Source organism: Musca autumnalis, unplaced genomic scaffold (genome assembly GCF_047663935.1).
Source record: "Musca autumnalis isolate F117 unplaced genomic scaffold, ASM4766393v1 scaffold_3, whole genome shotgun sequence".
Classification (NCBI taxonomy): Eukaryota; Metazoa; Arthropoda; class Insecta; order Diptera; family Muscidae; genus Musca; species Musca autumnalis.
The window spans coordinates 225,789,464-225,861,552 of record NW_027411866.1 but is presented as its reverse complement, the minus strand read 5'-3'; the positions used below and the strand labels follow the sequence as shown (position 1 = coordinate 225,861,552).

Below are 72,089 nucleotides of genomic sequence, written 5' to 3'. Positions count from 1 at the left end.
TCAACGTATATTCATGTCTAAAACCCAGTTTGACTGAACACATTTTGGACGGCATACCCGCTTCTTTGGGCGAATTTCCCCATATGGCAGCCATCGATTATAGTTCTAAAAATGACGTCCTTGATATACTTTGTGGCGGAAGTTTAATCGATGATCGTTTTATACTGACCGCAGCCCATTGTGTTGCATCGAGTGAGATGGTTCCTGTCTCGGTAATTTTGGGTGTGGCGGATTTCAGCAATAGCGAAGAATTGGCAACAGCTACAAAAATAAAAATTAAGGTAGATATTTTTCCAAGGAACATTATATTGCAGATTTTTAAAAGAGCTATGCTAAAAATCATAGGAACGCTATTCAAAAATCAAAAATCCATAGCAGTAGCATTTTTTTTATTTTTAATTTTGAAATACATATGTCCTAATTTTTCCACTAATATTGTGAAAATTATTTTAGCAAATCCATGTTCCCGATAACTATTCTCTGCTACGGGACTATAATGATATTGCCATACTGGAATTGGAAGAACCTGCAAAGTTTTCCGAATTCATTTATCCAGCATGTTTGAATACAGAATTAATTGATCCTAAACCAGACGTACCGGTATGGGTAACCGGTTGGGGTTATGTATCCGTTGATGGTTAGTAGTAAATTATTTATTACATATTATTTATTTTATTTTATTTGTTTTTTTTTTTGTTTTTGTAATTTAGAAGATATAGTATCCGAAATTCTACTTAAAATCGAACTAACTGTTACACCAATTGACAATTGTACCGCCAGTTATGCCCGTTATGGTTATATGTCACGACTTAAGCATGGCGTTCAAAATACTCAGCTCTGTGCTAAAGATAAGAAACATAAAAAGGACACTTGTAGAGGGGATTCAGGAGGCCCTTTGGTATTAATTGCAGATGGTATGTTAAACAAAATTTCGTAGGCAAAAAATAAATAATTTTAATAATGAAATTTATTGTTGTCTTGCTTTCAGAAAGTCGTAAAGTTTATAAGGTACTAGGTGTGGTTTCAAGCGGTATTAGCTGTGGTGGCAAGACACCGGGCCTGTACACTAGAGTGGCGTCTTATTTGGATTTTATTGAAAAAATTGTGTGGCCCAATGGTGGGGACTGATTTTAATTTGCCGCAGATAACGAATTAAAAAACGTGATAATTTAACAAACATACCCTGTAAAACAAACCCTGTAAAATTTAACAAAATTTATACATCTACTGTAAAGACAAGTTCTAACTCTTCTTGTGTTTATTCTGATGCCTGAAACCCGGAACAGGATGAGTAAAATCTGTTTATTCATTGCTTATTCAAGGGCTGAACATTTGTTCAGGACTCAATTGCTCCACGCTGACATTTTTTAAGAACTATCGGTAACCCTTATTGACTATCCTAAAAAGACCCACTGTAAAAAATGCGTGAAGACCCGCGGGAGAAAGATGCACCTACAATCAGCATTGCTCGAAACAAGCCGTACTGTGGGCATGGGATCAAAGTTATACAACTTATGCCGCAAGAAGGACAATCTCTAAGCAACATCCCCCAACTGACCCTCCTCAGACAGATGTGTTCTCCGAGAACCGCATTCACACGATAGTTGTTAATGGCATCTGCGACTGCATCTGTGTGAATGAAATTTTAACTTGCTTGATAGGCTTGTTAATCTGGGGGTTCTCACCTGTAACATTGAACCCCTCTTTCTAAATTATGAAGATTCCTTCTGACATATCTGGGTGGGGAGCCCTATCCACCATTTGGTGATTAGGATGGCTCTCACGGCAATACCCGACCAAGTACTGCAACGCGGACTTGACATTGTGTTGCAGTACTGTAACAATATTTGTCTCCTCATGTCCACTGAAGACATGGGGAGACACCCAGATGCATTTCTCAGAGCGGCATTCTGACAGATTTGAATATTTTTCCATCGCGTTGCACTTATATTCGCGGACTCTATTAGCGCCGCATAGCTTACCACAGACCGTTATATGTGGTTAACAAGGTTTCTTTATCTGCACAACAAGTGCTGCCGGCTTGGGAATTAAGGACCATGTTCCTACATCTGAACTTGTCCCAGATAGCTGTGGTATGTGCGGACGACGTGAACATACTATCGAATGTGCCCCTAGAATCTTGGACTAGCTGGCGATGGAAATTCTGCCGCCATCGACCACGACATTCAATCAGCTCTCACCTCGATTTAGTGGCGGATTTTTACATATTCCTCGCGTGGAAGAAGACGGTAAGCCCAGTCAAATAGGGGTTCAGACTTTCACAAATGACACCAAGATCGTGCAATCATCCGCATACGTTACGATCACAATGCCGACTAGAGGGGGTGAAATACAGGAGATATAGAGGTTAAACAGTTCCGGAGATATCACGCCACCTTGGTGGTGAAATGAGTTGAGTTGATTTAGCCATGTACCTCCTTCGCAACACTTTTGATCTTAAATCCTAATCCACATTTTTGTCGACAAGTTCAAATGTCCAAAAAGGGTCACAAAATTCTGAAAAGACCCTAAATACATTCGATCTGTCCGTAGATGACAGTTTCAATTCACATATGCTGAGGTATATGTCTAGCGTCACCATCATCACTGTTCTATCTAATATGTGTGGAGATGCAGTGTAGCGCTGTTGATGTGCTGCTTACAGAACCCATGCTGATGATCGGAAAGTGAATAGTTATTTCTAACTCTAGGGAGTAGTAAAGTCCCAAGAGTGAAATAGGTATGTACGCTTCACCTTTGCTGGCATCCTTGCTTGGCTCAAGAAGTGAGACCATCCTGTCCATTTCCAGACTTAGGTAACGATGTGGGAGGCCATTACCGTAGAGATTCCATCACGGACTAACGCTTTGAATGATTAGCGTTCCTGATGACATTGCGAATGACCATCGTCCATTGTAAATTGCAGTGGTTTCTCCTCGGCCAGTAGAGATCTATTCTTCCCTTCACCCTGTCAATCACCGAGGTGCTTGACAAACTGTCGATGGAAACCACTTCAGCTCCTCTTGAGATCAGTCAGTGTAACGTTTTCAAACCTTACTGAGGTCCAATTCAGGGTTCGAGAGTGACTTAACCATTGCACACAATTCACTTCTTCCGACTCTAATGCTGCAACTCTTTAAAAGATTTGGCCACGTGTTCCGCTAATGCTAACCGACAAACCTTTTAACAGCCAGTATCAACTACCTGATTCTAGGGTCACTGGGGTTGTCACGATGAAACTAACCTTTCTCAGTTGCTAATGGTGGGATGGTTAGACCCAAGAGAAACTATGGGTTTGCCAGGTGACGTCATTTATCAGACCAGATGACACTATGGTTATATATCACGAACAGAGACACTCTCCCTACTTCTGGTAGGGGCTTGTTCATTGGCCGTGCAAAACGTAGAGTTATTAATCTGCTTGACAAGCACTATACCCCTCAGCTCATTGCCGAGGACCGAATCCCACAACTCATAATGAGCAAAGCGGGCTAATGTTGGGCCTATAACCTCGACTATAGATATTTATCGGCGGTATGTAAACGTTAAGCAACTTTACCGCTTTTGTTACGCACCTGACTGCTCTAGTATTGCGAAGGAGGTACTTGAAGGAACGGACCGACATGGTCTATTATGGAAGTAGATCTTATTTTGGCAGTCATATCTTTTCGATAGATATCGCGCTCACTAGTCATTTCAGTGGGTCATCGTATAACTTTTGGACCAGTATGCCAGGAAGCATGAACTTGTTCACGCAATAAATAATATCGCCGTAAACAGGACCACAACAAACAGCATCGGCATACATTTCCAAAGGATTTTCAAACTAAACTAAACTGCGCTAAGACACAAATGTTGAACTTTTGTGGGGGAGGTTCACCATGGAGAGGACCGATATGGGTCATTTTAGAAGTTAAACTAAATTTGGACAACATTTTTGGTACATAGTTTGTAGCAAATTGGTTGCCCCGTTTAAGGGATATAGTGTATACCATTTTAGTGACATTTTTTAAATATTTGGGGGGGGGGGGGGGTACCGGAAGTTGTGGAGGGGTATTGCCCATCTTCGAACTGAAACTAAGTTTGGACAAAATATGACAAAGGCTGAATTTTTGGACCAAATCGGTTAATCAGTTCGTGAGTTATCGTGCTCTACAGCCACTACACATGGTGCGATAGGTGGTTTTTACACCTGTTTTCTCAAAAAGTATGGACTTGAAACTTTTTTTTGAAAAACTTTTACCGTCGTAATTGAGGCAGCGAATACAAAATGATTTAACAAAAGTCAAAGTGATTTAAGCGAAGGACTTAAAGCGGACTTATCCTAAATATTGTGTGGGAGGTACCCAAATGAGTGGTAAATATAGTCCATATTTGAACCTGATCTATATCTTGTTCAATGAAAGACTTAATGAAAGACTCGCTGCACTTCGATTAAAAGCAAAATTCTTTACCATCAGCTTTATTTGCGCTCACGCTCCGACTGAAGACAAGGACGAACAGACCAAAGATATATTTTACGAGAGCTTAGAAGAAACTTATGACCCTTGGCCTGCCCATGACATTAAAATTATTCTAGGCGATTTTAATGCCAAAATTGGAAAGGAGAATATCTTTGGCCCAACAGTCGGGAAATTCAGTCTCCGCAGTAAAACATCAGACAATGGTATGAGTCTGATAGACTTTGCAGCTGCAAAAAACATGGTCGTTAGCAGTACCAGTTTTAAGCATCTCGATATTCATAAGGGCACCTGGCCAGATCAAAGAACAAGAAGTCAAATTGATCACATTGTGATAGATGGAAGACAATCATCGAGCAAACATAGATTCGGACCACTACCTTGTTGCAGCAAAGGTACGTTCCCGTCTAAACTTTGCAAATAAAGCACGAACAGATACAACACGAAAGTTGGACATCGGTAAGCTGCAAACACGCAGAGAATATATATTGTAGGTGCAATCATATTCTAAGAACAAAATAGTATATTTTAAAAATCTTAAAATATATGTTGTTGGCGCAATAATATATTTTGTCTCATTATAATGCCTAACACGAAATATATGGTTGAAACAACAATATATATTTTCAGAATTTTAAAATGTACTATTTTGTTCTTAGAATATGATTGCCCCTACAATATATCTTCTCTGCGTGAACACAACAGATAACCACAGCATATTCCACTCAACTAGCCCAATGGCTTAATAAAGCACTCCCGTCCCGACAACATATCAGCGCAATGGCAAAGTATTGCCCACTCCATGCAAACTGCCGCAAAATTTATACTTGGATACCAGAGACCTCCACCAAGGAATCCATGGTATGATCAGGAGTGTCGAGCTGCTACCGAAGAGAAAAATGCGGCATATAGGGCTACTCTACAATCAGTAGCAACTCGTATCGCACGAGAGAGGTATTGGGAGAAAGGGAGAGAGGAGAAACGTCTGCTTCGCAGGAAAAAGAGAGAAATGGGGAGGCGGTACACAGTGGTGCCGCTTCTTTGTAAACGTGGACAAAAATAGAGAGAGTTGATCTAGAGTCATGAATTTTTGTACAATTACTTTTAACGGCATAGGAATGAAAAATTCCAACTTTGGTCCATATCGGTTCAGATTTGGATATAGCCTCCATATACATATATCTTTTTCCGATCTTGCTGTAACTCGGTCAATTTGTATTGAATGGCCTTCAAATTTAATATGCGATATTTTCTTATACCACTTATTAATTTTACCGATTTAACAAAAATCGGTTCAGATTTGGATGTAGCCGCCACATATATCTTTCCCCGATTTTGCTATAACTCTAACTTTTTATTGAATAGCCTTTAAATTTAGTATGCGATATTTTCATAAGCAAAAATAATTTTTCATTTTTCATTTTTGTTCAATAAAGATTCACCTTTAGCTATAGACCCCATATAAAGGTACAGTCCGATTTTCCTTATTTTGAACTATTAAAGCCAAATTTTCGAACCGATTTGGCTGTAATTCTGTATTTTCACTTCTTAGTGAACAAAATACCTCCTTGCAAAAAATGTTCGATATAGATCCACACTTTGTTATAGTCCCCCTCTCTATAATGGTACATCCAAGTTTTAGTCGTTTTGTCGATTAAAGAAAAATATTCATATAAAAAAATGTCTCTTACCTAGATGCTAAACTTTTATTTTCAGTTGTATAAAAAATTAAAATATGATGTGAAATAAACTAAATCCGTTAATTTCGAATTTTGTTGTTTGCTGAGAACAATGTTCGTACTCGTACATTCCTTTTTTACATATAGAGGTGCGTGCTTTTACAGGCGGGGCGTGCGTGTTATAATGGGAATAACTTACAGGGTGGCAGGTAGGGGCACCTGGATTTCTTTTTATCGTAAACTAGAGACTTTCCCCTGTATTTTTAAAAAAATACGGACTTGCCCTTACGGGGCCTTCATTAGTAAAACTCAACATAAATTTATAGTAATGATATTAAAAATAGCACAAAAAGTGATTTACAAAGAATTTATTTTTAACGAAGTTAGAAAACGAATTATGAATTTGTTTCTTCGTAAGAATATTGTCAATGCCATCAAATATAAGTGTGATTTTGATAATTGTACATTTACCTCTCCGATTATTTATAATTTCACTTATAAGCTTCGAATGCTTTGCAGATCTATTTTACGTTTTTAAGGCACCACATACAAATCTCAACTTCTTCGACCTAACTTGGCATATTATCGCTGTAAATTGGGAAAAATAATACTGGATATTAACAATTTAATGTGTTTAGAAAATATTTATTTAAATTGCAATCAAATTCGACGCCATACATTTTTAGATTTTTGTCCACGGGCGGAACCACAGTGCGGTAGTGTGAAAAACTCGAGATGAACAGGAGCCACAATGAAGTCCAAAAGTTCTACCAAAGAGTAAAACATCAAACTGATGGCTTTGGTACAGGCACATCCTCCTGTAGAGACCAGCAAGGTAATTTGGTAACTGATACAGATAGTGTGCTCGGGTTATAGAAAGAACATTTTTCCAAACTATTGGTATGCGATAGTAGCGAAGCCGGCGAAGATACCACAGATCCAATCCAAGAAGATGGTATTGAATGTATACCGCCCAGCCAAGATGAGGTAAAGACAGCAATAAACCGGCTGACCATTAAGGCAGCAGGAGCCGATGACTTACAGCCGAGCTGTTCAAAACCGGAGGCGACACGCTGATAAGGTGTATTCATCAGCAGTTAGCACAATCTGGCAGGAAGAACAAGTACCCGACGAATGAAACCTGTGCCCTGTCCACAAGAAAGGAGATAAGACTGTATGCTCTAACGAAAGAGGCATAAGTCTTCTCCCTATTGCATACAAGATAGTGTCAGGGATAATGTGCGAACGACTAAAGCCTATGGTCAATGAAATAATTGGCCATACCAATGCGGCTGTAAACCTGGCAAATCCACCATTGACCAGATATTTACCCTGCGACAAATCCTGGAAAAGACCCAAGAGATGCAGATCGACACTTACCACCTTTTTGTCAATTACAAAGCAGTCTTCAACAGTCCCCTACGTTCAAAGGTATTCCAAGCCATGTCTGAATTTGGAAGATAGGGAAGATGTTCCTATACATTTTGAGTACATTTCAATGGGGAATGATTTTGAAGGAAAAACTGTATCGGGTAATATACATTTTGAAATGCGTGTAAATCGCGAAATCCTCAAAATCACTTGATGCGCATGCGGTTTCCTGATACAGCGAATTGTTTTCTTTTCATTTGTAAACATTTACCTAGATTTACTTTGGCGGCGGTGATGTAGCATCGTCTGCAGTTTAGTGTACAAAACATTGTAAAACGGTGATACTTTGCACAAAGTGCACACTCTTCTTATGTGCATCCGATTTCACTATCAAGCGTGAAAGAATACATGGATCTAAACCTACTTCAATAAAATCCATCAAGAACCGTAGATGTAGCTTCACACAGTACTTTTGGGATAAATCGGATACAGCTTCCATACCGCTTAACTTTTTAAACCTCTGTTTCCGCAAAAACGGATTGATGTGTCGATTTCTTAACTGAAAAAGAAAGATCCACAGTAAACGCCAATTAACCCGCGATATTTTCAAAACATTTTTCGCAAATTTTTCAATTCGTATACCCTCAGCCTTTAGGCTAGAAAGGGCATATAGACTTTGATACGATCAAAAATGTGCCTCATCGAAATAACGGTTTTAGACCTCAAGTATGTTTGGTCGAAATTCGTTTCAGACAATTTGGAGGCGATTTAGCCATGTATGTACGTCCGTCTGTCTGTTTGTCTGTCAGGCTGACTGGTGCGCACGATAACTCTCGAACGGATGAATCGAATCATATTTTGGGTATATAATTGTTCCACAAACATCCCATACGGTTCAAGGGAGACTTCTCTCATATCAATGAGTGCACCCCGATTCATATTAGTTCAATGATATGGGACCTACTGTTTATCGCCGAGTCCGAACGGCGTGTCTTAAGACACCAATTTGTAGAGAAGTTTCACATGGCTGAAATACTCAGGATATGTCGCCAAAATTACGGAGGGGTATTTTGCCACCGTTGAAAATTTTGATGTTGCCTGGCCGGGGAATCGAACCCACGACCTTTAGCGTGCAAGGCGGGTGTGCATACCATTGCACCACGGTGGCACCCGTGGGCAGGGACGTAGCCAGGATTTCATTTCGGGGGGGCCCATCTGACCAAAATTTTGAAAGCTCATGTTAGCGAAAATTTCTTATTTAGCAATGATGTAAACCTTATTTTAGTCTTTTATTACTGATGAAATAATTTCCATTACTATGTTTTAATTAAAATGAGGTAAGACTTCTTGCCCAATTTCCCCTTGTTTTCAGAACTTTTTTGACAATATATCAGAGTTCATATACATATGTTCAAAATAATGGATATATTAATAATCGCATATATTTTTGGGTGTATCATTTATCAAATAACTCACAACTTCAGTGAATGTTATATAATTCAGTGATGTCACTTCGGTAAGACCAAAAGAAAAATTATACAATCTGGAAAGCTTAGAAATATCTTAACATTTAACATTTTTCGTTGTTTCCTACTTCACAAAATTTCAAAATCACGGCTTCAAGTTTCTACTCCAATTTTATTGAGTAATTTACAGAAGGAAAGTGGGATTAGTAGAGAAACGATTTAAGCAGAAGGAACGTTTGGATATCATGGCGTTATCCACTTTTTTGTATTTACAGGTAAAAATTAAGAGTTATTTAAATAAAGGACGCTGCCGTGTCAGAATATCGTCAATTTCGGAAATTCAATCGTTTTTATTGTCATAAAGAAACCAATTGTAGTTATTTCCCTAAATATATTTTGGTGTCCAATCGTAGATCTTATCACAAAGAATTTCTGAAGGCTGATAGTGGTTTTTTGATGAGAACTAATGCTGAACAATAGTGAGTCTATCCATGATGGAATTCTAGCACCCAATAGCGGGTATGTGAATGACAAATTCTGTCGTCCAATCGGACATCTGCCAACAGACTAGTTTTGGCGTACAATCGTCGGACTTTTCTTATAGAAATTCTGGTTTCCTATCGTGGATCTTCTCATAAATTGATCAGGAACTAGGAAAACTCTGGCAACCAATCTTGAATTCGTTTAAAAATGAAATTCTGGCGCCCAAATGTATACACGTATACATTTTTTAGCAAAAATCCATAAACACAATTTGTCCCAACCTGCATTTTTTATACTCTCAGCCTTTAGTCAGTATGTGCCTCATCGAATTCGGATACTGCGTTGGTCCAAACTTTGCTTATCGCAATATTTCTGCGAGCGTTATTTAAAGTAAGAAGATGGTGTAGTAGCGCTCGTAGCCGGAAATAAGCAATATTGGATTTTGAGTTTGCGATTTTTTTTATGTTGATTGAACTAATGTTGACTGTTTGCGCCCTCTACATATCAAAGGGTTTTCTTTTGGTAGCATTTACTCGTTGAAGTTTTCCTTAGGTGCTAATAGGTTTTCCCTTTCTTTCTGGAAGGAAAACACTCAGCTAGACATTGCACCGAGGCACTATAGGTAATTTGCCCTGTTTTTGAGGCAAAAAGTCGATTTTGCAACTTCTAATAATAATAATTTTTTAGTTGGCATTGAAAAAAGAGCGTGTCAAAATTTATTGATATGACTGATATTTTTCAAAATACCGTCATTATCGCGGTTTAAATTGCAGTCAAAGTGAGAATTTCGAAGAAGAACTAAAAAATATATATTGTAAGGCATATTTCAATGTATTTAAAACCGCGGAAAAATAAACCAAATATAAATATATGTAAAATGGAATAGATTGGTAATCGCGAGAGGAATTTATTTAATATATAATATGGCTTAGAAATTTTGGGTAGCGACCAAAAAACACAAAAAGTCAGAAATAAATATTTTATTTTTCTTAAACTCACTTCATATAGACTTATACTAAATTGGCCGTGTTTGGTCGTGATTTTGCCACCTAGAACACATTACTGAAAGTCTTCTGCATTGGTATTACTAGGTTTCAAAACCCGATTTTGCCCGTTTTTTGATATTTATGAGATTTTATTAGGTTACTTCTCAATAAAAAGTCTCAAAATTGTTGAAGTTTGGTTTGAGGAAATAAATAATAAATGTAAAAAATATTGTTGTTTACAATTTCATTGCAAGTGAAATAAGTAATGGCGACAAATTGTTTGGTATATCCGTGGTTTTCTATAAATTTTATATACATATAATATCTGGTAAACGATTTATTTATTTACTTCGAACTTTTATTATATTGCAAATCTTGCTAACAATTTGTTTTCGCTATCTTCGGCTGTCATGTGAGTTTAATTGAAAATTGTGAATCACTTCGTTTTTTTATTATTTGTCTGGATTAGCTTCCTTAGGATCATGCTTGCTGTGGAAGTTTTCTACTAACATCACTCAGCAGACATTTTGCATAAAATCTGTGATTTGTGTTTCGATTTATGAGGCTGTTACGTGAAAAAGAAGTCTGTTATCACCCTTGGTAATTGTTTTTTATTGATTTCTTTCCGTATTGTTTTCTAATCAGAAATATTTTTATTAGGTCTGTTAACAGCTGTAACAGTTTTTTGTAGACGACAGAAAGAGTAAGGCATGAGAATACTATTTTATAAATTCACGCATTACATTGGTTCTATTGCTTGCCTTTGTTTCTCAGCTAGATCAGTTGTTATTGATTGTCGCGTTCTAAACATCACCAAATTTACGAATTGATTACATTTCTTGTGCAAAGAACCTGGATTGTGGCAAGCTCGGTTTTTTCCATATAATATAAATACGCAAAGTGCTGGCGACACAAAAATATGCAGAAAGAAGTGCGGGGTCCTTTAGGAAAAGTAAACAGGTGAAACCATTCGTTTATTAAAAAGGTATACATATATTTGTGGAAAAGTGAACGAGACACCAAAACTGGAATTTGCATCTCTGTGAGCAGAATCGTTGTGACCATACCCAGCAAAATTTGACGGAAGGAGTTCTTTGCGATGACGTGATTTCATGTCATCTTTTGCATTGGTTCAACGAAAGTCGTGAAAGATCCGATCTTTTCATTAGGATTTGAACCAATGCAAAGGAAGTCGTGAAAGATCCGATCTTTTCATCAGCATTTGTACCCATTCCATCGATCCAATAGAGATGATGTTTGTGTTTTTATTTACACACCTGTTTATTTTCATTTTGGTATGTTCCAGTACTGCAAAAATCTACTAATTTTTACTATTTTTTCCGATAACATAAAGGAAAAATTGTTATCGTAGTAAAAATAAGTAGATTCTTGCAGTTTCTGGAACAGACCAAAGTTGTTAGAACTGTCGTCGTGATGTTGTCTCACATTTCCTGCATATCAAACAACTAATACTTCTAAACAATTGGTATTATATGAAGTCCCAACCATCGAGCTAAAAATAGAATCGGACTGCACACATTGCTATTTTAAAAGTTCCCTTGTCTGTTCTAAATTTGACATAGAATGAAATCAATCAAATCTCGCTTCTTGGAATTTGAAAAAAAAGTCCGAAACGAAAAGGAACAAGAATGTGAAAATAAAGAAGAAACTACTTTTGGAAAGAAACAATTAAAAATAAATTAATTAAGCATAAATGGTATTTTCCATAAAAAGTCTCTCCTCCCCGTTCGTTACATTTTGTTCTTAGAGATCCCTAAAGCAAGCCGGGTTGTAGATCCCTACATATTTCCGTCACTAAACAAAAGAGTATAAATTACCATGTTGTTATAAAATAACAAAATTATAAAATAAAAGTAATTTACGAAATAAAAATACTTAAAGGAGTGCATTTGGAGTCCATGTTGAAATCTGAACTGGTGATGGGAAGATAATTGAAAAAAACCTTTTGTAAGATGAAAGAATATCAGTTGCGGAGAACGGAGGAAGTAATCTTTTGCGTTGCAGCGGTGGTGATTACATTGCAATTTTGGATGTAAACTTTTGAAAAACTAAACTGATAAATTAATTGTAGCTATTTCATGATTTCGTTTGAATTAATAAAGAGTTTTGTTTTTCATGAAAACCACATTTCAATACAGCATTTCCATTTTCCAAACAAGACATGAAAATTTCATGCCAAGGGGTTGGTGAAAATGACATGCCAAAGCATTGGTTAAAATGACACGTCAAAGCATGGGTGAAAATGACGTGTCAAAGCATTGGTGAAAATGACATGTCAAATCATTGGTGGAAATGACATGTCAAAGCATTGGTGGAAATGACATGTCAACGCATTGGTTAAAATGACATGCTTAGGATCCAGAAAAGAACGTCATCTTCTGGGGTCCACGCTCATATAAAATTCATCGATGAAGATGCTAAAAAGATGACATGCTAGATCACTTGCACCCATGATTGAATGTCATCTTTGGCATCGAACATTTTGCTGGGTACTGTATCGTCGAGTGTAATCATATTGTTACGGAATTAGATTTAACTAATCTCCGTGTAGACGTTGTTTTATTCCCCGATACGATTTGTACCAAATAAAACAGGGTTCGTTTTAGATTACGTTTCTACAATGCTTTATTTACTTTATTACACTTATTCAAAACCGACTTTAACTACTAGGCACACAGCAAGTCTCTAGTTAGCACGCAGCTACTCTTTTACCGATCTGTTCAGTTCAACGCTTAAAACACAACTCAACCCAATGTTGCCATTCGTAACTCTATTTATACCCAAAATCTCCTTGGTCTAGAAATATCTAGAGCATATGGCAACACCTCGAATCTGTACAACGAACACACAGACGCACATTCGCACTAAGCGAACATCCATACTCACATACATACAAGCACAGTAATGACGTAACTACAACAACAAACAACTACACGAAATACAAGAAGTAGGAACTAAACGATAATTACATTATTGTTGCAAAACAAAACAAACAAAAGAACATTAACAAAAGGTAATGTAACGACTAGAATGATGAAGAGAGTTCTACATGGTAGTTGTTGTTGCTTAAATAAAGTAACTGCGTAATAAAAACTTTACGTTACAATTCAAATTTTTAAATTAACGGAAATTAAACTAAACTAACTTAAACCTATCAGTTACATTCGTAACATTGCCTCCCGCTTAAGCCTGTTCGTCCCGAATAGGCACAGTTCCCTCTCGGTGGTATGGGCATTGGTAACACTGCCTCCCGCTTAAGCCTGCTCCTCTTGACTAGACGCAGTTCTCGTTCCGTAGTGGTGGCAACTGTTTTAGATGTACCCTCTACTGCGTCAGCTTTGGACTTTTGCTCTTCTGAACGACGTTGCTTTCTCTCCAGGAATCCTGACGTTATACCTTCTTTCTTTGTGGTCACCTTCCTAAGTGCCACCTGGTCGTCATCGGACTTGTCCTTCCTTGTTGTACGGCCGCTTTTCGATGGACCTTTCCTCGACGTACATATTCGCTTTTTCGTCCTCGTTGCTGGATTTTTCCGCTTTCCTACAAGCCAATTGTCGGCGGCTTCCACCTTCAGCGTACGGACATCGACAGCGATCTCGCCGGATTCTGCCTTTGGGCGATGTTTGCTTTTCTCGTTGTAGCCCACATTTATCGGTATTTCCACATTGGACCAAGTCATCACACGGTGCTTTATGTCCAGGTTGATGTCGAAGGCAATCATAAAGTCCACGCCAAGTATAACTTCGTCCACAATATCGGCCACTATAAAATCGAAATTTACCGATTTCCTACCCATACTTAGCCTTTGGTAGGCCTTTCCATGCACCGGGGTCTTCTCGCCTGTGGCCGTCCGCAATTTGACTCCATTTAACGGCAATACCTTCCCTTTTACCAAATCCGGTCTAATAATGGACTTTGTTGCACCGGTGTCCAATGTCAAGGTACGCAATACACCATTGACGAAGCCTTTAACCGTTAAGTTGTGATTCTTCTGCTGGACTATGGCTATAGAGATTGTGGGACCATCATTTTCATCCTCTGCCAGCAGCGTCTCGTGATTGACGGAATTCCCTTTATTTGATTCACCTGATGTCACCCTTTCCAGATTCTTGGCCACCGGCTGGTCGTCGCTTTTTGAAGGCGGTGAGGTGGATCTGGGCCTTGCTTGTCTCAATCTGCATTCTCGGGCCAAGTGTCCAGTTTTCCGACAGTTATAACAAGTTTTTCTCGTTTTTCCAGCCCCTCGTTTCACACGCATTAGTGCATCTTTCAGATGATCGACCACGGTCTGGGAATTGTTGTCCTCAACTTCCAGCCTCCTCACGTTGTAAGCTTTAGGCTTCACCAGCATCTTCGCGGTTTCTTGGGCCAGGGCAAATGACACGGTTTCTGCAAATGTTCCTATCGGTGCCGCATACGTCGCAAATTTTATCTCTGGATCACGAATACCACCTTTCGTAGATGCTCTTCCAGGGTGCGATTAAATCTTTGTTCCGCCGACCAATCCTCGCCGGACTCAACCTGCAGTAGCCGGACATCGACGATACTTGCTTTGCTTTCAGCCTTCAAGCAATGTCTACATTTTCCACTTTCATTTCCATCACAAGTCTGGAAGTTTCTTCATTCTTTCTAGACATCTCTTCTAACATCTTACAGTTGTCAGATTTCATTTCCGCCATAAGTCTGGAAGTTTCTTCATTTTTCTTATTCATTTCCAGCATCATCATAGCCAGCATTGATTTCAAATCGTCACCCCTGGCAGCTACCGACGAAACTTCCTCAACGCTGGATTCGTCCTTTGCCGATAACTCGACTTCCTCCTTACCGTCGAACTCATATTCATTGATGTTCATTCCACGGCGCTCGAACTCTTCCAACAAGCGTTTTTGTAGTTCGGCCTTGTTGCCAGTAGAACACAACTCCAACTTACTTAGCTCCTTCTTCAAGTCTTCCACTCGTAGATCCTTAAACTTCATTGTAGGATGGTCGTAATCTCACTGCTGACACCAATTGTTACGGAATTAGATTTAACTAATCTCCGTGTAGACGTTGTTTTATTCCCCGATACGATTTGTACCAAATAAAACAGGGTTCGTTTTAGATTACGTTTCTACAATGCTTTATTTACTTTATTACACTTATTCAAAACCGACTTTAACTACTAGGCACACAGCAAGTCTCTAGTTAGCACGCAGCTACTCTTTTACCGATCTGTTCAGTTCAACGCTTAAAACACAACTCAACCCAATGTTGCCATTCGTAACTCTATTTATACCCAAAATCTCCTTGGTCTAGAAATATCTAGAGCATATGGCAACACCTCGAATCTGTACAACGAACACACAGACGCACATTCGCACTAAGCGAACATCCATACTCACATACATACAAGCACAGTAATGACGTAACTACAACAACAAACAACTACACGAAATACAAGAAGTAGGAACTAAACGATAATTACATTATTGTTGCAAAACAAAACAAACAAAAGAACATTAACAAAAGGTAATGTAACGACTAGAATGATGAAGAGAGTTCTACATGGTAGTTGTTGTTGCTTAAATAAAGTAACTGCGTAATAAAAACTTTACGTTACAATTCAAAATTTTTAAATTAACGGAAATTAAACTAAACTAACTTAAACCTATCAGTTACATTCGTAACAATATATAGGAAAAAGGTAAAACTGAAAAAAAAAACAATCAAGGATGAAAATAGTTTAAGTGATAATTTCTAAATCAGCTTATCAGTGTAAACTGTTGCTTCAAGAGTTGTCAAATCATAGCTAAAATATTAAATTCCGCATCAGAATACATATTAATAGTTATTCGGTAATATTTATAAGTAACAGAAACCTTACAAAAAAGTGGAGTCGTAAAGAATTCGGGATCAAAGAGTACACGAATAAGCTGGTACCGTTGTATTTTGTTTGATCGTTGTTTAGTGCACAAAATGGTGGTAAATTTTATTCCACATTAATGATCATTATTATCAGAATACTTTGTTTCTTTTGTTTTGTGCATTGGCCAACGGTCACTGTATTTGCTGAGAGTGTTAAATCCTCAAACTGTTATACTAAGAGAGTTTTGAATTTTAACATCTGCAGCATCTACCGCAACAGAGCGCTTACAGTGATTTTAACAATTATAGTAATTTGGTAAACATCATGCTCCTATTTCCATAGCAGATCAATTGAAAAGATAACAAAAAAAAACTCATCGCTAAATTAAGTTTATACCAACTACGGCAAACCAGAATTCACCAGCAGCACAGTCAAACATCATCTCATCGAAAGTACTTTCGCCGTGGGATTATGCAGATTGAGTAAGTGATTGCCCATATTCTTATTTATTAATTAAAAAGAAAACTATTAATAGTTCGCTATCACCATTTACAATTTAAACTCATTAATTTTGATATGTTCAAACAATGCTATTTTATTACTAATTAAGAAAACAACACAAATTTTGTTTGCACTAGTTTCAATGAACATCACGTGAGATTTCGTTGGTTTTCGTTTTTCCATACCAAATATCTAAGCCTGGTCACCTTAATTTGTGAACCATTGGTTTTGATAGTGAGATCATTACTTGTTTAGCAACAAGAAGAATATGTTACAAACAATGGTGTAAGAAAGAAATGAAAACCAAGACACTCAATGTAAAAACAAAACCCAGTGTATTCTTTCGCATTCTTTTTGCTCTTCCACTTTTTTTGTTCCAATTTTTTTTTTTTGTTTACATACGAATTTCCTTACGTATTGCAGATCAGTGTCAATGAACTTTAGGGCTTAACTCTTTATTTACCAATAGATATACATTTAATGGATTTTTTTAGTATGTATTTAGTTATGCATCCATTATATCTCTGATCAATACGTTTTTATCAACCTAGGATTTTAGTGTTAATAAGATCATTTAAAATTTTTACAATATACCAGATATACTAAGCTTCATATGAATAAGTCAGCTCATTTGTTGATTTAAGCTATATTTTATATGGTTGAGGTATTTCTCTTTAAATATAATCACAATGAATTTTGAGTAAAGTATACACATTTTCTGATTGATTCTTTCTGGTGATTGATAGCAGCTGGTAGGTATCGCATTTGGGATCATACCTCAAATTCTACTCGTGGTATTGCTTCTTAGTTATGATCATGGTTGGGAGGGCGAAACAGCAACAAACGTCACCTTGTTGCTTAAGTCTTTCGATGTAGCACCTTTCTCTTACTTTCGTCTACTTTCCCTTAAACACTTTCTCTCAGTATAGCACTTTCTCTTCTTCTTCTCCTGCAATGCTTTCTCTCAGTCAAGATATCTTTGCTATTCGATTTCCGTTTCCTTCTTACCAACACTTGCACCTTTTGTGTGTTCTCTATTCCCATCTTTTATCTCTTTCTAGCACGCATTATTGAATAAATTTAAATATCCTGTAGCTAAGTGATATCCGTTGCATTGATAAACACGAACCCACCCACCGACGAGCCATAAGGCCGGCGACAATGCGTGCATGTTCTTCATCAATGCTCCACAACCCCATCCACCATCAAAAACCTGACGTTGTATGCTACAATGGTGATTTTCGGTCTACTCCTTCTGGTATTTCCCCCCCAAATTTCAATTTTAGCTAAAGCGGTATGTACGATTATTCTTGAAAAATAATATTATGTCCAAACTTTGTTTTAGCTCGAAAATGGACCACATTGGGTACATCCCTCACAAAATCTTCAAAATAGTTGTTTAATGCAGTTTAAGGTCTGTTCGAGGAACCTTAGAAATTTTTACTGAAGGCATTTCTTGTGTTTAGAGCGGTATTATGTTTTTCGTGGGCAAGTCCATATTTCCTGAGGGTGGGTGCAATATATTTTAAGAGGAATGACTCCCAAAATAATATCTACTTCCAAAATAAACTATGCTGGTCCGATCCATTTCCTCAGGTACCTTCTCCGCAACACTTGTGATCAATGATAAAATCCATATTTTGTTGGCAAGTTCGTACGTCCGAAAATTGCTACAGAATTCTGAAAATCTCCTAATACATAGGTTTGGGTTAAGGGATTTTGGTTGTGTAGCCGTTGTTCGATCTGCCCATAGATGAAAGTTTCAGTTCACACAGGCTCAGGGTGTATTCCTGTCCGCAAAGCCGACTGATACTTATTGAGATTTTGACGAAGAAGAATCTGTTTCCGTCCAGTTATTTTTTTTATTTTGTTTGTCGTCACATAATCGAAGAAGGAAAAAGGAACTTTTCTAGAAATGTGCACTAGGGATATAACTTTTTGCACTTTTTTGCAAATATCAAAAATACTACCACATAGCCGTGTAGAGCATAAAAACCTATTATAAAATAAGGCGTAATTTTTTTTCAATCTCGAAAAAAGTTTCCGCACCAAATGCATTGAAGTTCAGTATTGCATTTTTTAATTTTATTTGTTATAATGACATATACGCTTTTTATTAAAATTTGTGTTTTTTAAAACCTAATTTAAAATCAATATCAAACCATTCCGAACCAATTTGTTATCAAATCACGGCATTTCAGAGCATATTAGGAACTTTTGACAATATTGCAATTTTGTTGTTTTTTTATAAACTAGCGAATTTTATGTTTATATTTATTGTACCTATCGGACAAGAGAATATAGTGTAATTTGCAACAAATTCGCGAAAGTTTGACTTTGCCTGGGAGAATTGTATTTATTTTCTATAAATATTTATCCAAACAAAGCAAATTTAAAATTCAAAGTAGAAAAAATATCAAAAGGGGTTTAGTAGACGCAGTCGGTGCAGAAACTTCTTTTCACCGAATCGATCTTAGAACGCGTTTTCGTTATCAGGACAAAATTCCCCACACGGTACTGGTGTGGTGTTTTTTTGGTTATAGCCCTAATGTGCACCCATTGAAAGTACTTCCCAAAGTACAATTCAATGAGTAATCGATAGAAAATCCCTGAAGATGAAATCCAATGTAATTTCGAAATATTGGTAATAATATGCAAAAGAATATAAAATATAAGCTTTGACCTCAATCTCAATAATCTTGATTTCATCTTTTATTGTTGAATTGCTCTTATCAAAATTTTTAAAAACAAAAGATCTCAAGAATGTTGTTTTCTAGATGTTGTTTATAAGCCAAAGTATTGGACGTGATATGCTACAAACGTTCAATAAATACAAATAAACATCTTGTTCTGAACTCAGTAACACTTGCAGTCAGCCTAATACCCTAGACAGACGGCAGAGTTAATTTGCATTAAAAATTCCTTAATTTGAATTAACTTTTTACCCTGACAGACGATAGTTTCTACATTTATGAAACATCAGCTGTTTGTGTTGTTCGTTTGTACCCAGCAGACCATTTCATAAAGTTTTACAAAATTTCGCCAAAATATGCGAAACAAATATACTTTCTACCATTGACTTTTTCACCACGATAATACAAAAATAAATGTAATTTATTCGCGATATTTTTGAGTCTTTTTAATATTAAAAAATGTCGCAAAACTCTAAAAGAAAATTTGAAGAAGATATTATTTTCGATAGAATTGGTATGGTGGGTAATGAAATGCTTGTGAAAATAAAAATTTTAAAAATAGATTTGACAGAAGGCGCGAAAAACGATTAGCTGCTATTCTATTCGAGAAAGACTACTACTTATTTGAAAGAAACGCGAAAATTTCTGATTTGTTTTCCTTTTTTATTTTCTTAAACATGGAAATTTGACAAAAGACAATTGATTTTCAATGCAAATTGTGTCTCAGAGCATGAATATGCTCTCTCTCCTACATATTGAAATACCTAAATACAGTTTAAATTTCCTTTGATTTTGTGCATTAAGAATGTGGATAATGCACGAATTAATTTGAATTAAGGCAGTTAATGCAAATTAACGCTGCCGTCTGTCTTACTTACTTACTTACTTAGCTGGCCTTTTACAGAACATTTGTTCCATAAGCCGAACTAAGAAAAAATCTTACCCGTGCTAATGTATGGTTCCGAAGCATGGGTACTTGCTCAAGCAGATAAGGCAGTGCTTTGTGTGTTTGAGAGAAAAATTCTTCGAAAGATCTACGGGCCAATCTGTGTTGACGGCGAATATCGGCGTCGTATGAACATCGAGCTGTATCAACTATACAATGACATCAATATAGTTGAACGAATCGAGATACAACGATTGCGATGGCTAGGCCATGTTATAAGAATGAGTGATGATGAACCCGCTAAAAAGGCGTATAAATACGGGCCGCATGGAGGTTCTCGCAGATCTGGAAGGCCAAAGCTTCGTTGGAGCGAACAAGTGAAACGAGATATCACAAAGCTACATATCCCAGATTGGGAAAATACAGCAGCAAACAGAGAGGATTGCTGCCGTCTGTCTAGATTATAAAATTACGAATAAACGCTTAAACAACACCTTAAAACTTAACAACAACTATGCAGAAAATTGCTCAAAAAGCCTAACGTGTTCATTATTTTTATACTTTCAAATATGTTGGACAATAAGTATACCAATGTAGTTAAATAATTCTCTGCAATACATTCTGCAAATATTTTACATATTTCTTGAAAAATTTAAAACAGTTTAAAATTTTATTCAAAAATTAAAAAAATGTGTAGCATATGCTAATATCCTATGGGAACGAAAATCCTGACTACGTCGGTGCCCGTGGGTATCGTAATATTTTGTCCAAACTTAGTTTTTTTTTCAATATATTTTGGTTATTAGTTTATATATGGATATCAGGAACTTTTCAAAAGTATTAGAATCTTACATATTTATATTTTTTCCTATCTCACCCTAATTTATACAAAAAAAAAATCGAGTACAAATTACGTTATATTTTGTCTTATGGTAGGTAGTGTTGCCGATGTTGATCTTGCGCTAAAAGATCTTGTCGTTGTTGTAGTCGTTGTCTTGGCTTTTCGGTTATTCACCGATCTTTCATAATTGGACAACAAATCAATTCTTCGCATACCGTATAACCGCAGTTACCCACATCATAAATTGTGTAGCGGCCACTTTTAATTAGCTCCTCTAGTTGAGGGCAATTCGACCAGGTTGTACAAATACCACGTATGTTGTTGCTGTTGCAAGGATCATTTTCTACGAAAAAGGGAAAACAATAATTGCAAACGTTTCTACAGTTCGCCCGAGATTATACTTACCCCAAGCTGCCGCTACTAGGTGTAATTGTTGTAACAGCATCATGATGCCGATAATTGTTATCAATGATGTCATATCAGAGACCATGGTTTTGCTTGGCTTCCCTCATAACAAAAAATATATATTTAAAACGATTGATATCTAATTACAAAACGTTTCGTTTATTGTTTTAGCTGCTGTCTTGGGTATTCAATTTAAATTTCAAAAAAATGATTATCACAAGCCAAAAAAAACCAGCACAGTATTTACAACGCCACACAACAGCTTTTGAGCACGCCTTCAAATCAACTGAATGTCTCGCATTCCACTGATATGGAATTAGGAAATATTTGATACAAAATAACTCAGTCTAATTATTATAATTTTGGGGTTTTTATGGCCATTGTGGTAATAAATAAACAGAGGGTTTGTAATAAATTAAAAATATATTAAAACGCGACCTGTATATTTTTGAGATTTTTTTAACCCACTTAGCGACGAGAATTTTTTTGCGAGAAAACTTAAAATTGTTTATGAAAATTTTATTTTTGAGACTTTTTAAGCATTTTTTATAAAAATAACTTTTTTCTCTAAAACGTATAGTTTTCCTGCAATCGGGCCTTCTTTTAAAAGTGCCAAAAACTTTGGAGGGTAATATTGATGTATCCTTACATGCCAATCCCTAGGTTTTTGATTGAGAAAATACTCTTACTATACTCCTAACAAATTCCTGACCCCATATGATTCTGACATTTATGATTCAATTTTTATCGCATATTTAAATTTTTCGTCAAAAGTCGAAAATTACAAAAAAGTCGATTTTTTTGAATAGCTTGGGTTTTAGGTCAATTGCGTGAACATGCGTAGGTCAAATGAAGCGTTATAAGCATGAAATTACAGATAACAGACAATACTATAACAAAATGCAAAAAAAAACCCACAAAAATATTGGAAAAAACCAGAGTTTTACGTCTATTTTTGCAACCATTTTTTGTGGCGTTCAAACGACCAGTGGCTTTATCTGGGTTAACGTAACAGCAGCAACATTTTCCATTATTTTAAATTCAGGTTATACGTACAATTTATATTTCCAGAAGTATATATCGACGCCTCCAAACAATAGTATGCTAAGTCGACTTAGCATGTTTTCAAGTTCTTTACACTTTTATATTTAACGTCCTTTAACTTAAATTCTGTCAAATTTTGGTAATGATCGGACAATCCGAACAGAAGTTATAAACAAATATTTACTTAGCATAGTACTGAAGTTCAAAGAAATTTCCAAACTTTTAGAGCTTGTCCTGCAAAACTCGCTTTTCTGAATTAGCAAACTATTATTTGGAGGTGTCGAACGTCCTTTAACTTAAATTCTGTCTAATTTTGGTAATGATCGGTCAATCCGAACAGAAGTTATAAACAAATATTTACTTAGCATAGTACTGAAGTTCAAAAAAATTTCCAAACTTTGAGACCTACTCCTGCAAAACTCACTTTTTAGACTTAGCATACTATTATTTGGAGGTGTCGATATGTAAGCAGAATTCTCAAATATAAAATTACCTCTAGTGCAGTTAAAAATAATTAGCTAAAACCCTCAAGATACTACATAACGGAGGTACCGATATTTGGGGGCTATACAAGAACATGGTTCTTTTTCGACACTTCTTGAAGAAGTAAACCTCAAATGTCAAGTTATAGATATTTTGGTCAAAACATGTATCGCAAACCTTCAAAATACATAAAATCGGGAGGTACCGTTATAAACCACAGTTATATAAACCTGCATCCGTCTGCATATTATTTAAATCCGCTTGATATGCCTGTTGATCTAGGGGTTCTCTCCTATATTATTAGACCTCCCTCTCTAGAGCATAAATATCCTTCTTGATAAGCCTGAATGTGTCGGGCCTAGCCAGCAGATGGTGATTGGGATGGCTCTCACGGTAACACCAAAGCAAGTACTGCAACGAAAGCAGATCATTGTGTTACTTTAATGGAAGAATCTTTACCTCCTCATGTGGATGGTCCACTGAAGACTTGAGGAGGCACCATGTTGCTGTCCTCAGGGCAGCATTCTGACAGGTTTTAATATTTTTCCAATTCTTATAACATAATCCCGGGGACCAAACTGGAGCCGCATAGCTTACCACAGACCGACCTATCGCATTATATGTGGTCAACAAGGTTTCTTTCTCCCAAGTGCTGCCGGCTAGGGACTTGAGGACCTTATTCCTGCTTTTCAGTTTGTAGCAGATAGCTGTGGTGTGCGCGAACGACTTGAAAGTAGTGTCAAATGTAACCCCTAAAATTTTGGGGCAGTTTGTGGTCGGGATTCTGGTACCGTCGACCATGACATTCAATTCTCTTCCAAACTGCGCTGTCCATGTGGTGAACAGAGTGGCTGTTGATTTTGTGGCGGAAATCTGCATATTCCTCGAATGGAAAAAGGTGGTAAGATCGGTTAAATAGGAGTCCAGTCTCTCACAGATGTCATCAGGGAAGTTACCTGACGCCAGGATCGTGCAATCATCCGCATACGTTACGATCTTGATGCCGCCTGGAGTGGGCGGAATACAGGAGAGGTAGAGGTACAACAGTTCCGGAGAAACCACCCCACCTTGGGGAACTCCCTGTTTCACTTTACGGGGTTTGGACTTCTTGTTCCTGAATTCCAAGTACGACTAGCGTCTCCACATATAGTTGACTATTCAACGTTTCAAGCTTGGCCGGAGGGTTGTCTGCTCAATGTCCTCAAACAGAATACCCCCGCTGTTTCACAAACAGCAGAAAACACAGCATCTTACCTTGGTTGTGAAATTGTAAACTTTATAAATCAGAGACATCATGGTTGCCCCGATCCAGGAACCAAAGCCCACTGTCGCCTGCAGCTTGCAGCCTCACGAAAAGGATAGTAAAAGAAGCATAGGAGGAGAACTTGCCTTGCAGTAAAGATATATCTCGCTGAGCTTGGAGTTAGAGAGAGAGAGATGGAAGGAATGGAGGAAGCAGTAAAGTGTGTTCGGCAGTCCCACAACTAGTAGCGGGTTATGTGTACACACTGCTCGTTATATGCTTGCTATTAATTTGCTTTTAGAGGGCAATAATCATCTAGTGATATGGACATCCACACTCATCATGCGCTTTGGCATTCCGTCGAAGGCAATGGCCCTATTTTGCACGGTAAAAGTTGACGCTCCTACCAGTATAAGAGGAGATTGCTGAAGCAGACATCTCAATTACAGCACTCGGTCTGATAAATTAACACGTCATTTCGCTTGGCTAGGACCCCCTTCTTATCATCGTCTGTGCTAACAGACCACCCAACAAGTGTTTGATAATGATGCGGAAGATTGGCAAGGGTTCAGAGAATTTAAACATCACCCCTTTAGCGAGCTGGGCGCATTAGATCATCGGGTAGCTGACAGGATTTTTCGGGACATTTTCTCAGCTGCAGCCTTTAGCCTTTAGGTCGAATTCCCAAAATTAAAACAAATGTCCCAGCAGAGACAACAGGAGTAGCAAGTAAATGTGATGAGTTTCGTCGTACGAATCGGTAAGATGCAAAAGTTAGGGAGCTCTTACTCATGAAGTCAACAGGTGAATAGACGAGCCCAAGCGGAAAAGGTAGCTAGACCGTCTGAAGCAATGCAACAGTGTTACAGGATTGAAAACATTGTTGGCTAGCCGTTGTCATTCTCGAATCCGGGCAAGAAGGACCCCAATGAAAATACGAGTGTCCCAACACAACAATTGTTGTCATGTGGATTATACAACAAAATATCATTAACGAAGATTGTAGGTAATGCTAGTTATGTGACTTTAAATATTCATCGGACACCATACGGCATGATTGATGTCAATAGTCATACGCACCCTGCCACGCAGCTGCAAAATCTGAAACTCCCTGCCCCATCTTACATAAAAAAAAAAACAAAAAATAAGGTTACTGAAGTAAACCTTTATTGCCCAACTTAAAAATACATTTATGATATCAGCAATCAATTGTTTGCAGTTTTCAATTTAATTTGATTTTTTAATTTAATTTCAATTTAATTGACGCCTCTAGGCCAAACAATACGTTCAATGAAATTCAAGAATGAAGCGACCCTGGTATAAATACCCGGACTATTACTACCGCAAGAATCGCCAGCTGCAACAATACCAATCAAGCTGAAATATTTTTTTGTCACTGAAAAAAGAAAAACAATATTAAATTAAAATCTTTCAAAATTTTTTTCTAACATATGCACCCATCAGCAACTTACAATCCAGAGCCAAAATTAATGGTCCACCAGAATCACCCTTACATGAATCCTTTTTTTGTTTCCTATCATAAGCACATATCTGTGTATCTTGGATACCCTCTCGAATGAGCCGAATCTTTTCATAATCCGGAAAAAATTGACGACATTGCTCTAATGGTACAATGGGCAATTCGACTTTGATCAGCCACGGTGATGCTGTTCCATCTGCTACTAAAAAATATTGAAAAAAATACGAGTATTGTTTTTTATCTCCAACTCACTTCGTGTCAAACCCCATCCGGTAACATAAGCCACATCCGTGGGATCTTCTATTTTTGTATTTAAACATATGGGATATATATTTTCTGAATATGTGACGGGTTGTTCTAGTTCCAAAATCCCTATATCGTTATAGCTGCGTGCATGTGTATAGTCTGGATGAATATGTATGTCCTGCAACCACGTAAGAGAGAGAGAGAGAGAAAAGGGGCAAATTAAAAATGTATTAAAATACATATTTGTTAAATAATATCACATCAAGGCTATATCTAAATTGGATAATTGCTGAAAAGGTGTAAGTGTCAAACAGCTTAAAATATAATATATGCTAGGTTGCGTATAAATAGTGACAGAATTTATACGCCACATTGATTTGCTGAAACTAGAACATTATACTTTTGAGAACTTAAAATAAAAATTCTTTTTTAAAACGGCTTTCAGCAAGAATGTTTAAAGTCCTATCTCCTCAAATTTCAGCAGATCTTTCAATGGTACCACTACAGAATACAACATATCCAAACGTTTATAAAAAGCGAAAAAAAATACCGTGGACATCATTTGACCTATACAAAACTGTTCATATAATCAATAGTCTGCAGAGCTAGGCTATATATTAATATCATAATTGCCGAGAAGTGTAAGTGACAAATAAGTTAAAAATAATATGTACATGCCAAGTTGCGTATGAGTAGTGACAACATATATACTCATCATCGATCCCAGAAATGAAACTCCAAATACCCCTCCACGCCAGGGTACTTATAACACTGTACAACAAAATTGAACTTTTCTTAAAATTACAAAGAAGACCGAAAAAAAGAAGACACGTGTAACGGCGTTTTGAAAGTTATGTCGAGAAGTAACTAAAATAGGCGTGGCAAGTTCCGCCCATTTCTGCTATAGGTGGCCGATTACACCAAAAATCTAAATCGTACCTAAACGCCAGAAATCTGCCAAAAGTAAAATCACGTTTTAGTTTTAATGTACTTTATCTGAGTTTATACAGTTTTGTCACAAAACTTCATTATAGATAGAAGACGTCAAAGTCAAAAATACTCTCCATCAAATTTCAATATAAGTCGCCGAATAAATGAAATATGTAGTTACAATATATATCAAGAAAATATATACATCAAATTTGCCAACAAAACACCCAAATATTTTTTTAATAAATTGAATAAAATATAGTAAAATTTTACGACAAATAATTTTGTAGAATATTTTGGTCTGATACGATCACATTTTAAAGCAGTTTTTAAACGTTTTTGAAAAAAGGTACCAAAAAGACCCGTTTAGTGACTCGCATGAGGGTTATTTTTTTTTTCATAAAAAGATACCCCGTATTGTTGTCAGTAATATTGCCAAAGTCACTTTATACCTAAAATGCAAGGATTCAAAGGAATCTGATGCCGAATATTTCAAATCCTGAACAAATGGGCGGAACTTGCCACGCCTATTTAGGTTACTTCCCGACATAAACTTTCAAAACGCCGATACACGGGTCTTCTTTTTTGGTCCTCTTTCATAATCTGGCCAAATAATCGCGTTATTATTTTTTGTGTTGTACAGTGTAATTAGCCTAGTCTGCACAAGTCGTCACTGCATACGATGGTCCATCCTCTTACGGGACACTCGTGGAAAACCATAAGGAGGAAAATACAACAAGAACAAACAACAAACCCCACAACAAAACTCGTCGAGAATGAGCTCTTTCAGTCAACTAAGTACAGACAGCTCTGGAAACTACTTTAACTCACTTCATCAACAAAAAATAAAAAGCAACGACTCTGTTCGTCTCGAAAGACATACAATACGTAAATGCCAACCTTAACAAGTGAAAACTACATTCAGTTTGGCCGGGCCAAACTTTTTTGCTTGGGCAGGTTTGCTACCACTGAGAAAAGTTGCAGGTAATTCCTAAAATCGGGAAGTATCGTTAGAGGGGACTGTAGCGAAATCAGGACCCATGTTGACAATTTTTGTGGGAGACGTTTTGCTTGCACTGCGAAAAGTAGGTAATCTTAGGCTGAAACAGGTGTCCTTGTGTCATATGGAAACCTCCAAAAGTTTTCTTTTGTTTATCGAATCTCCCAAAGGTCATCTGTTGTTCATATAAGATCTCTAAAAGTTTTTTCTGTTGTCTTTAGAAGACCTCCAAAGGTCTTCTCTTCGATTTCCAAAGATCTTCTGTTGTCTTTAGGAGACCTCTAAAGGTCTTCTGTTGTCATAATAAGACCACCAAAAATATTCTGTTGTCTTAAGAAGACCTCCAAAGGTCATCTGCAGACTTTAGAATACCTCAAAAGATCTTCAGTTGTCTTTAGAAGGCCTCCACAGGTCTTCTGTTGGCTTTAGAAGACTGCCAAAGGTCTTATGTGGCCTATAGAAGACTCCCAAAAGTATTATTTTGGCTTTAGAATACCTCCAAAGGTCTTCTCTTCGCTTTCCAAAGATTTTCTGTTGTGTTTAGAAGACCTCCAAAGGTCATCTGCAGACTTTAGAATACCTCAAAAGATCTTCAGTTGTCTTTAGAAGGCCTCCACAGGTCTTCTGTTGGCTTTAGAAGACTGCCAAAGGTCTTATGTGGCCTATAGAAGACTCCCAAAAGTATTATTTTGGCTTTAGAATACCTCCAAAGGTCTTCTCTTCGCTTTCCAAAGATTTTATGTTGTGTTTAGAAGACCTCCAAAGGTCTTCTGTTGTCATAATAAGACAACCAAAGATATTCTGTTGTCTTAAGAAGACATCCGGGGTGACGTAAGTGATGAAAGATACCAAGGTAAAGTCCAGGATTTATCTTGGTCCCTCTCTCATCTCAAGTGGACACTGACCTCCCCGTGGTGTCACCTGGGAAGCTGCCTTTAACACCCGTTAAAGGTAGTGAGCTAATATGTGCCGCGCGTTCACGCATAAGAATGTTAAAAACTTGGGTTTGGGCGTCGGGCGATTTTAATGCCAAAATTGGAAAGGAGAATATCTTTGGACAAACAGTCGGAAAAATTCAGTCTACATAGTGAAATATCAGACAATGGAATGTGGCTGATAGACTTCGCAGCGGCAAAAAACATAGTAGTTAGCAATACCAGATTTAATCATCTCGATATTCATAAGGGCACCTGGCTGTCTACAGATCAAAGAACAAGTAATCCAATTGATCATGTTGTAATAGATGGAAGACATTCATCCAGCGTGTTGGATGTACAATCGTTCCGAGGCGCAAACATTGATTCGGACCACTACCTTGTTGCAGCAAAGGTACGTACCCGTCTAAACGTTGCAAATAAAGCACGAACAGACTCAACGCGGAAGTTGGACATCGATAGGCTGCAAACACAACAGATAGCCACATATTCCACTCAACTAGCCCAATTGCTTAATGAGAGCACTCCTTGTCCCGATAACATAACAACACAATGGCAAAATATTACCCACTCCATGCAAACAGCCGCAAAATCCATACTTGGATACCAGAGACCTCCACCAAAGAATCCATGGTATGACCAGGAGTGCCGTGCTGCTACCGAAGAAAAAAATGCGGATTATAGGGCATAAGTCTGCTCCCTATTGCATATAAGATAGTATCTGGCATATTGTGTGAGAGACTAAAGCCTATGGTCAATGAAATTATTGGACCCTATCAGTGCGGCTTTAGACCTGGCAAATCCACCATTGACCAAATATTTACCTTGAGACAAATCCTTGAAAAGACCCAAGAAATGCAGATCGACACCTTCCATCTTTTCGTCGATTATAAAGCAGCATTCGACAGCCCTATACGTTCAAAGGTGTTCCAAGTCATGTCTGATTTTGGTATTCCTGCAAAGCTCTTTCGGCTTTGTAGAATGTCGTTAACTGAGACGAGATTCTCAGTTAAAATAGGAAAGAACCTCTCCGAAAAGTTTATTACCAAAAGAGGTTTCAGACAAGGAGACGGCCTGTCGTGTGATCTATTCAACATCCTGCTGGAAAAGGTCATACGAGACGCGAAGGTCAAAAGAAATGGAACGATATACACGAACAGCCATATGTTACTGGCTTATGCCGACGACATTGACATCATGGGTCGATCGGTAAAGGAAGTAACTGACAAAAGTCGAAAGAGAATCTGCTAAAGTTGGTCTGGCAGTAAACGGCGAAAAAACCAAGTTGATGGTATCGACGCATAATATGTCCACTAACCCCGCACCATCTGTGAATGTTGGTACCTACAATTTTGAGGTAGTAAAGGACTTCGTCTACCTCGGCACCGCCATAAACACAACAAATAACATCAGTTGTGAAATACGAAGAAGAATAGTGTCAAACACTACTACCCGTGCTAATGTATGGTTCCGAAGCATGGCTACTTGCTCAAGCAGATAAGGCAGTGCTTGGTGTGTTCGAGAGAAAAATTCTTCGAAAGATCTACGGGCCAATCTGTGTTGACGGCGAATATCGGCGTCGTATGAACTACGAGCTGTATCAACTATACAATGACATCAATGTAGTTGAACGAATCGAAATACAACGATTACAATGGCTAGGCCATGTTATAAGAATGAGTGATGATGAACCCGCTAAAAAGGCGTATAAATACGGGCCGCATGGAGGTTCTCGCAGATCTGGAAGGCCAAAGCTTCGTTGGAGCGAACAAGTCAAACGAGATATCAGAAAGCTACATATCCCAGATTGGGAAAATACAGCAGCAAACAAAGAGGATTGGAGATTTTTTCTTAGTTCGGCTTATGGAACAAATGTTCTGTAAAAGGCCAGCTAAGTGAGTAAGTAAGAAGACATCCGAAGGTCATCTACAGACTTAAGAATACCTCAAAAGATCTTCAGTTATCTTTAGAAGACCTCCACAGGTCTTCCGTTGGCTCTAGAAGACTGCCAAAGGTCTTATGTGGCCTATAAAAGAAGACCTCCAAAGGTCATCTACAGACTTTAGAATACCTCAAAAGATCTTCAGTGGTCTTTAGAAGACCTCCAAAGGTCTGCTCTTGCCTTAAGAAGACCTCCAAAGAACTTCTGTTGGCTATAGAACACCCCCAAAGGTCTTCGGTTGTCTTTAGGAGACATCTAAAGGTCAAATGATTTTCTATAGCCAGGAGACCCTTCAAAGTCTGTCACTTCAAATATTCTTCTATAGGAAATACACCCTTCAAAGGCCCTTCCACAATCAGAAGACACTTCAAGGGCTCCACTATAAACAGAAAATCCCTCAAAAAGGTTTCCGTAGACAAAAGGCCGTTCAAAAACATTCTATTAGACAGAAGACCTTTTAAACGATTTTCTATAAGCAGGATACCCTTCAAATATTCTTCAATACGCAGAACAACCTTCAAAGGCTTCTCCGCAGACAGAAGTTCCTTCAAGTGCTCCACTTTTATACAGAAAATCGCTCAAAGAGGTTTCCTTAGACGAAAGGCTGCTCAATAGCCTTTTTTGGACAGAAGACCCTTCAAATGATTTTCTATAGGCAGGAAATCCTTCAAAGTCTATCACTTCAAATATTCTTCTATAGGCAATACAAGGCCCTTCCACAATCAGAAGACTCTCCAAGGGCTCTACTATAGACAGAAAATTCCTCAATGAGGTTTCCGTAGACAAAAGGCTGTTCAAAGACATTCTCGTAGACAGAAAACCTTTCAAACGATTTTCTATAGACAGGATACCCTTCAAATATTCTTCAATAGGCAGAACAACCTTCAATGGCTTCTCCGCAAACAGAAGTCCCTTCAAGTGTCCCACTGTATACAAAAAATCCCTCAAAGAAGTTTCCTTAGACGAAAGCCTGTTCAAAAGCCTTTTTTTAGACAGAAGACCCTTCAAATGATTTTCTATAGGCAGGAGACCCTTCAACGTCTATCTCTTCAAATATTCTTTTATATGCAATACACCCTTCAAAGGCCCTTCCACAATCAAAAGACACTTCAAGGGCTTCACTATAGACAGAAAATCCCTCAAGGAGGTTTCCATAGACAAAAGGCCATTCAAAAACATTATCTTAGACAGAAGACCTTTCAAAAGATTTTCCATAGGCAGGATACCCTTCATATATGCTTCTATAGGCAGAACAACCTTCAAAGGCATCTCCGCAGACAGAAGTCCCTTCAAGTGCTCCACCTTATACAGAAAATACCTCAAAGAGGTTTCCTTAGACGAAAGGATGCTCAAGACATTATTTTATACAGAATATCCTTAAAATAATTTTCTATAGGCAGGAGACCCTTCAAAGTCTATCCCTTCAAATATTCTTCTCTATGCAAAACACCCTTGAAAGGCTCTTCAACTGACAGAAGACCCTTCAAGGGCTCCAATAAAGACAGAAAATCTCTAAATGAGGTTTCCATAGACAAAAGGCCGTTCATAGGCTCTCTGGTTGGCATAAGTCCTATCAAGGTAGGCAACATACCCTTCAAATGCTTTTCTACAGGCAGAATACCCTTCTATCCCTTCAAATATTCTTCAATGGGCAGAACACCCTTTAAAGGGTCATCCACAGGTAGAAGACACTTCGAGGGCTCCACTATAAACAGAAAATTGCTCAAAGATATTTCCATAGACAGAAGGACGTTCAAAGGCTCTTCCATAGACAGAAAGTCCTTCAAGGGGTCCTAAATGGACAGCATATACTTCGAATTCTTCTCTACAGACAGAAAACCTTTCAAATATTCTTCCACAGGCACAAGACCCTTCAAGGACTTCACCATAGACAGAAAATCCTCAAAGAGGTTTCCATAGACCAAATAGCGCTCAAAGGCTCTTCCATAGACAGAAGGCTCGTCAGGTGGTCCTAAATATACACACACAGGCAGAGTACCCTTCAAAGTCTCTTCCACAGGCAGAAGGTCCTTCAAAGGACGCACTATAGTCAGAAAATTTTCCAAAGAGGGTTTCATAGTCAAAAAGCTGTTAAAAGGAAATTTCGTAGACATGAGGACTTCAAGGGCCCTAAATAGACAATATACCCTTCTTGAATATCCTCAAAGAGGACAAAACGCCGTTCAAAGGCGCTTTCTTAGACAGAAGGCCCATACGGGGTCCTAAATAGACAGCATTCCCTTCAAATGTGTTTCTACAGGCAGAAGACCCTTCAAATTACATACCTTCAAATATTATTTTATAGGCAGAGAGTGTTCTGTTCAAGGACTCCTTCACAGATAGAAGACCCTTCAAGTGATACACTACAAATCATTTAAGGAGGTTTCCACAGACAAAAGACCGTTCAAAGGCTCCTTCTTAGACAGAATGCCTTTCACGGGTCCCAAATAGACCGCAAACCTTCCAAACGGTTTTCTAGAGGCCGAATTCCATTCCCTCAAATATTTTTCTATAGGCAAAACAGCCCTGAAATGCTCTTCCACAAGCAGAAGACCTTTCAAGGGCTCCACTATAGACAGAAAATCCCTCAAAGCGCTAGAGAAGTCCAGACGGTACAAGCTGGAACCTCTAGACCAACGAGCCTATCAGGCAGGCTTGAATAGCATTCATACTGATTCAGTTGAAAGGCTCTTCTATAGAGAAAATGGCCAGCAAAGGACCAAAGAGTTGCCTATACAGCAGATTATTCCCATATATATTCTATAGAATTCATGGCTCTCCTAATTAGAAGATCCTTCAAAGACTGCTCTGTAGACAGAAAATACCTTTTTTCGGTCGGGAAAAAACATCGAAAGACTCTGACTAGCTGGTTTATGGTTTCGCCAGGTGCAAACAACCCCTTTACTCTGATCCTCCATCCCTGCGGTACCGCCATTTGTTATGCTTCCCCGAATATCATCTTGCCTCCGCAATTCCAATATTATTGTCTTTACGTACTCACATACATACTCCCAATTGCTTATGGACGTCATCATTATTTCGATTATGTTTTCTACACGTATTCACTGCTAACTTGCCGCTCTAAATTTTTCCTCTCTGCACTGAATCGCGGACACAAAAAACATGGTATAGGTCTCCGACATGTTCCGCGCAGCAATCAGGGGACAGAAATAACCTGCAAGAGGTTTCCATAGATAACATAATAATAATAATTGTTCCACAAACATCCCAGGCGGGACAGGGGAGACTTCTCTCATATCATTGAGTGCATCCCGATTCATATTAGCTCAATGATATGGGACCTACTGTTTATCGCCGAACGGCGTGTCTAGGACTCCACTTGTAGAGAAGTTGTACAAGGCTGAAATACTCAGATTTTGCCACCGTTGAAAAGTGTTTGATGTTGACTGGCCGGGGAATCGAACCCACGACCATCAGCGTGCAAGGCGGGTGTGCATACCATTGCACCACGGTGGCACCCTAATAATCCCTAAAAATCCATAGATAACAGGTCATTCAAATTTCGTTCTAACAAAATAAACCTGCAAGGGGCCCTAAATAAACATATAACCTTCAAATGCAATTCTACAGGCAAAATACCCTTCAAAGTCCATCCATATTGAAAAATCCTCTAACGTGTATTTTATAGATAGAAGGGCCGTTAAATAGATTTATATATAACGTCCTTCAAAGTGGATTCTACCAACAAAAAAACTTTGAAGGTGACTTCTATGGACAGAAGACCCTTTAAAGGATCTTCTGTATAAAGGACTGTTGCCAAGATATTCCATAGACTGTAGATCATATTGGGGAATAATCCTTCATACCCATAAAATGGATCGATGTATAAAATAAATATTTTATAGTATTAAACCGTTTCATCTTCGTTTCGTTTACATATTTTATCATTTTTATATATGTATTATTTTTTTATTCTTTAAATTACATATAAAAAATCTTATTATCACACTATTTTTGTATAGAAAAAAATTAAAATTTTTTTATTAAAAAATTAAGAAAAACAAGCCTTAAATTCAAAATTGTTTTTTTATTTTATATCTTTGGTTACAGGCACACACACAGCAATCAGTCACCACCATTGGGCCACACAACTTGTTCTATAAAATCCAAAAATGCTGCAACTCTGGTATAAAGGCCTGGTGTGGTATTGGCGCAACCAAAACCGGATGAAACCACACCGACTATTTTATAGCTTTTTAGGGATTCTAAAAACGAAACAAATTCATATTCAATTACATTATCAAAATGACAATTTTGTTCTCCTACCATCCACAACTAATACCAAGGGACCACCCGAATCACCCTGACAGGCATCCTTTATTTGATCCTTATCTTCGGCACACAATTGGGTCTTTATGATGCCATCTTGAATTTGTCGTGTCAAGCCATAGTTGACAAAACTGTCATTACATTTATCCAACGGGGTAACAAACAAGGGGGCCTTTAGCAAAATGTTGGAAAAGGCACGAGCTAAAATTAAACGATTGATTGTGAGTTCAATAGTTAAATGGTATAATTGATTGAACTTACTTGCTGTATTGACAGTACCCCAACCAGATACCCACAACCTTATATCTGGTTTGGGGTCCTCGATATCGGTATACAAACACACGGGATATATTAAATCGCTAAATGTCACAGGTTCTTCCAATTCCAATAGGGCAATGTCATTGTAGGTACGTCGTTGTGAATAGTCATTGTGGATATGAACTTGCTGCAAACAAAGCGAACAAAATTAAATAAGTTTTGAATTCTTTCTTTTTCTGAGGTTATACTGGTGATACCAATTGAATATTTCCACAAAATGTTAATGATGGTGGTACACATTCACTCAATATTATTTTTGTTAAAATGCAAATACACAGCAATAAAATGATGTTTTGTTATTTTGTCGTGCATACTTTTAGGATGTTTGGTTAATAATACATGCGGCGAATTAAAATGAGTTATTTTTACACTTGATGCACAAAATGAATGACAGTTGTATAGTAAATAATAAAATGACACTTTTTCTCGTTTTATCGGATCGCATACAAGGAAGTTTGTTAATACCAACGTGCATTTTAGTAAAAATATAAAAAATGTTTATATGTTTTGAATAAAATAATAAAATAGACAACCATGGAAGGTGTTTACACCTTGGAAGTTTTTGCGGATTCTGAAACTACAATGTTCATAGATGAGAAAAATAAAAAAAAGTTGAATTTTTAGGCGTTTTCAAGGTTTTCACGATTTTGCTCGGAAACCTCAACCTCTATCAAAATTGGACTAAAGAAAATGTTGTAGCTATGAAAATTCTCTACTAGATTGGCCTTTATGATAATTTCATAGGTTTTACTGTTATTGATATATAGAAGTTCAAATTGGGGCAATGCATTGCCTGTATAGCTACCTTATGAAACAAGTTTACACATGGTGCGCCTTAACTAACTTTAAGTGGGAAGTTTTTGCGGATTTTGAAACAGCAATGTTCATAGGGGAAAAAAATCCAAAAACAAGAAAAAATCGCTGGAGGGCATTTTAAATAAATCGCGATCAAAGTTAAAATTTTTAGGTTTATTTTAGGTATTTGCTATTTTACTTGGAAACCGCAAGTCCTATCGAAATGGGGCTAAAGAAAATGTTGGAGCTGTGAAAATTCTCTAGAGAATTTACCGTTATGATTTGTTCATAGGTTTTACCATATTTGAGATATATAGATGTTCAAGTCACATTTTTAGCCTTTTTGTTAGGTTTTCACGATTTGCTTGAAACGGTAAGTCTTATCGAAATGGGACTAGAGAGAATCTTTTAGCTGTGAAAATTCTCTACAAGATTGGCTTTCGTAATTTTTTCCTAGGTTGTACCACTTTCAAGATATATAAGTTTAAATTAGGAAATTGCAGTTATAACCATGTTTTATAAGGAGACGATACAGTCAATGCATTGTCCCAATTTGAACTTATCTCAATAAACGTAAAACCTACGAAATTATCAAAAAGGTCAATCATGTAGAGAATTTTCATAGCTACAAAATTTTCTTTAGTCCCATTCCGATAGGACTTGCGGTTTCCAAGCAAAATCGTGAAAACCTAAAAAACCCCTAAAAAATTGAATCGCGATTTATTTAAAAAGCGCTCCGACTTTTTTTTGTTTTTTTGGATTTTTCTCATCTTTGAACATTGTAGTTTCAGAATCCGCAAAAACTTCCCAGGTGTAAGCACCTTCCATTTAAAGTTGCTTCAAGAGCACCGTGCAACTTTTCAGCCGGTCATGTGGGCGACATTTTCATATGTCTTACACAAAATCATTTAGAAAGCCTTTTACAGGTGGAACAACTTTACAAAGGTCTCCTTAAATTAACAAAATGTACAGTCGCCGATTGAAAGAAGTCCGTTAAGCCCAGGATTTTACAGAGGGAAGTCCCTTCCATAGACAGAATACCCTTCATTGGCTCCCTCGTAAGGAGAAGACCCTTTACAGGCTCTTCTATAAATAGAGTACCTTTCAAAATCTCTTTTATAGACAGAATACCCTTCAAAGGCTCTTCCATATACAGGACACCTTATAAAGGCTCTGCTATCGATAGAAGACTATTGAGACAGGCGACCTGTCTTTTACAGTCGCCGATTGATAGAAGTTCGTTCAGCCTAGGATTTACAGAGAGAAGTCCCTTGCATAGACAGAAGGCCCTTCATAGGATCTTCTATAAATAGGGCACCTTTCAAATCGTAAAGAGAAGACCCTTCACAGGCTCTTCTATAAATGGAGCACCTTTTAAAATCTCTTTTATAGACAGAATACCCTTCAAAGGCTCTTCCAGAGACCGGACACCTTAAAAAGGCTCTGCTATAGATAGAAGACCATTGAGACAGGCGACCTTTCTTTTACAGTCGCCGATTGATAGAAGTCCGTTCAGTCCAGGATTTTACATAGAGAAGTCCGTTCCAAAGACAGAAGACCCTTCATACGCTCCCTCGTAAAGAGAATACCCTTCACAGGCTCTTCTGTAACTAGGGTATCTTTCAAAATCTCTTTTTATAGACAGAATACCCTTCAACGCCTCTTCCATAGACAGAACACCTTATAAAGGCTCTGCTATAGACAGAAGACCATTGAGACAGGCCACATGGACCATCCTGGATATATTCCGTTTGCTAGATCCGTAGATGTAGCGAATGGGTGCAATTCAAAAACTGCTTAGACCTTAGTCGCCTCCAAGACTACTCCGATGGTGCTGTTTGCTGCACCAGAGCTTCTCCCAGCATTTCTCCAACTTCGGCCCACCATCCTCCTACCTTTAGGATCTGACTTATCATTGACTGCCACTAAATGGTCATATGGTTACCTTTGTCGGTCATACTCCTTGTGAATTGGGTATAGTTAGGATTTCATTAGTCTGCTTAGAAGTTGATGGTCAGTAAGTCATTCCATCCACATTGCAGCACAATTTCTTTATCTCTTTTTAGTTCCAATCTTTCAAGGAGGGTTGGACTTGTTCGGAGGCTTTGGCCTTGTTGTGACAATTCTCTGCATAATCGGAGTTAATGAACCGTTCCCGTCTTGTTTTCCCCTGTAGCTTTAGCGAGACTTTGTACGGTTGTTCATACAAAGTCCAGCGCCCTATAATCCTGACTTATCCTTCCTTCATGAGCATACTTATCAACTGAAATTTCTCGGTATAGGTCCACGTCTTCATATAGCCCCCATAGAGCGGTACCTCCCGATTTTTGGTATTTTGAAGATTGTGGCCTCAATATCCCACTGAAATGGCTGAAAATTTGTATTAAGTCTTCCTTGGGGGTATAAAACGTTCCACCTGCAATTTGTCGGTATATTTCCACGTCTTCAAATAGCCCACATAGAACGATACCTCCCGATTTACGGTATTTTGGAGTTTGTGGCCTCAATGTCCCTCCGTAATGGTTGAAATTTGGTATTAAGTCCTCCTGAAATTTGTCGGTATATGTACAGCTCTTCATATAACCCCCATAGAACGATACCTTCCGACTTTCGGTATTTAGAAGGTTATGGCTGTGAATATACATATGTAAATTTCTCTATTTTATTGACTAGTCTGGAGAGAATTTTAAAGAGAACAAGTAAAAAAGTGTTAAGTTCGACCGGGCCGAACTTTTTATACCCTCCACCATAAAACATTCTGAACTAAAATGGACTAATAATTTTCTATCCTGTAAACGATTTGAGGCGGAGATATTCTGTGACCACTGTCAAAATAACAGCTAGTTGGTTAAAAATTTTAGCTAAAATTCCCAAAATATCGAAAATCGGGGGGCTATAGCAAAACATGGAACTATGTTGACGATTTTTGGTGAGAACCTTAAATGTCAAATTACAGCTAGTTCGGTTAAAAATTGTAGGTAAAATTCTCAAAGTACCGAAAATCGGGAGGTATCGTTATATGGGGGCTATACCAAAACATGACCCTATATTGACAATTTTATTGGAGAAGTTTCACGACCACTGGGAGACGTAGGGGATGGAAGATACCATGGAGCGGTCCTGACCGGCTTTAACATGGCAATGCCCAGGATTTATCTTGGTCCCTCTTTCATCTCAAGTGGACACTGACCTCCCCGTAGTGTCACATAGGGAACTGCCTTTAACAACAACACCTAAAAGTGACGCACCGTATTATAGCTGCCATGACACAAAGCATGAGTTTGGTTGCGGATTTGTAGTTGGTCGGAGGTTAAAACATCTGGTCTCCAGCTTCACCACAGTGAATGAAAGACTCTCTGCAATTCGATTAAAAGCATAATATAGGGGCATAAGTCTTCTCCCTGTCGCCTACAAGATAGTGTCAGGGATATTGTGCGAACGACTAAAGCCCATTGTCAACGAAATAATTGGACCATACCAATGCGGCTTTGGACCTGGCAAGTCCAGCATTGACCAGATATTTACCCTGCGGCAAATCCTGGAAAAGACCCTATATATGCCTATCGACACCTACCACCTTTTTGTGGATTATAAAGAAGCCTTCGACAGCCCGCTACGTTCAAAGGTATTCCAAGCAATGTCTGAATTTGGTATCCCCGCAAAGCTCATTCGGCTTTGTAAAATTACTCTAACTGACGCCAGATCTTCAGTTAAAATAGGAAAGAGCCTCTCGGAAGAGTTTTATACCAAAAGAGGTTTCAGGTAAGGAGACAGCCTTTCGTGTGATCTTTTCAACATCCTGTTAGAAAAGGTTATACGGGAGGCAAACGTCAAAAGAAGTGGCACAATCTACACCAATAGCTACATGTTACTTGCTTATGCTGATGATAGAGACATCATGGACGATCAGTGAAAGAAGTAACCGATACCTTAATGAAGGTCGAAGCAGAATCTGCGAAAGTGGATCTGGCGGTAAACGGCGAAAAGACCAAATTGATGGTGTCGACGCGCAAAGCGTCCATTGAGATCGGACCAACTGTTGAAGTCGGTTCCTATAATTTTGAGGTAGTAGAAGACTTCGCATACCTCGACACCGCCGTAAACACAACAAACGGCATCAGTTGTGAAATAATATGAAGAATTGTATTGGCCAACAGATGCTACTTTGGCTTAAGTAAGCACTTTAAAAACAAAGCCACAACTCGTCAAACTAAAATAACGCTTTACAAAACACTGATACTACCCGTGCTGATGTATGGTTCCGAAGCCTGGGTACCTGCGCAAGCAGATAAGGCAGTGCTTGGTGTGTTTGATAAAAAATTCTTCGAAAGATCTACGGGCCGATCTGCGTTGACGGTGCATATCGACGTCGTATAAACCACGAGCTGTATCTGCTATACAACGACATCAATATAGTTTAACGTATCGAGATGCAGCGGTTGCGTTGGCTAGGCCATATCATAAGAATGAGCGAAGATGAACCCGCAATGCGTTAAAAACGGAAAAACAAACTTAATATACCCTCCATACTATGGTGGAGGGTATAAAAATTGTACTCACAAACATTTTTGTACTTATTATTGAAATATTCGTTGCATTTTGCATATGTCATATGTTTCGATTGCAATTTCATCAGAAGCCAAAAATATGCCCAGTCTCAAAATTTGACATGAATTGGACCAAAAATTGGGGTTGCATAAAATTCCGATGTCTACTTATCACTAGATTTAAGAGAGAGTTTAGTAGTGATCTGTTTGGCACTTGTCTGCAAGATGAGACTTCCGTTACTCGGTATATTTATTTCAACTTAAGCGATGGTTCAAATGGAGCGGTAACACTATAACTTTGTTCCTTTACTTTTTTAATGGTACAAGGTGTCGCAAAAGTAATCCTCCTATCAGAAAATGCTATAATTTTTGCGATTGGCCCCTAATGTCAGTTCTGTTTTGACATTTGTGTAGTAAACACATGCGAAATACACGTTGATAAACAATATTACGCTACACTGCTCCAGAACGCGGAATATTGGTGACTATTTATTTGACCAATAATCGGTCGGTGACTTTGGCACAACGTGAATTTCGTCGCAGACGTTTAGCCGCTCGCTTCGAAGAGACTGTCACAACACGAGATGCTGCCAGGCATGGCAGACCCCGGAGTATCCGTTCTGCAGAGAATATTGATGCTGTAGCCAAGGATGTCACGGAAGCGCCTTCGACATAGACCAGACGACGTGCCACGCAAATGGGTATCAGTTGACGGTCTTTACAGCGAATTTTGGTACGATATTTGAAGATGTTTCCGTACAAAGTCCAGACGGTGCATCAGCTGTTAAACGCTGACCGCCAATCGCGTCTAACATACGATCAATCCATCCTTAATCACCACCAAGAGGAAGATGATTTTTCATCAAAAATAATCATGAGTGATGAGGCGCTCCAGACATCTTTTTGTGGGGCTTTTTGAAGTCGCGGGTTTATGTCAACAAGCCTCAGACTCTTTCAGCTCTTAAAGACAATATCCGTAAAGAATGTGAGGACCAATCGCCGGAAGTTTTGGCCAAAGTGATGTAAAATGCCATAAAAAGGGCTCAAATGACAATAAACTGTGGCGGCGGCCATTTATCTGATATCATATTCTCGACTTGATGTAAAAAAAATTAAAAGACCAAGTAAAAATAATCGACAAGAAAAATCAAAGTTTTTCATTTTTCTTTTAAATTACAGCCAAAAAACTTCGAAAGATTACTTTTGCGCCACCTTGTAAAAGTGGTAAAAGAGAAAAGTGTCAAAATTTCTCTCTCATGAACATTTTTACCAGAAAAGTAAAGGAACGGAAAAATGGTAGATCTGGTAGCAGTGTCAAAAAGAAGCATAAAAAATCTATTTTCGTCTTTTATTTCACAGTTTTTAATTTAGTTTTGTCAGCATTCGACTTTTTCTTCTCTGTTTCGTCCATTTTTTCTTCATTGTGAAATAATCGTCAAACAAAAGTCGGCAAATCAATTCTACCATTTTTACCTGTAAAAATTTTGCTGGTAGCCTGTGGTAGAAGAGATAGGCATATTTGCTCTCTCTCTCCTCTCTCACTCTCTTAAAAATTGCTTTCAGTTTTACCACTTTTTGGGGTTAAGGAACGCTTTGCAGGTTAAAAATGGTAACCTCAGGTAAGTAAAGGAACACAGCTTATAATGTGAGATTCGTTTGGGTTGTTCGTGGGCACTTGTCCCCTTTTTACCGGTAGTGGGAGAAATTACCCGACCATACCACAGACAGTACTGGTGTCAGCAAGTGACCATATCCAAACCAGATATTGGAATCCGCTCGATTAGGATGAAACTTTTCTCAACGTGATTATATTTATATTCGAAACACTTCATGAATCGAAATGTCAGTCGAATCTTACAGAGTTCCGTTTGCGAAATATTATCTGGGTTCCTGTCAACAAATTTAGGCAATCATGCACTGCTCTTCTATGTATGTGCGAGCCTCTTTTTTCGAGGGTAAGAAAAACATTACTTCAGACAAATAATTGAAAAATTTTTGTTTCTAAAAAAATAATTTTAAAAGTCACAGATTGGTTAATTATTGTGCGTAATGATTTTAGAGTGCAGTTAGGAGTTAGTTAATATCTATATGATATCAATGAACCTATATAGGACCTATGAATATTTGATCCCATTAATAAAATGACTCCATACTCATGATTATCACTTCCACCAATCCATTGTCACATTTTTCACTCGTCTCTGTTGTTCTTTATTTTCCAAACTTACCTTTACTCTGATTTCCACGGCATTAGCCATTTCCTCAGGATTGGTGAAATTTACCACACCTAAACGTACAATTGCTGGAGCTCTGTCTCTGGTCGAGACACAATGGGCTGCAGTCAAAACGAAACGGGCATCAATTAAACTACCACCACAAAGGATGTCATAGGGACCTCGACCATCGTCACCAATACGACTGTAACCAATGGCAGCCATGTGGGGAAATTCACCCAGTTCAGCAGGAGTGCCACCCAGAATGTGTTGGGACAAACCGGGTTTCAAACCAGCTTCGATGCGGCGACAAGCTACAAAAACAAAATCCGCATTAATTCACACGCATTTCCCAAGAAGGGGGTATTTATGGCTTACCTCTCACAGCTGGCCTATCTGCAGCAGGACGCGGATTGGGATTGTTGCTATAAAAGAAAAACAGTTTTGAGTACCTTCTATGTTTTTTGAGGGTTTTGGGAAAGTAAGAGAGAGTTAGCAAGTGAGAGGCAGAGTGAGTTTTAGTAATTTGTGAGAGAGTGAGAAAAAAATTAGTTCGAATTTTTACTGGTTTCTGTAGAATGAAAGGGAATTTGCAGGTGGGGAAAGGAGAGAGAGGGGGTTATTTAAGCACCTTATTGAGTTATTGCCTTCTTCAAAAACAACTTCATCCTCCGGGGGTGGCCTAAATTCGAATGGCTTAAATGGATCCAATATTTGAGTTGGCGGGGATTGAATATTTGGCAACTGTGCCCCGCTAGCTGGTGGTTGTATAAATAAGACGCTTCCTGGTTGAGTTGAGGTGGTTTCTAGACCACTATTTGGTATTGGAACAAATGCGGAGTTACTTTGTTGCTCAGAAGAAATTACAGGAAACTGTGATCCACTTTGCGTTTGTGTTGGCTGTTGGGGAAATTTAACAAACGACGTTCCGACTTCGGTTTGCTTGGGATTTCTTTCTTGAGGAAATTGCACTTGTTGTGGATTTGACTGGGTTTGTTCTTCAGGGAATGTCATCTGGTGGCTAGGTTGGGGAAAAATTTGGGTTGGTGGTAGAGGAGGTTGAGTCTGGGTTTGTTCTCCTGGGAATGTAACCTGGTGGCTTGGTTGGGGAACATTTTGGCCTACTGGAAAAGGTTGAGTCGGTTGTTGCTGTACCGGAAATAGAGGATGTTGTGTCTGTTGACCTCTTGCAGGGTTCTGATTGACTGAGTTGGCTTGTCCTTGAAACTGGCCACCTTGATTAGATCCTCCATTAAATTGTGGCTGCTGATTTGTGGCACCCGGTTGATTTCCATTTCCCCTATGGTTTTGCCATAAATTTTCCACCACTTCTGCTTTAGCTTTCACAATTTCCATACCAGAATTTAGCAGATTTTCATAAACATGTTGTATGGGATCGAAGCTCGAAGAAGACTGAGAGTTGGTGCTGGGGCTTGGTTCCTCTGTTTCCAAGTCATTTGCCACAGCATAGGCTTCCACAGTGGGTATTGTGTGATGGAAATTAACTTGTGATGGATCTATGAATTCTACTTGATCATCAGGTCTAACCCAAACCTCATTGGGGCTGGATCCTTGGGCAATTAGATCGCTCTGATCCACAGCAGGTTGTATAACAAAGCCATTTGTGTTAGGTTGGACAATTGGCATCACACCCACATTTCCAGGTTGTGAAGTTTGAAAAATATTTTGTATAGTCCGTTCTATATCAGCATTTTCAGTGGCGTGGGGACCTGCCACCGCTTCAAATTGGTTTGGTCCCGAATTCCAATTATTTCCAGGTTGTATGCCACTTGGATTGTTTACAAATCCACCGTCACCACCTCCATTGTTATTACCGGGAAACGAAAATCCTGGGCCACCAGCTCTACCATTTCCACGATTGTTACGGCCCCGATTTCCATTACCCTGGCCCCTGTTGTTGCCACGATTTCCGCCATTATTTAAAAAAGGATTATTACCAAAATTATTCATTTGATTCAGACCAAAATTTCCCTGGCCTCTATTGTTTTGGCCAAAACCAAAATTACCCTGGTTCCAATCGGTCACACGACCATTATTTCCCTGACCTCTATTGTTCGGGCCAAACCCCACATTACCCTGGTTCCAATTTGTCACACGACCATTATTTCCCTGGCCTCTATTGCCCGGGCCAAAACCACCACTACCCTGGTTCCAATTTACCACACGACCATTGTTTGGTGCATTAATCAATGCGGCATTTTGAAAATTTCCACCATTTCCAGGAACATTATTATTTGGCAAATTAAAATTTCCCGGCCCATTACCACGATTTACATTCCATTGATCCACAACTTGTTCCTCTAAAGGCTTCGGATCATCTGGTTTATTTTTATTTTCCCGCTTTTGGGCCAACACCTGGGTTAAGTCAATATATTCCAAAGTTTCATCGATTTTTTTATCACCCACAATAATGGGTTTAACGGTAGTTGTTGTAGTCGTTGTTGTTGTTGTCGTCGTTGTAGGAACCGTTATAAGATCCAACCAAAAATCTGGCTTTTGAGTTGTTGTCGTTGCAGGAACCGTTACAAGATCCAACCAAAACTCTGGTTTTTGAGTTGTTGTTGTCGTTGTTGTTTTATTCAAATCTTCCAAGACATCTAACCAAAAATCCCTTTGTGTTGTTGTTTCGCTAGATGATGAATAGTAGCAGCATTATGAGCATTGTTGTTGGGATTATCACCAAGGATGGGAGGAAGCGGATGGGAAAGAAAAGAATCAAATAGTTACAGTAAATACCACTACCACAACCGGGTTAGTTTAGTTTTGAGATACAATATACAAAATATTGAAAAAGCAATTTTCTAATTATGATTCAGATGGGGGTTTTTGTTGGCAGTAAAGCATAATGGAGAATTTTGAAATGGTATTTAACAAACACTTGAAGGAATTTTAGAATTTATAACAGATGTATAACAGTTTTATAACAGTTGTATAATGTGTTATAAACTTTTCATAACGTTTTGTGGCGGATAAAATACCGTTTATAACAGTTTCTAACCTTTTGTAGCGTGTAAAATACAGTTTATAACAGTTTAAAAATTGTCTTTCATTTTTATTCAAAATTTCAAAACTTTTTAAATTTATAACAGATCACTTCCTGCTATGTCTAGTGAAAATATCACAGACGTATATAATTATTCAAATAAACTTCTATTATGACAGTTTATAATATTTAACAACTGATTTAAAGCAGTTTATAACAGTTTTTTTGCAGTGTAGGATCTGAAAACATATGTATGTAACATTTAAACACAATACTACTTTTAGAATAGTTATAGCAGTCGAGGAGGAATCAATTTTAGAAATATAACAGTTTATAATAGTTATATAACAGTTGTATAACATTTATATAACAGTTATAAAAATTGTTATAAATTTTACATAACGTCATGTGATGGATAAAATATAATTTATAAGTGTTATACAGTTTTTCTAAACTCGACATAATGTTTTGTGGCGTACAAATTTTTTGGAATTTGTCTTTCGTAGAAACAATCATTCGGTTAATAAGCATCTTGAAATCCGATTTTCTTTTGAAATACATTCTCTAAAGCTGATTTTATATAATTTTAAATAAAAAGTCATCATTTTGAATCATTGTCGACCACGGATCGATTAGGTTCAGTTGAAGGACTCGTCTGGGATCTTTTTAAATTATTGGCAAGATGTTGTGTATGCGGCCCTAATTACCACGGCACATTTTTTTCGGGATCAAATCCATACTACCTAAAAAGTTTGGCTAAAAACTCGAAAAACCCCTATAGAAGTCAGAAGTATTGTGTATACTTCTTTTCTTTAGGTCCGAGGCTGTACATCCTCTGTCGGCACAGCTGGCTGATACTTTCTTACTTATTTTGTATGGTCACCAAGAATATTTCGATATGTTGCAAATGGAATGACAATCCTAATTATATTCTCCATATATGGTGGAGAGTATAAAAATTTGAAAATTCAATTCGACTGGCTGGGTGAAGCACACGATAACTCTTTAACGGGGTCACCGATTTTTTTTTAAATGTGTAAATCCTGATATTTATTCTTGACTTATTTCGAAGATAATTTGGTAACTCGAATTAGCTGTAATTTGACATTTCGCAGTCTCCATAAACCAGCAAAAATGGACAAAAAATACAAGTAAAAAAGTATCAGTCGGCTTTGCCGACAGAGATATACCCTCAGCCTATGTACATTAGGGATATAACTTTTTGCACTTTTTTGCAAATATCAAAAATACCACCACATAGCCGTGTAGAGCATGAAAAACTATTATGAAATAAGGTGTAATTTTTTCTCTATCGCGAAAAAAGTTTCCGCACCAAATGCATTGAAGTTCAGTAATGCATTTTTTAATTTTAGCTGTTATGACAACATATTTACTTTTAACTAAATTTTTTATTTTTTTGTAATCTAATTTAAAATCATTACCAAAGCGTTCTGGACCAGTTTGTTCTCAAATCGCGCCATTTCGGAGCATTTTAGGAATTTTTGACACTATTGCAATTTTCGTTTTTTCTGTAAAAACTCGTGAATTTTATGTTTATATTTATTGTACCCATTGGACAAGAGAATACGGTGCCATTTGCAACAAATTCGCGAAAGTTACAGACAGTTTTTAATGACTTTGCCTGTGAGAAATTTATTTTTTTCTATGAATATTTATTCAAACAAAGCAAATTTAACATTATAAGTAGAAAAAATATCAAAAGGGTTTTAGTAATTACAGTCGGCGCGGAAACTTTTTTCACCGAATCGATCTTAGAAACGCGTTTTCATTATTAGAACAAAATTCCCCACGTGGTACTGGTGTTGTATTTTTTTAAAAAACATATACGATTCTCACAGGCAAAGTCAACAAAAACAGCCTGTAACTTTCGCGACTTCGTTGCAAATGACCCCATATTCTTTTGTCCGGTAGGTACAAAAAATATAAACATAAAATTCACGAGTTTATAAAGAAAAAGCAAAAATTGCAATAGCATCAAAATTTCCTAATATGCTCCAAATGGCGCGATTTAAGAACAAATTGGTCCAGAACGCTATGATAATGATTTTAAATTAGCCTACAAAAAAATAAAAATTTTAATTAAAATCAAATATGTTGTCATAACAGCTAAAATTACAAAATGCATTACTGAACTTCAATGCATTTGGTGCGGAAACTTTTTTCGCGATAGAGAAAAATTGACGCCGTATTTCATAATAGTTTTCTATGCTCTACACGGCTATGTGGTGGTATTTTTTTGGTTATAGCCCTAATGTACATAAATTGAAGCTTTTATCAGAATTTTGTAGCCCGTTTTGGACACTTGAACTTGCCGACAAAAAGGTGGATTAGGATTAAAAGTGTTGCGGAATAGGTACTTAAGGGAATGAACCGACATAGTTCATTATGACAGCGGATCTTATATTGGGAGTCATATATTTTCGATAGACATCGCGCCCACTAGTCATTTCAGTGGGTCATGGAATTCATTTCAGTGGGTCAGTATGCCAGGAAGCATGAAGATAGAGAGTCTATATTTGGTACAGAAGTTTTTATTACTTGCAGTATGGTTGGAATTGATAATGGGATATATCGGTCCACGTTTTGATATAGACCCCATAGAACGATACCTCCTGATTTTCGGTATTTTTAAGGTTTTAGCTTCATTATCCTACCAGAATGGCTAAAATTTGATACGTAGTCTTCTTTAGGGGTATAAAGCTTTCCCCCAGAATTTTGTTGGTATCGGTCCACGCCTTCATATAGCCCCATTGAACGGTACCTCCCGATTTTCGGTATTTTGAAAGTTGTGGCCTCAATATTCCACCGAAACGGCTGAAATTTGGTACTTAGTCCACGTTGGTGGTATAAACCTTTCCCCCAGAACTTTTTCGGTCCATGCCTTCATATAGCCCCCATAGAACGGTACCTCCCGATTTTCGGTACTTTGAACGTTGTGGCCTCAATATTCCACCGAAATGGCTGAAATTTGGTATTTGGTCTTCGTTGGGAGTACTCAAACTTCCCCTTTAAAGTTGTCGGTATAGGTCCACGCCTTCATATAGCCCCCATGGAAAGGTACCTCCCGATTTTCCGTATTTTGAAGGTTGTGGCCTCAATATTCCACCGAAATGGCTGAAATTTGGTATTTAGACTTCGTTGGGAGTACTCAAACTTCCCCTTTAAATTTGTCGGTATAGGTCCACGCCTTCATATAGCCTCCATAGAACGGTACCTCCCGATTTTCGGTACTTTGAACGTTGTGGCCTCAATATTCCACCGAAATGGCTGAAATTTGGTATTTGGTCTTCGTTGGGAGTACTCAAACTTCCCCTTCAAATTTGTCGGTATAGGTCCACGCCTTCATATAGCCCCAATGGAAAGGTACCTCCCGATTTTCCGTTTTTTTGAAGGTTGTGGCTTCAATATTCCACCAAAATGGCTGAAATTTGGTATTTAGTCTTCAATGTGATATAAAACTGTTCCCCAGAAATTTGTCTGAACAGGTCCACGCTTTCATATTGCCCCATTTCCGACTAAAATTCGTCGGTATAGGTCCACGTTTCGATATAGCCCCCTTAGAACGGTACCTCCCGATTTTCGTAATACTGAAGATTTTGACGTCAATATCCCACCGAAATGGCTGAAATTCGTTATTTAGTCTTCCAAGAGTTATAAAATATTCCAGAAGAGTATTATCAGTATAGGTCCACGTCTTCCTATATCCCCATAGAAGCGTACTTCTGGATTTTCGGTATTTTTAAGTTTTAGTCACATCCTCTTTCCGAAATATAGGAAATTTGGTATTTAGTCTTCTTTGAGTCTAAAAACTTTCCGTCAGAAATTTTGCGGTATAGATCGACGTTTTGAAATAGCCCCCATAGAACGGTGCCTCACATTGTTTTACCGAAATTGCTGAAATTTAGTATTAAGTCTTCTTCATACACGAAAGGAAACTAATAATTCCATTTTACTTCAATACAACTTGTGGTGGAGGGTATAACAAGTTCGGCCCGGCCGAACTTAACTCCGTTCTTGTTTTAAATATTGGGGGAAAGTTTGAACGAAATATGACGAAGGCCAAACTTTGGACCAAATCGGTTGGTCAGTTCTAGAGTTATAGTGCTCTCTAGCCACTACATAAGGGGCGATAGGAAGTTTTTACAATTGTTTTCTCAAGAAGTATGAACTTGTCCCTGAAAAAAACTTTTACCGTCGTAATGGAGACAGCGAGTACAAGATGCCTCAACAAAAATCAAAGTGATTAGAGAGCAGATCTTAAAGTGAAATTATCCGAAATTTTGTGTGGGAGGTACCCGAAGAAGTGAACAAATATGATCCATATTCGAACCTGATCTATGTTTGGTAGATGCGTAAAGTACGGACTAAATCGGTCACTCTCTACAAGACTTATCGTGGGCACAATTTTTCCGAAAATTTGTGAACTTTTGTGGGGGAGGTACTGAGAGAGTGGACCGATATGGCTTATCTTCGAACTTAAACTAAGTTTGGACAAAATATTACGAAGGCCAAGTTTTGGACCGAATCGACAGATCTGTTGGAGAGTTATCTGGCGCTCCAACAACTACTCACGGTGTCATAGGGGTTTTTTGCAACTTTTACGGTATTTTCTCAGGAAGTATAGACTTGCCCCTGATGAAACTTGTACCAAAAACCAAAGCGCTTCGAGAGCAGGTCCTATATTGAACTTTTTTTAAATTTTGTGTGGGAGGTACCCGAAGGAGTGGACCGATTGAACCTTAGAACCTCATTTAAGTCTAGTAGAAATTTTACGACGTGCAAAGTATGGACCAAATCGGTTATTATCTTTAAGAGTTATCGTTCGCACAATTTTTCCGAACATTTTCGAACGTTTGTGGGGGAGGTATCTGAAGGAGTGGACCGATATGGTCCATCTTCGAACTTAAACTAAGTTTGGACAAAATATTACGAAGGCCAAATGTTGGGCCAAATCGGTTCATCTATTCGAGAGTTATCGTGTGCACAAACCAGCCAGACAGACGGAAGGACATTGCTAAATAGACGGAATTCATCCAAAAATATTTGGGATCTAAAACTATTATTTCAATGAGGCAAATTTTGCCCGTGTTAGCATTAATGCTGAGGGTATAACCGAACAATGGGTGACGTGGGAGATGAAAGATACCAAGGAACGGTCCTGACCGGCTTTAACCTGCCAAAGTCCAGGATTTATATTTGCCCCTCTTTCATCTCAAGTGAACACTGACCTCCCGTGGTGTCACCTGGGGTAGCTGCCTTTAACACCCGTTAAAGGTAGTGAGCTAACAAGTGCCGCTCGTTCACCCATAAGATCGTCAAAAACATGGGTTTGAGTGCAGGGTTAGTATCCCTCCCCCAGAAAAATCAGCCTACTATGAAAAAACAAAAGAAAAGAAAAACAAACCCCTCTAAAATTGACGACCACCGCAAAGGTTTTAAGGGCCATGATCTGCGAATCTGCACCTCGAATGTTAGCACTCTTTATAGAGAAGGTGCAGTTTACGCATTGGCAGATGTACTTGAAAAGTCCGACATTACTGCCATATAGGAAATACGATGGAATGGGAAAGGTGTCACAACAACACCTTAAGGTGACGCACTGTATTATAGTTGCCATGACATAAAGCATGAGTTTGGCTGCGGATTTGTAGTTGGTCGGAGGTTAAAACACCTGGTCTCCAGCTTCACACCAGTGAATGAAAGACTCGTTGCAATTCGATTAAAAGCAAAATTCTTCAACATCAGCTTTATTTTCGCTCATGCTTCCACTGAAGACAAGGACGAACTGACCATAGATATATTTTATTAGCGTTGTCCTGCCCATGACATTAAAAATATTCTAGGCGATTTTAATGCCAAAATTGGAAAGGAGAATATTATTGGCCCAACAGTCGGGAATTTCAGTTTCCACAATGAAACATATGACAATGGTATGAGGCTGATAGACTTTACAGCTGCGAGAAACATGGTAGTTAGCAGTACCAGATTTAAGCATCTCGATATTCATAAGGGCACCTTGCTGAGAGAGATGAAAAAGCGGGAGTGTGAACAAATCGAGATGTACAGGAGATGAAGTCCGAAAATTCTACCAAAGAGTGAAACATCAAACTGATGGCTTTGGAACTGGCGCATGCTCCTGTAGAGACTAGCAAGGTAATCTGGTAACTGATACAGATAGTGTGCTCAGGATATGGAAAGAACATTTTTCCAAACTGTTGGTATCTAATAGCAGCGAAGACGACGAAGGTACCAAAGACCCAATCCCAGAAGATTGTATTAAATGTATACCACCCGGCCAAGATGAGGTAAAGACAGCAATAAATCGGCTGAAGAATAATAAGGCAGCAGGAGCCGATGGCTTACCATCCGAGCTGTTCAAAACCGGAGGCGACACGCTGATAAGGTGTATTCCTCAGCTAGTTAGCACCATCTGGCAGGAAGAACGCGTACCCGACGATTGGAACCTGAGTATCCTGTGCCAAGTCCACAAGAAGGGAGATAAGACTGTATGCTCTAACTATAGGGGCATAAGTCTATTCCCTATTGTCTACAAGATCGTGTAATGGGATATTGTGCGAACGACTACGGTCAACGAAATAATGGGACCATACCAATGCGGCTTTAGACCAGGCAAGTCCACCATTGACCAGATATTTACACTGCGGCAAATCCTGGAGAAGACCCAAGAGATGCAGATCGACACCTACCACCTTTTTGTCGATTATAAAGCAGCCTTCGACAGCCCGCTAAGTTCAAAGGTATTCCAAGCCATGTCTGCATTTGGTATCCCCGCAAAGCTCATTCGGCTTTGTAAAATGACTCTAACTGACACAAGATTTTCAGTTAAAATAGGAAAGAACCTCTCCGAAGAGTTTTGTACCAAAAGAGGTTTCAGGCAAGAAGACAGCCTTTCGTGTGATCTTTTCAACGTCCTGCTAGAAAAGGTTATACGAGAGGCAAACGTCAAAAGAAGTGGCACAATCTACACCAATAGTCACATGTTACTTGCTTATGCTGATGATATAGACATCATGGGACGATCAGTAAAAGAAGTAACCGATACCTTTATGAAGGTCGAAGGAGAATCTGCTAAAGTGGGCCTGGCGCTAAAAGGCGAGAAGACCAAGCTGATGGTGTCGACGCGCAATGCGTCCATTGAGCTCGGACCAACTGTTGAAGTTGGTTCCTATAATTTTGAGGTAGTAAAAGACTTCGTATACCTCGGCTCCGCCGTAAACACAACAAACGACATCAGTTGTGAAATAAAAAGAAGAATTGTATTGGCCAACAGATGCTACTTTGGCTTAAGTAAGCACTTTAAAAACAAAGCCACAACTCGTCAAACAAAAATAACGCTTCACCAAACACTGATACTAACCGCGCTGATGTATGGTTCCGAAGCCTGGGTACTTGCGCAAGCAGATAAGGCAGTGATTGGCGTGTTTGAGAGAAAAATTCTTCAAAAGATCTACGGACCACTCTGCGTTGACGGTGAATATCGACGTCGCATGAACCACGAGCTGTATCTGCTATACAACGACATCAATATTGTTAAACGTATCATCTCCTGCTGCCTTATTATTCTTCAGCCGGTATATTGCTGTCTTTACCTCATCTTGGCCGGGTGGTATACATTCAATACCATCTTCTGAGATTGGATCTGTGGTATCTTCGTCGACTTCGCTACTATTGGATACCAACAGTTTGGAAAAATGCTCTTTCCATATCCTGAGCACACTATCTGTATCAGTTACCAGATTACCTTGCTGGTCTCTGCAGGAGGAGGTGCCTGTACCAAAGCCATCAGTTTGATGCTTTACTCTTGGGTAGAATTTTCGGACTTCATTCTGGCTCCTGTACATCTCGATGTTTTCACACTCCCGCTTTTCCATCTCTCTCTTTTTCCTGCGGAAAAGACGTTTCTCCTCTCTATTTTTCTCCCGATATCTCTCTCTGGTATCCAAGTATGGATTTTGCGGCTGTTTGCATGGAGTGGGCTATACTTTGCCATTGCGCTGAAATGTTATCGGGATGAGGAGTGCTTTGATTAAGCAATTGATTTAAGTGGAATATGCTGTGGCTATCTGTTGTGATTGCAGCTTACCGATGTCTATCTTTCGTGTTGTGTCTGTTCGTACTTTGTTTGCTACGTTTAAGCGGGTGCGTACCTTTGCTGCAACAAGGTAGTGGTCCGAATCAATGTTTGCTCCTCGGAACGATCGTACATCCAACACGCTCGATGAATGTCTTCCATCTATCATAACATGATCAATTTGATTTCTTGTTTTTTGATCTGGAGACAGACAGGTGCCCTTATGAATATCGAGATGATTAAATCTGGTACTCATACCATTGCCAGATGTTTCACTGTGGAGACTGAATTTCCCGACTGTTGGGCCAAAGATATTCTCCTTTCCAATTTTGGCTTTAAAATCGCCTAGAATAATTTTAATGTCATGGGCAGGGCAACGGTCATATGTTTCTTCTAACCCTCGTAAAATATATCTTTGGTCTGTTCGTCCTTTTCTTCAGTGGGAGCATGATGTTGAAGAATTTAGCTTTTATTCGAATTGCAGCAAGTCTTTCATTCACTGGGGTGAAGCTTGATACCAGATGTTTTAGCCTCCGACTAACTACGAATCCGCAACCAAACTCATGCTTTACGTCATGGCAGCGATAATACAGTGCATCACCTTTAGGTGTTGTTGTGACGCCTTTCCCAATCCATCGTATTTCCTGTATGGCAGTAATATCGGCCTTTTACTTTTCAAGTACGTCTGCCAATGCGAAGACTGCACCTTCTCTATAAAGAGTGTGTACATTCCAGGTGCAGATTCGCAGATCATGGTCCTTAAAACGTTTGCGGGGTTCGTCAACTTTAGAGGGGTTTGTTTTTCTTTTCTTTCGTTTTTTCATAGTAGGCTGCTTTTTCTAGGGCAGGGTTACTAACTCGGCGCCCAAACCCAAGTTTTTAACGTTCTTATGGGTGAACGCGCGGCACATGTTAGCTCACTACCTTTAACGGGTGTTAAAGGCAGTTCAACAGGTGACACCACGGGGAGGTCAGTGTCCACTTGGGATGAAAGAGGGACCAAGATAAATCCTGGGCTTTGCCATGTTAAAACCGGTCAGGACCGTTGCTTGGTATCTTCCATCCCCTACGTCACTTTTTATACTCACCAAGGGCTTTCATCTCCAAAAGGAATGTTCAACCCTCCAAAAACGATGTTGCACAGTGTTAAGTGCCCGTTCAAGTATTTGTTAAAAAGAAATTGTTAGTAAACCCATAGCTAGGATATATTTATGAAAACTACTGGATTTTCGAAAATCAAAATAGGAGATCAATAGGTCAGAATGGAGACAATTTTAGGTACATTTAAGTATAGAAATTTCCCACAGGTAGGTCAACATTTATAGGAAAAAAATTAAAAAGAAAACCACTTGATTTACAAACCCCTTTAAACTTCTATCGATTTTCTCGTTAACCATAAAATCTGGACAACAAATAATTTCTTCATATGTATCAAAACCACAACGAATGACCTCCTGAACTCTATATTCACCGTGATCAATTAAAATCTTAAGAATCGGACATTCACCCCATCGCTTGCAGGTGCCTGACTCCGATTTTGTCCGGCAGCTATTTGAAAAAACAGCAAAATAGCAGACATTTTAACAAGTAAGCAAATAAATAATTTGATGAGTAATTAATTTTGTTTTTGTTATATTCTAATTTCAAGTGTATGTTAAACAATCTCTTTTTCTTTCAAAATGATAAAAATATACATATTTACAAATCTCCAATGATAAATGAGTTTTTGTGACATACTTACATATTTGTTCTTGTCGTTGTGGTTGTCGTCGTTGTGGATGTATCACCAAAATTTGATCCAGTCGAAATCGGACAACATATCAATTCTTCTCGTATGCCAAAACCACAACTAACCACTTCACGTTTTGTATAGATGCGTTGTTGAATTAGGGTCTGTATGATTGGACAATCCGTCCAATATTTGCAAACACCCGCTGTATTTTTGGTCACACAAGGATCATCTTCTTGTTAAAAGGAATAACAAAAACATACGAAACCCAAGTATTTTTTTTTTCCAAACAAAACGTGTAAGAGTTTTTGTGGCTTACCATATGATGCTGCCTGTGTAAGGGGGATCTGCTGCACCAGCATTAGCATCACCGCAACAATTATCAAGGAGATCGTTGCGGCCAGTGAAGTTTGTCGCCGTATGCCATTATCTTTGTCTTTACTTTTCACCTTTGTTTGCATTTTTAATTCGTAATTTGTTTGTGTTCCACGATCGATGGTGTAATTTGCTATGGACCACCCGCTGCTTAGAACTTTTTAATTGATAACAATGATTGATTCATATATTCTTGAAACGTAAACCGTTGTTCGTAGCTTTTGATATTTTAGTTTGTGGTTTTATTTTTTGTTCTGTAATTCGTAGAAAAATTAAAAATACATTGACTATTAGATAATATGAAAGATTTTTTATTACATTTAAATTGAAACACATTGAATGGCCATTTTGTAGGTGTATGACATGATTCTATGAAACGGTACAACCAAGGAGTGTGTTTTGATATTTCGCTAACGTATGAGGTCAATCATAGCTGCTTTAGACGTCGTTTAGTAATCCTACAGCAAATAAATTCTGTAGGTAGAGTAACAGAATAAACGATACCGCAGGCCTCCTATAGAGCAGAGGATAACAGTCCCTCCTTTAATGGCATAGTGGTTCCGCTCGTGAACAAAAATCGAAAAATGTATGTCAACAAATTTGATTGTGATTGAGATAAATATTCTGTAAACATATCAAATTTTTAACATCCAGTATTATTTTTGTATATATTTATAGCGGTAATATGCCATGTTCAGTGGAAGAAGTTGTGATTTGTTTGTGGTGCCTTAAAATCGTATAATACATCCACAAAGAATTCGTAGTTTATGAGTGAAATTATAAACAATCCCAGCAAAAAAGTCCTCCCAAAATCATGGGTTTTGTAAGGGATTTTTGGCAGCCGTAACTACTCACAAACCCCCTTTCTTCCCCATTATTTTTACAAGGGCATGTCGCACTCAGTTTCTAGTTATTTTATGACCACTAGAATAACTAGTTATTCTGTAACCACTAGAAGTTGAAAAGTAAGTTGAAAAAAATTCTATTTTTAGAATAGTTGATGTAGAGAATTTGTTTTTAATTTCATCACACTTCTTACTTTTATTTTACTTTATTTTATTTCGCTTTCTGCCCGAGTTGAACCCACGAACCCTCTGATTTCTAGCCAAAGACACTACACACTGTGCCACGCACACGGATATTAAGGGTTGCTTAAGAACTTAAATGTGCGGAGCACACGTGCACGACGAACTGTTTTTTTAATTAACAAAAACTCGCGTGCCGACAGTGAGCGTTGAACACACAACCCTAGGATTTATAGTCGGACACACACACACTGTACCACCGTCCTCATTACTTATTGAGGAGTAAAGTAATTAGGTAATTTTTAAGAAGTAACCCATTACTTTTCAGATTACTTGTAATGCGAAAAGAAGCTTGTTTACATTATTTTGTAATGGGTTACGTTATGACTAACGAATCCGAATTTTTGCTGGGATTGAATATGTAAATGTACAATATTCAAAATGAAACTTATAGTTGATGACACTGGTAATGCTTTTACAAAACAAGTAAAAAAGTATCAGTCGGCTTTGCCGACAGAGATATACCCTCAGCCTGTATATATTGAAACAATTTTTTCTCAAAAAACGTATGTATTTAGGGTTTTTTTAAATGTTGGGAATTTGAACCTACAAAAATATTCATTAGGATTAGAGATCAAAAGTTTTTTGGAGGAGATACTAAAAGGAATGGATCTACATTGACCATTATGGAAGTGGATAACCTGCCACTACATATGGTGCCATAGGGGGTTTTTACACCCTTCGGGATGTTTGCTTAAGAAGTATGGACTTGCTCCTGAAAAAACTTTTACTGCCGTAATTGAGGCAGCGAATGCAAGTTGCTTATACAAAAATCAAAGTGATTCGAGAGCAGGTCTTAAAGTGAATTTATCCGAAATTTTATGTGGAAGGTACCCGAAGGAGTGGACAAATAAAGTCCATATTCGAACCTGATCTATATCTGGTAGATATATTAGGTTGTGTAAAGTATGGACCAAATCGGTCACTCCCATCAAGAGTTATCGTGCGCATAATTTTTCTGAACATTTTTGAACTTTTTTGGGGGAGTGGACCAATATGGCTTATCTTAAACTAAGTTTGCACAAAATATTACAAAGACCAAATTGTGGACCGAATCGGCAGATCCGTTCAAGAGTTATCGTGCGCTCCAACCACTACACACGGTGTCATAGGGTTTTTTTTTTTGCAACATTCAGGTTATTTTCTCAGGAAGTATGGAATTGCCCCTAATGAAAACACAGTCGTATAGGGGACAGTGGATACAAGTTGTTAGCACAAAATCAAAGCGATTCGAGAACAGTTCCTAAACTAGGGCTGCTCAAAGGGCGCACTTGAAAAAGAGAGCTTTTGTTTTTGAAATGAAAATTTTCAGTACACACATTTTTTCCATTACACAAGACAACCCAACAAACCAACATTACTCGAACAAAACATCATATTTGAATTATAAATTCTTGTGTAGCCACTGGAGAATAAACGAAACTTGATTCTCTTGAAAATAATGAATGTGTATTGTAAATATTAGCTTATCCGTGTAAGTGTAGAATGTATTTATACGAATTGTGTTTCGTAAATTTTATAAAATCAGACTGAATGGTATGTTGGGAAACTATAAAAATGTTTGTGTTTCAAAACCACCACAATAACAAAATAAGTTTGTAGTTGTATGAGCAACCCTATCCTAAACTGATGTTTTCCGAAATTTTGTGTGGGAGATACCCGAAAGAGTGGAACGATTGAGTCCACATTGGGCCTCATCTATGTCTGGTAGAAATTTCACGATGTGCAAAGTATGGACCAAATCGGTTACCCCCTTCAAGAGCTATCGTGAATATTTCCTGTAGCACGAAAGAATGACCTTTTGCCTAGTAATGACTAAAATAACGTTTATTCCATTTAAATATTGAAAAAGGTCCCGCACAAACAACTTTTAATTTTGATGATATATGAAATAAAGTTATATATAATATAAAATGATATATACATATTTAATAATATGATGATAAAATTAATAAAAACCAAATAGTTATGTCATTTGCCCCTATACCTTGTTTTCTGTGACTTCAAAAAATTGTCAAAAGTTCTGAAAAATAAAAATTTTAAAAGCTTTTTGTGCCGAAATGTTTTTTTATCCAATCACTTTATAATTTAGATTTTATGTAATCTTAGGTAAAAACTCATCAAAATATTATACAGGGGTACGAGGTTGTAAAAAATCATAACCCTAATGCACCTAAAGGAGTGTTTACCCTAACCATCAATGTCATATGACCCGAAATAAAAACATTCCATATCCGCCCACACAGACAATGTGGAGACGTCATTTCACTGCATTTTCGTTGGTGTGGACGCAAAAAGTAAATGGCGTAAGCACATCCCCAATATTGCACATATTAGCGACTGTATAACGATGGAAAATTTCAGGTCATATGACATTGATGGCTAGTGTAAACACCCCTTAAATTGACAATTTTTGATGAAAAAGTTTTGTGACCACTGTGAACCTCAAATGTCAAATTACAAATAGTTCGGTCACAACATTTAGCGAAAATCCTCAAAATACATAACATCGGAGGTACCGTTATATGGGAGCTATACGAAAACATAGATCTATTGGTACAGAAGTTTTGTGGCCCTGGGAACCTCAAATACCAAATTACAGCTAATTACCTAAAACTTGAACCGATACAGCCCATATTCGAAATTGAAAAATTCACTCGGGTGCAAAAATATGACGTACTAGTTCAATTATTACGGACCCTATAGTGATTAAAACATACGGCCCGACATGGCTAGATCAACTCAGAATTTTATCCTGATGAAGATTATGTATATTTAATGGTCGAAAATGATTATTTCAATGAGTATATGAAGTTATTCCGGTATTCTATATGAGAAGACTTTCTGGTCTTTTTTGAGAAGACCTTCTTGTCTTCTCTATAAGAATACCTACTTGTCTTCTCTAAGTAGGCCTTCTGGGGTTTTTAAGAAGGTCTTCTGACCTTCTTTTCTTCTATGAGAAAACCTTCTTGTTTCCTATGAGAAGAATTTCTGGTCTTCTAACCTTCTTTAAGAACGCCATCTGAGGCCATGAGAATACCTTCAGACCTTCTATAAGGAGACCTTCTAATTTTCTATGAGAAAACCTTCAGGTCTTTTATGAGAAGACCATCTAGTCTGCTATATAAGAAGATCTTTTGTTTTTCAATAAGACGATTTTCTGGTCTTCTCAGAGAAGACCTTCGGGTCTTCTATGAGAATCCATTCCGCCTTTTATAAAAACTCCTTTTTGTTTTCTACAGAAACACTTTCAGGTATTCTACAAAAAAACATTCTGCTCATTAATAACACTGTGCCACAAATTGGAACTCAAGGTCTGTGCGGTGGAAAATTCCTTTTGGAGATAAAAGCCCTTAGTGAGTATATTAAGAACCCAAAAGGAAATTTTCCCCATAGGTCAAGTTTCCGAGATATCGCGCGATGAATTTTTTGAATTTTCGCCTATGATGTTTGAGAAAATAGCTTTATATCTCTGTTTGCCGTTATTGTAGCTTCATTTTGAGATTACATGCCTTCATTCAAATCGAATGGCGAATCTTTTTGTAGAACATTTCATTCTTCTAACTCAATTCCTTTCATGTCCTTTTCGTCCTTTCTTTCTTGAACCGTAGTAAAAGTACCACAAAATGAGATTTTACAGCATCCAAATATTCCACAAAAATTTTGCTCAGAGAATTTTAGGTACGGTTCTCATTGACAACTAATCGATATTGTCACGTTTTCATTGTCTTTTTTGACATTTACCCGGTTTTTGTTCAGAAAAAAACTATGTTTTGTTTTTCTGTATATTCGTTATTTATTATGTATTGGTAGGTAGACATACCCATTGGTTATCACTTATATTGACATCTGGGATGTATCTGAAATATGTACCATATATAGCTCCCGATATGCTGAACACGTTAATGACAAATTTTCTTCGAAAATAGATCCGGTTATCTAATATTTTGAACCGGATATAGCGATATAAAACCCGGATTTTGTACCGATTTTATGTAACCGATTAAGGTTATATGTATACCATTAGAAAGCTAATAAAATTGCCAGTCAGGGAAAATAAATTTTTTGACAGCATCTTACCTGAGTTCGGTGCTAAAACAAAAAAACCCGTATTCTTGAACCGTTTTTAAGAAAAATATCACTGCGCGTAAATATGGAGATCAAAGCTTGGTGGGTGAAATATGCTTTTTGCCGATGAAAGTGGATGAAGTTAATATTATGAACCCGGAAGGACAGTTATGTCATAGGTCAAACTTCTGAGTTATAGCGAAATGGAATTTATGTTACGAGTTTATTGTCGTGCTCTTAAAGCTCATCAAGAATGTATGCATCACGCCATAACTCAGAAGTTTAACCTATGACATAACTGTCCTTCTGGTTTTCTATGAAAAATATTTTCTTTCTTTCTTTTGGAAATGTTTTTTTATATTCTTCTTCGGAATTTCTATGGGAAAAGAGTATAACTATTTTTTAATTTTCTATAAGAGGACCTACCGCCCCTTTTTAAGGTCTCCTATAAGAAGATGTTTTGATCTTTCATGCCTTGCGCCGTCATAACCGACTATTTGATGTCTGAAATTGAAGCTCGTAATCTCGACGATATCTGGTTTCAACAAAACGGCACCACTTCCCACACATCGCATCAATCAATTGATTTATTGAAAGAAAACTTCTTTCAAATGCTAATAAACATTCCCCCATTCAATTTGATTTTTGTGTGTGTGTTATTTTTTTTTTTTCTTTAAAGAAAGTAGGAACCTCTAAATGGATCACCCTTTAGTTCAGCCATATAAAACTTCTCTACAAGTGGTGACTCGGCGATGAACCGTAGATCCCATATAATTGAATCTGGATGCACTCATTGATATGGGAAAAGCCCCCCTTGTCCCGGCTGAAATGAGACTCGCCTTCAACATATTGGTGTCCTGATTCCGACCACAAACTACTCCAGAAAGATAGTATGTTTAATCTGTCCTTTAAAGCCACAGCTATTTGCGACGAGGCTTTTGGATCAAAATCCTCAAATCGCTGACCGACAGAGCAGGGTTGAGCAGATAAGAAACCCTGTTAACCTTCTAAAAAGCAATAGGCCGGTATATGGTAAGCTACGTAGCGCCAGTGTGCTATGTGAAATTTATCACACTACAGCCGAAAAATAGTCAAAACTGCCACAATACTACATGAGGGGGACCTCATGACACCAGATACCATCTCAATCTATCAAGGCAAATTCTAGTGTTTTTGGCCAGTAAAGATCCGAATTATGCAACAGCCTCAATTCTTATTGGGTCCGAATTGATGGCACTATGCCCATTAAGGTTTCAGTTAGGATTAGATCATCTCCATGGCTGTATTTCTTTAATTGCCCAGCTAAGTCCACTCAGCCTAACCAAGGTTGCAGATATTTTAAATCTGGACACAGAGAAACCAGAACCAGGTAACTGTATTACAATTACCACAACCTGATCGACTGTACTTGTTTTCATAGAGTGCACTATAGGTAATTTGCCCAGTTTTTGAGGCAAAAAGTCGATTTTGCAACTTTTAATAATAAAAACGTTTTAGTTGGCATAGAATAAAGAACATGTCAAAATTTATTAATATGAATGGTATTTTTCAAAATAGCTTCATTATCGCGGTTTAAATTGCAGTCAAAGAGAGAATTTCGAAGAAGAACTAAAAAAAATATATTTTGTAAGGCATATTTCAATGTATTTAAAACCGCGGAAAAATAAACCAAATATTAGTGTATGTAAAATGAAATAGATTGGCAATTGTGAGAGGAATTTATTTAATATATAATATAGCTTAAACATTTTGGGTAGCGACCAAAAAACACAAAAAGTCAGAAATAAATATTTTGTTTTTCTTAAACTCACTTCATATAGACTTATACTAAATTGGCCGTGTTTGGCCGTGATTTTGCCACCTAGAACACATTACTGAAAGTCTTCTGCATTGGTATTACAAGGTTTCAACACCCGATTTTGCCCGTTTTTTGACATTTATGAGATTTTATTAGATTACTTCTCAATAAAAAGTCTTAAAATTGTGGAAGTTAGGTCTGAGGAAATAAATAACAAATATAAAAACTATTGTTGTTTATAATTTCATTGCAAGTAAAATAAGTAATGGCGACAAATTTTTCGGTATATCCGTGGTTTTCTATAAACGGTGCGGCAGTAATAAGCTTTATATTATATCTCTATTACATATTAATCATTGATACGGCTTAAAGGAGTACTAAACTCGTCTTTATTAACGTATGTTCAAAAAATATACAAAACTGTAGTAACAATTCGTTGGAAAATCTACTCGCGGGGACAAAATTTTTGTTACTTATGACCGTGATCGTTTTCAACAGTTTGTTGTGTATAAGAAAATTAATGAAAATTGCATTGGAAAAAATAGCTTTGTTCGTTATATACGTAGTTGCTTATACCCGTTGTTCGTTATATCCGAATTTCTCTGTAAAAATCTTTGTTTTATCTTACTTTTACACATAAATAATTTAAAAAGTTAAAAAATCCTTTAATTCCGCTGTTATTAATTTTTGTCTCAAACACAGGGCAAATTACCTATAGTGGAGTGGTAAAAAATTTAGACTTTGCTACTGTTTTCATAGAGTGGCCAAACGTTATGCTTGGAGATTTTCGAGGTCCAGCTTTCATACTCTCAACAATCGATCGTGGGTGAAGCTTATATGCAGTTATGTAGTGATCTAAGTTCATGTTTGTTTCTCGAATAGACAATCACAGTCCATGAGTGGTTCCATCTAACACAACGTTATGGATTTGGCTTCTTTTGACTTAATCAGGTAGCAGATACGTGGATTTATCTTGGTCCCTCTTTCATCTCAAGTGGACACTGACCTCCAGTGGTGTCACCTGGGGTAGCTGCCTTTAACACCCGTTAAAGGTAGTGAGCTTAAATGTGCCGCGCGTTCACCCATAAAACGTTAAAGGCTTGGGTTTGAGCGCAGGGTTAGTCACCCTCCCCTAGAAAAAGCAGCCTGCTATGAAAAAACAAAAGAAAAGAAAAACAAATCCCTCAAAGTTGACGACCCCCGCAAACGTTTTAAGGACCATGATCTGCGAATCTGCACCTGGAATGTTCGCACTCTTTATAGAGAAGGTGCACTTTACGCGCTGGCAGATGTACTTGAAAAGTACAAGGCCGACATTACTGCCATACAGGAAATACGATGGAATGGGAAAGGCGTCACAACAACACCTTAAGGTGACGCCCGGTATTATAGCTGCCATGGTACAAAGCATGAGTTTGGTTGCGGATTTGGTCGGAGGTTAAGACCCAAGACTTGCTACAATTCGAATAAAAGCCAAATTCTTCAACATTAGCTTTATTTGCGCTCTTGCTCCCACTGAAGACAAGGACAAAGTGACCAAAGATATATTTTATGAGCGCTTAGAAGAAACATATGACCGTTGTCCTGCCCATGACATTAAAATTATTCTAGGCGATTTTAATGCCAAAATTGGAAAGGAAAATGTCCCATTGACCCAACAGTCGGAAAATTCAGTATCCACAGTGAAACATCTGACAATGGTATGAGGCTGATAGACTTCGCAGCGGCAAAAAAACATGGTAGTTAGCAGCACCAGATTTTTCATCTCGACATCCATAAGGGCACCTGGCTGTCGCCAGATCAAAGAACAAGACATCAAATTGATCACGTTGTGAGAGATGAAACACATTCATCGAGCGTGTTGGATGTGCGTTCGTTCCGAGGAGCAAACATAGCCTCGGACCACTACCTAGTTGTAGCAAAGGTACGCACCCGGTTAAACCGAGCAAACAAGTACGAACAGACACAACACGAAAGTGAGATATCGGTAAGCTGCAATCACAACAGATAGCTACAGCATATTCCACTCAACTAGCCCAATTGCTTAATCAAAGCACTCCTCATCCCGATAACATATCAGCGCAATGACAAGCATTGTCCACTCCATGCAAACAGCCGCAAAATCCATACTTGGATACCAGAGACCTCCACCAAGGAATCCATGGTATGATCCGGAGTGTCGTGCTGCTACCGAAGAGAAAAATGCGGCATATAGGGCAACTTTACAATCAGTAGCAACGCGTAGCGCACGAGAAAGGTATCGGGAGAAAAGGAGAGAGGAGAAACGTCTTTCCGCAGGAAAAAAGAGAGATGGAAAAGAGGGATTGTGAAAAAATCGAAATGTACAGAAGACAGAATGAAGTCCGAAAATTCTACCAAAGAGTGATACATCAAACTGATGGCTTTCGAACTGGCACATCCTCCTGTACAGACCAGCACGGTAATCTGGTAACTGGTAACTAATACAGATAGTGTGTTCAGGATATGGAAAGAGCATTTTTCCAAGATCCAATACCAGAAGATGGAATTGAATAAATAAACAGCAATAAACCGGCAGAAGAACAAGTAAAAAAGTATCAGTCGGCTTTGCCGACAGAGATATACCCTCAGCCTGTGTATATTGAAACAATTTTTTCCCAAAATCGTATGTATTTAGGGGGTTTTTAAAATTTTGGGCGTTTGAACCGACAAAAATGTTGATTAGGATTAAAGATCAAAAGTTTTGCGGAGGAGATACTAAAAGGAATAGATCGACATTGACCATTATGGAAGTGGATCTCCAGCCACTACATATGGTGCCATAGGGGGTTTTTACACTCTTCGAGCTGTTTGCTCAAGAAGTATGAACTTGCCCCTGAAAAAACGTTTACCATCGTAATTGAGGCAGCGAATGCAAGTTGCTTCTACAAAAATCAAAGTGATTCGGTAGCAGATCTTAAAGTGAACTTATCCGAAATTTTGTGTGGGAGGTACCGGATGGATTGGACAAATATAGTCAATATCCTAATATATCTAGGATGTGTAAAGTATGGACCAATTTTCCGAACATTTTTGAACTTTTGTGGGGGAGGTACATGAAGGAGGGGCCCGAATTTGGCTTATCTTCAAACTTAGACTATGTTTGGACAAAATATTACTAAGGCCAAATTTTGGACCGAATCGGCAGATCCGTTCTAGAGTTATTTTGCGCTCCAACCACCTCACACGGTGTTATAGGGGTTTTTTACAACTTTGAGGCTATTTTCTCAGGAAGTATGGTCTTGCCCCTAATGAAACTTGTACCGTCGTATGGAGGGCAGTGAATACCAGTTGCTAAAACAAAAATTACAGTGATTCGAGGGATGGCCCGAAATTTTGTGTGGAAGGTACTCGAAGGAGTGGGCCGATTAAGGCCATATTGGAACCTCCTCTTCCTCTTGTAGAATGTTTACGATATACAAAGTATGGACCAAATCGGTTACTCCCTTCAAGAGTTATCGTGCGGACAATTTTTCCGAAAATTTTTGAACTTTTGTGGGGGAGGTACCTGAAGGAGTGGACCGATATGGCCCATCTTCGAACTTATATCAAATCTGGACAAAATATTTCGATAACCAAAATTTGAATCGAATCGATTGATCCGTTCGAGAGTTATCGTGCGCACCAGCCAGCCAGACAGACAGACGGACGGACATTGCTAGATCGACTCAAAATTGTCTAAAACGGATATCGTACAAACATAGTTGGGGTGTAAAACCATTATTTCGATGAGGCACATTTTTGGTCGTATCAAAGTGTAAATACCCTCTTTAGCCTGAAGGCTGAGGATATAATAATAAGGCAGCTGGAGATGATGGCCTGTTAAAAACCGAAGGCGACACGCTGAAAAGATAAATGCAGCAGCTAGTTAGCACCATCTGGCAGGAAGAACGAGTACCCGACGATTGGAACCTGAGCATCCTGTGTCCTGTCCATAAGAAAGGAGATAAGACTGTATGCTCCAACTATAGGGGCAGAAGTCTCTTCCCTATTGCCTACAAGATCGTGTCAGGGATATTGTGCGAACGACTAAAGCGTATGGTCAACGAAATAATTGAACCATACCAATGCGGCTTTAGACCAGGCAAGTCCACCATTGACCAGATATTTACCCTGCGGCAAATCCTGGAGAAGATCCATGAGATGCAGATCGACACCTACCACATTTTTGTCGATTATAAAGCAGCCAATCGACAGCCCGCTACATTCACAGGTATTCCAAGCCATGTCTGAATTTGGTATCCCTGCAAAGCTCATACGGCTTTGTAAAATTACTCTAATTGACACAAGATCTTCATTTAAAATAGGAAAGAACATCTCCGAAGAGTTTTGTACCAAAAGAGATTTCAGACAAGGAGACAGCCTTTTGTGTGATCTCTTCAACATCTTGCTGGAAAAGATTATACGAGAGGCAAACGTCAAAAGAAGTGGCACAATCTACACCAATAGCCACATGTTACTTGCTTATGCTGATGATATAGACATCATGGGACGATCAGTAAAATAAGTAACTGATACCTTTATGAAGGTCAAAGGAGAATCTGCTAAAGTGGGTCTGGCGGTAAACGGTGAGAAGACCAGTTAATGGTGTCGACGCGCAATGCGTCCATTGACCTCGGACCAACTGTTGAAGTTGGTTCCTATAATTTTGAGGTAGCAAAAGACTTCGTATACCTCGGCACCGCCGTAAACACAACAAACGACATCAGTTGTGAAATAAAAAGAAGAATTGTATTGGCCAACAGATGCTACTTTGGTTTAAAAACAAAGCCACATCTCGTCAAACAAAAATAACGCTTTACAAAACACTGATACTTCCCGTGCTGATGTATGATTCCAAGCCTGGGTACTTGCGCAAGCAGATAAGGCAGTGCTTTGGCGTGTTTGAGAGAAAAATTCTTCGAAAGATCTACGGACCAATCTGCGTTGACGGTGAATATCGACGTCGTATGAACCACGAGCTGTATCTGCTATACAACGGCAACAATATAGTTTAACGTATCGAAATGCAGCGATTGCATTGGCTAGGCCATATAATAAGAATGAGCGATGATGAACCCGCTAAAAAGGCGTATAAATTCGAGCCACATGGCGGTGCACGCAGAATTGGCAGGCCAAAGAATAGATGGCGCAAACAAGTGGATGAAGAGATGACAAGGCGCGGTATTCCAGAAAGCGAAGCACTAAACAGAGGGAATTGGAGATCTTTTCTTAGTTCGGTCTATGGAACAAATGTTCTGTAATTACCCAGCTAAGTAAGTAAGTATTGGAGTATGATCCCTGGGCTGACGGTGCGAGTATTAAACATCTAACGACATATTCTTTGATGAGAACATTAAACGGCATGAATTCAGGCGATGTGTTAAAAATCTACCTTTGTATTCAAGCTTTCAAAAGCAAGAACTTATCAGAGATTGATGCTTCTGAAGGGCCAGGCTATGAAACATGTGTGTATGTACAATACATGTATACGCTATATGGTAAAATGGATATGTAAACTTTACCTGGACAACTTTTTATTGCACTAATAGGACAAGAACAAACAAACAAAGCCCTGTTAATAAAAGTCATGGAAAATTCCACTAGTGACCACAAAACATGTTTTGGGACACCAGACAAAGAAACAATCCTTTATCCAACTATAAAATAAAAGTCACAAACCACAGAGAAGGGCGTGGTGAATACAAAATGTTTGCCCTCCAGCTAGAAGAACAAAGATCTTTGCTAATTTATGTTAATTTGTGTTAAAAACAAAACCACAATAAAAAACACTGAAACTGGATCTATTTTTGGATTTATATTTTGTTCTTATTTTTTGTTGTAAACTTAAGCCTTGGAAGTATGACCATCACCAAGGTGATCTTTTAGATCACTTGAAACTTATGTTGGGTTAGATTCAATTTGCCTGGATGTTTGTAGAGACCTTTGTTAAGCAGTCCGACTTGGCAAGTTTAAGATTTAAAATAAGCCGTAAAACAAGTAGCTGTGTTCATTAAATTAACTTGAAGTGAAAAGTAGGTGTAGAATCATTTTTGTTCTGTTTCATTTTTTTGAAATTGCCAACTCGTGTCGTATTCACATATTGTTACAATTTTTAATATTCTTTTGTTTTTTTTTTTTAATTAATTAATTCACAGACAGATAAGGTTTGAATTGTTCTATATATTATTTTCATTTCGTATTATTTTACACAATATTGAAATCAGTTGCATGTTTCAAAATAATAACGAAATTATCATGTCAAGAGCAATTTTTGTTATTGATGTGCTCCACATTTGCTTTATTGTCCGGATTTTTTGAGAGATTATTTTCCCCCATTTCAAGAAAAAAAACGAACCTCAGTTCGATCATCTATGAAATACGAAAAATCCCCATTGATCGGCAGCATCATCACATCATCATTAGCATCACGTACAGCATCACTTTACACACATGTAGAAAAAAAAAGCTCACACCAACAGACATTAAAATTCAAGAACATTTTTGTTGTTATTTCAACTTATTAAGTTATTGGTGGTCAGTCAATCAATGCAACAACAACAAAATTTGAATCTAATAAAAATTTATTTTGTTGAAATAAAAAACAATAACAACAACAACAATGACCATTATATTACAACCACACAATTAAAGCTTGATCATCGATAATATTTTTTGTCTTAATTGTTTATTCTTTTGACAGGCAAACGATGCTGTACAATATTATTTAAATATTTTGTTTAATATTTTATAAAAAATAATTACTTTTTTCTTGTTTTTTTCTTTAAACCCACAAACAATAAGCAACCGCCACGCACACCCTACCGCAATTTGCTTGCCAATCAATATTGCCAAAAACAAGTAAGCGAAACGACGACTTACAAGCGAAACCCAACCGATCTCAAACACGTCTCTCAACGAACTGACTATGGCTCTGTCCGACGAAAACTTCAAACTGATACCGGTCAATTGATAGCCGATGCGAGATGATTTGTTTACCAACCAAACAAATCTCAATACGAAGTAAAGCCACAATTAGTCAGCAAATTTTGAGATGCCACATTGTAAATAAAAAAACCAAAATCAAAATAATCCAAACACGGATTTTTTAAACAATATTTTTTCAAGCCACCATCAAAATAAAACGTGGATTTTTTTAAACAATAATTTTTCAATGTTTTGCCTTATTAAGGCGAAGGTCATTTTTAGAGTGATAGTTGAATGTGTGGGACTTCGGTGGATTCCTAATTTTTCAATGTACCTATTAGGTCTAAATAGCTCAACTCGAAAGAGAATTAATAATTTTTCAAGCCAACAATAAAACGTGGATTTTTTTAAACAATAATTTTTCAAGCCACCAATAAAACGTGGATTTTTTTAAACAATAATTTTTCAAGCCACCAATAAAACGGATTTTTTAATCAATATTTTTTTCAAGCCACCAATAGAACGTGGATTTTTTAAACAATATTTTTTCAAGCCACCAAAAAAGTGGATTTTTTAAAGAACATTTTTTCCATCCACTAATAAAACGTGGATTTTTTAAACAATATTTTTTTAAGCCACCAATAAAACGTGGATTTTTTTAACAATATTTTTTCAAGCCACCAATAAAACGTGGATTTTTTAAACAATATTTTTTCAAGCCACCAATAAAACGCGGATTTTTTAAACAATATTATTTCAAGCCACCAATAAAACGTGGATTTTTTAAACAATATTTTTTTAAGCCACCAATAAAACGTGAATTTTTTAAACAATATTTTTTCAAGCCAACAATAAAACGTTGATTTTTTAAACAATATTTTTTCAAGCCAACAATAAAACGTTGATTTTTTAAACAATATTTTTTCAAGCCAACAATAAAACGTTGATTTTTTAAACAATATTTTTTCAAGCCAACAATAAAACGTGAATTTTTTAAACAATATTTTTTCAAGCCACCAATAAAACGTGGATTTTTTAAAGAATACTTTTTCAAGCCACCAATAAAACGTGGATTTTTTAAAGAATACTTTTTCAAGCCACCAATAAAACGTGGATTTTTTAAACAATATTTTTTCAAGCCACCAATAAAACGTGGATTTTTTAAACAATATTTTTTCAAGCCACCATCAAAATAAAACGTGGATTTTTTAAACAATATTTTTTCAAGCCACTATCAAATAAAACGTGGATTTTTTAAACAATATTTTTTCAAGCCACTATCAAATAAAACGTGGATTTTTTAAACAATATTTTTTCAAGCCACCATCAAAATAAAACGTGGATTTTTTAAACAATATTTTTTCAAGCCACCATCAAAATAAAACGTGGATTTTTTAAACAATATTTTTTCAAGCCACTATCAGATAAAACGTGGATTTTTTAAACAATATTTTTTCAAGCCACCATCAAAATAAAACGAGGATTTTTTAAACAATATTTTTTCAAGCCACCATCAAAATAAAACGTGGATTTTTTAAACAATATTTTTTCAAGCCACTATCAGATAAAACGTGGATTTTTTAAACAATGTTTTTCCAAGCCAACAATAAAACGTGGATTTTTTAAACAATATTTTTTCAAGCCACCATCAAAATAAAACGTGGATTTTTTAAACAATGTTTTTCCAAGCCAACAATAAAACGTGGATTTTTTAAACAATATTTTTTCAAGCCACCAATAAAAAGTGGATTTTTTAAAGAATAGTTATTCAAGCCACCAATAAAACGTGGATTTTTAAAGAATAGTTTTTCAAGCCACCAATAAAACGTGGATTTTTTAAAGAATAGTTTTTCAAGCCACCAATAAAACGTGGATTTTTTAAACAATAAT

General features: G+C 37.7%; 4 protein-coding genes across 11 annotated transcripts; 1 reads left to right on the top strand and 3 right to left on the bottom strand.

The window, feature by feature from the left end:
• The first annotated feature begins 15 nt into the window (after positions 1–15).
• LOC141398448 (serine protease Hayan-like) lies at positions 16–1,221 on the top strand. The gene is made up of 4 exons (XM_073975730.1): positions 16–281; positions 454–637; positions 711–914; positions 989–1,221. Exons 1-4 carry the CDS (start codon positions 84–86, stop codon positions 1,126–1,128), a joined length of 726 nt encoding a protein of 241 aa, XP_073831831.1. The 5' UTR covers positions 16–83; the 3' UTR covers positions 1,129–1,221.
• A 20,181-nt stretch (positions 1,222–21,402) lies between these two features.
• LOC141398447 (serine protease Hayan-like) lies at positions 21,403–21,767 on the bottom strand. Its single transcript, XM_073975729.1, has 2 exons — positions 21,638–21,767; positions 21,403–21,575 (listed from the first exon to the last, which is right to left on the bottom strand). Exons 1-2 carry the CDS (start codon positions 21,720–21,722, stop codon positions 21,403–21,405), a joined length of 258 nt encoding a protein of 85 aa, XP_073831830.1. The 5' UTR covers positions 21,723–21,767.
• Positions 21,768–25,557: 3,790 nt separating this feature from the next.
• Positions 25,558–27,783, bottom strand: LOC141398446 (serine protease persephone-like). Its single transcript, XM_073975728.1, has 4 exons — positions 27,763–27,783; positions 26,140–26,311; positions 25,880–26,086; positions 25,558–25,803 (listed from the first exon to the last, which is right to left on the bottom strand). The coding sequence occupies exons 1-4, from the start codon at positions 27,781–27,783 to the stop codon at positions 25,664–25,666; spliced, it is 540 nt and encodes a 179-aa protein (XP_073831829.1). The 3' UTR covers positions 25,558–25,663.
• A 7,129-nt stretch (positions 27,784–34,912) lies between these two features.
• LOC141399039 (uncharacterized) lies at positions 34,913–70,253 on the bottom strand. Of its 8 annotated transcripts, none has more exons than XM_073977021.1 (9): positions 70,155–70,253; positions 56,269–56,578; positions 55,962–56,181; positions 43,735–45,753; positions 43,482–43,528; positions 43,119–43,417; positions 35,492–35,675; positions 35,228–35,431; positions 34,913–35,166 (listed from the first exon to the last, which is right to left on the bottom strand). In XM_073977021.1, exons 2-9 carry the CDS (start codon positions 56,408–56,410, stop codon positions 35,027–35,029), a joined length of 3,255 nt encoding a protein of 1,084 aa, XP_073833122.1. In that variant the 5' UTR covers positions 56,411–56,578; positions 70,155–70,253; the 3' UTR covers positions 34,913–35,026. The 8 variants fall into 8 exon arrangements, with proteins under 8 accessions (XP_073833122.1, XP_073833118.1, XP_073833116.1 ...); XM_073977017.1 differs by having other exon boundaries at positions 55,962–56,184; positions 70,155–70,228; XM_073977015.1 differs by having other exon boundaries at positions 55,962–56,184; positions 69,631–70,208.
• Between the last annotated feature and the right edge of the window lie 1,836 nt (positions 70,254–72,089).

What these genes read in the sequence shown, in the direction of transcription:
- LOC141398446 (XM_073975728.1), bottom strand. Translation starts at nt 27,783, where the DNA reads ATGGTTTTCCACGAGTGTCCC. An exon ending in TGGTTTTCCACGAGTGTCCC is followed by an intron (nt 26,312 to 27,762) that starts GTAAGAGGATGG and finishes ACGTGGTTGCAG; the next exon opens with GACATACATATTCATCCAGA. An exon ending in CGGATGGGGTTTGACACGAA is followed by an intron (nt 26,087 to 26,139) that starts GTGAGTTGGAGA and finishes ATTTTTTAGTAG; the next exon opens with CAGATGGAACAGCATCACCG.
- LOC141398447 (XM_073975729.1), bottom strand. Translation starts at nt 21,722, where the DNA reads ATGGTCTCTGATATGACATCATTGATAACAATTATCGGCATCATGATG. An exon ending in CCTAGTAGCGGCAGCTTGGG is followed by an intron (nt 21,576 to 21,637) that starts GTAAGTATAATC and finishes CCTTTTTCGTAG; the next exon opens with AAAATGATCCTTGCAACAGC.
- LOC141398448 (XM_073975730.1), top strand. Translation starts at nt 84, where the DNA reads ATGGCAGCCATCGATTATAGTTCTAAAAATGACGTCCTTGATATACTT. An exon ending in CTACAAAAATAAAAATTAAG is followed by an intron (nt 282 to 453) that starts GTAGATATTTTT and finishes AAATTATTTTAG; the next exon opens with CAAATCCATGTTCCCGATAA. An exon ending in GGGTTATGTATCCGTTGATG is followed by an intron (nt 638 to 710) that starts GTTAGTAGTAAA and finishes TTTGTAATTTAG; the next exon opens with AAGATATAGTATCCGAAATT.
- LOC141399039 (XM_073977017.1), bottom strand. Translation starts at nt 56,410, where the DNA reads ATGCAAACAAAGGTGAAAAGTAAAGACAAAGATAATGGCATACGGCGA. An exon ending in GAAGGCAATAACTCAATAAG is followed by an intron (nt 43,529 to 43,734) that starts GTGCTTAAATAA and finishes TTTCTTTTATAG; the next exon opens with CAACAATCCCAATCCGCGTC. An exon ending in CTTGGTATTAGTTGTGGATG is followed by an intron (nt 35,167 to 35,227) that starts GTAGGAGAACAA and finishes TTTCGTTTTTAG; the next exon opens with AATCCCTAAAAAGCTATAAA.